Source organism: Gossypium arboreum, chromosome 5, assembly GCF_025698485.1.
Source record: "Gossypium arboreum isolate Shixiya-1 chromosome 5, ASM2569848v2, whole genome shotgun sequence".
Classification (NCBI taxonomy): Eukaryota; Viridiplantae; Streptophyta; class Magnoliopsida; order Malvales; family Malvaceae; genus Gossypium; species Gossypium arboreum.
Window position 1 is genome coordinate 68328644 of NC_069074.1, and position 72089 is coordinate 68400732.

Genomic DNA, 72089 nt, shown 5'->3' on the forward strand with positions numbered 1-72089 from the left:
CATGCTCATTTTTTTTTTTTTTCATTTCTTAATTCTTTCTACATAATGCACTAACTAAACATGTTGGAAACATGTCCCCTTGCCCATAATCTAGACATGGCCGGCCACTCATTCAAAATAAATGGAGTATTTGACATGCAACTCCATTTATTTTGCTTCATTCCTTTATTAACCTCTTGAAATTAGCTACATATTTTTAAATCCTTTCACATGAGTCCTTTTTCTTTCAATTCACAATCAAATTAACTAAATCAAAGAATTCAAAATTCACACACGAGCACACACATATTATAGGCATCAAAATAAATTTTAAATTATTTTTATGCCTCGGTTTTGTGGTACCGAAACCACATTCCGACTAGGGTCAATCTTGGGCTGTCACATAAGGTGCCTAAGGCCATTGGGGATGATGGCCGAATGTGTAAGTGATGATAATAGGTAGTTTTCGATTTGGTTTAATATTAACATGGTCTAATCTATAAGTGGTTGATTATAGGAGAAATCGCATAGGAGATCTCGTCAAGGAATATCGCAAATCAGGTGTGTAACGAACCCTTTTTCATAGCTTAAAGCGATAAAATGCCGAAAGGCTGAAATGCCGAAATTCTGGCATTTCGAGGACTTGTGAGCAAGCGAACGCTCACTAGTTAGTTAGAATCGATGAGACGGTGATCGAGAACGATGGAAACGATAAGAATGTGATTTTTGGCGTTCTTGGTAAGTTGGGCCTCGAGGGGCCGAAGTGGGGCCCATTGGGCTTTCGGGCCCATTTGGGTAAATTTGGTAGAAAATGGGAAATCTATTAAATTGCATGATAAGACTGTTAAAACCATTATGGAATATAGGCTAGATGGGCCAGATGACAGAATCGGCTAAGTAGGGCCTATTAGGGGTTTTTTTGGCCCAATAACTCGTTTTCGCTAAAAATGGGCCAGAATCACTGTTTGCACCCATGAATTGTTTGTAATCGTTAATGAACATGGAAACCCTAATTTTGGTAAAATTACAAGATTACCCTTATAATATGAAAATGACCGTTTTGCCCTAGGTAAAAATAACCATTATACCCTAGGGTTTATATATGAACTTAATGCATGGGATTTTGATGCACATGACATGTATGATATGCACATGATATGTATGATATGCACATGATGTAATCATAACTGCATTGGGTTGGGTTTTATATGGATGGAGGAAGTGCAAAAGGGCTTATGCCCGATTATTAAAGGGCTTATGCCCCGCTTATTAAAGGGCTTATGCCCCGATTGTCAAAAGGGCTTATGCCCGATTATCAAAAGGGCTTATGCCCTGATTATTAAAGGGCTTATGCCCTGCTTATTAAAAGGGCTTTTGCCCGATTATTAAAAGAGGCTAGGCCTCCGGTTATATGATAAAGCAACTATCTTGCCAAGGGAAATATGGCGGGTGGGTTGAGTTAATCCCACATGGTGTGTTGGTTGGTACTGGTGGAGAGTAGCGGATGGTGGGTTGAGTAGTCTCCCAAATGGGTTGCATTCTTTCATTGAAATTATATGTGACATTGAAATGGGCCTAAGGGCCATACTGATTTCTGAGAAAGGCTTGCCCAAGAATATGAAATATGAAAAGGCTTGCCCAAGAATATGAAATATGAAAAGGCTCTACCCAAGATTATGAAATATGAAATATGAAAAGGGCTACTGCCCAGTGCATGATTGAGATTGGATTTGGGCTTAGACCCAACAGCCGTTATTGTTTTGGGCTCGAAAGGGGCTTGTTGCACACTGAGTTTCCAAACTCACCCCTTTCCTTAACCTTGCAGTGAGCCTTGATGTGGGGACTTGGGCGGAGAGGATTGAGTGGCCACGGTGATCATCTTTGGGCTTTTAAATAAGTGTTGGTTTTCATTTAATTTCCTTTAATTATTATTTATTTTTGGGTTGTAATAAGGCCAATTTTAACTTTCCTTTTATTTCTTTTCTAATTATACTAATTTTAATAACTTTAAAATTGGTTAATAATTATTGAAATGGGCTAGACTTAGGACGTGTTTTCAAAATGATACTTGTTTTCAAAATATCTCAACACCACAATTAATCGATTTATCAAAGACGTCCACTTAAACAAATTTAAACTCGATATAACAAAGTGTGGCTATGGTTGTGGGCATGTTTAGGATTGGATCCAATCAAAGAGCTTGGTACTTAAGCAGCCTTCATGGCTCACCTCCTCTGTCTCGGATACCTACCTGGTGCCCAGCTTCCATACACTTTGTTAACTCAATAAAATGTATGGTTTTAAAACACTAAAACGGAACGTGGGTTTTCAACTCCAATGTGGCACGTCAGATTTGGCCATAACGTCTGGGCCGGGTTTGGGGTGTTACAATTAATTAGTTTTAAAATAACATGAAATAAAATTAAAAGAATTAGCAGTGTTAACACTTGGGTTGCCTCTCGATAAGCACTTATTTAGAGTATAAGCTTGACTTACCTTGTGCGCACGGTTACGGTGGTTCGCGGAGCCGATACTCCTCTTTCTCATTATCAATCCCATTACAAAAATAAGGTTTAAGTTGAGATTTGTTTACCTTAAATGTGTCGAATTCAGAATGCGTTACCTCGACTGTACCATAGAAGAAAACATTTAGTACCGTAAATTAGTTTGATCTATTTGACTCGAGCTCCAAAGGGGAAATTCGTGGATTCGTTTTTGGCCAGCAGTACTTTGTCCCCAACTTTAAGTTGGTTTGTTTCATCCACATGCTCATCATGGCATTTCTTTGGCTCTTTATCGTGCTTTTTCAGTTTCTCCTTGACATGTGTTCACCATTCATCTAGTTCATCGATTTGAAACATTCATTCTCCATGAGTTGTTCTATTTTTGTCACATTGACTGAAACATAGTTCCATTATGTTTTTTCGAGGGGTTTCCCACAAAGAATGTTAAGCCACATGGTCACTAATATTAGTAGAAGATCTAAATTCATCTTGATCACTAAGTGTTCTAATAGAATCACGAGCTTGGACAGTAATCATTTCGTCACCTACACGAAGTACAAGTTCACCCATACCCACATCAATTATAGTTCTATCAGTTACTAAAAAGGGTTTTCCAAAATTAAATGTACATCACTGTCCTCATCAATGTCTAAAACAACAAAGTTAACAGGTAATATGAATTTATCTATTTTAACAAGCACATCCTCAATAACACCCCTAGGATATCTAATGGTTCTATCTACTAATTGAATACTCATCCTAGTTTGTTTGGGTTTCCCAAGACCTAATTGCTTAAACATTTTATAGGGCACGGCATTAATACTAGCCACTAAATCAACCAAAGCATTATCAATATTAAAACTACCAATTAAACAATAAATAGTAAAACTCTCTAGATCTTTCAGTTTGCTGTGTAGTTTATTTTGCAATATGGTCGAGTAAACTACATTTAGCTCCACAGTCGATGAATCATCTAACTTGCTTTTGTTTTCCAAAATCTCCTTTAAAAATTTGACATAATTAGGCATCTGCGAAAGAGCTTCAACAAATGGTAAGTTAATATGTAATTTCTTTAAGAGTCTGGGAAATTTACCAAATTGTTCATTCGTGTGATCTCTCTTCGTCGCATTAGGATATGGAACTCTAGGTTTATATTCTTTGAAAACTGACTTTTGCTCTTTCTGGCTTACCTCAACCTTATCGTTTTTTACCATAATTTCTTGCCTCAATTCTTATTTAGATTCAACTAACCATTTTTCATCTCACACAGTTATTGCATGAAGCTGTTCTCTTAGGTTAGTTTTGGTATTGCTAGGCAAAATACCTTGTGGTCTTTCTGAGATTAACTTAGCAAGCTGACTTATTTGGTTCTCGAGCCCTTGAATTGATGCTTGTTGATTCTTCAATGCTGCCTCAGTGTTTTGAAAGCAGGAATCTGACACTGAGATAAACTTCGTTAACATCTCCTCGAGGTTTGACTTTTTCTGTTGCTGGTAAGATTGTTGTTGGAAGCCCAGAGGGGGTTGTACTTTTTTATTTCCTTGACCATCCCAAGAGAAATTGGGATGGTTCCTCCAACTTGCATTATAATGCTTATTATAAGGGTTATTTTGAGGCCTAGAATTATTACCCATATAATTGATTTTCTCGTTCTCTGTGTTAGGAGCAAAAGGTAAACATTCTAGATTATTCATTCCTCCTCCATTCATATAGCATTGCATCACCGGAGGTACTAGCGTAGAAACATATAAACCATCAATTTTCTTATTTAACTATTCTATCTGATTTGATAACATGGTGATTATCTAAGTTGAAAATATCGACTACTTTCATTGGCTTTGTCCTCATGACTTTCTACTGATAATTATTTAGTGACATCTCATCAATAAATTCATAAGCCGGTTCAGGTGTTTTATTGTTAAGTGTTCCACCGGTTGCTACATCGATCAACTGTCTAGTTAAGGATTTAAACTATTGTAGAAGGTTTGAACCTGTAACCATAAGGGTAATCCATGGTGAGGGCACCTTCTCAATAAGTCTTTATACCTCTCTCATGCAACATATAAAGTCTCTAAATCAAACTACACAAAGGAAGAGATCTCATTCCTCAACTTGGCTATCTTAGCCGGTGGGAAGTACTTTAGAAGAAACTTCTAATTCATTTGAACCCACGTGGTAATAGAACCTCGTGGTAAAGAGTTCAACCACTACTTAGCTTTGTTCCTCAATGAGAAAGAGAATAATTGTAAGCGAATGGCATCATCAGTGATGCCATTAATCTTGAAAGTATCGCAGATTTCCAGGAAATTGGCCAAATGAGTATTTGGATCTTCGTCTTGCAAACCATCTAACTGAACAAACTGTTGTATCATTTGAATAGTGTTCTGCTTCAGATCAAAATTATTTGTAGCAATGTTGGGTCTCACAATACTCAATTTAGCCCCAATTAGAGTGGGCTTGGCATAATCGTACATAGTACGAGGAACAAGATCTAAATCTGCAACAACTATAGGAGGTAGCTGGTTATTTTGGTTATCACCCAACTCTTCAGTAATAACAATGTTTTCTTATTCGTTTATTATATTCTCTCGACTCTGCCCTACTTCTCTACGGTTTCTGCAAGCTGTACTTTCAATTTCACTATCAAATAACAATGGTCTCGACGGGTTTCTTCTAGTCATAAACTAAAGGAACCTACCAAAAACAAATAAAAGAAAAATTAGAATGTAAAATTAAACTAAAAACAAAAATAAAAATAAAAATGGCTAAATTAATAAAAATTGAGTGTTGCTAATATTTTAGTCCCCGACAATAGTGCCAAAAACTTGATGGTCACTAAACTAACTATAAATAAGAAAAAGGCAAGCGCAGCTATTAAACAATAATATAGCTATGGTGAGTAGAGAATATTGTATCCACGAGGACTAAAAGTACTAGTAATTATCGTATTCTTATTATTTAGCCGACAAATTGGAGTGGTTGTGTTTTAATCTAAAATTGTTAAACTAATTTATCTAAGAACGCAATAGAAATGAATGAAGGAAATAATCGAATATTAACCAATAAGATAAACAATACCTAGGAAAGAATCCACCTAGACTTCACCTTTTATTATGAATCTAAATTAAACGATTTATTCACTTGTGTCTTGATCCGTAGAAATCCCTAAATTATGTTAATATCTCTTTCGAGAGTAAGAACAACTGACTCAAGGTTGATTAATTGAAATCTCTCTCTAATTAAAACCCCTATCATCGCATTAACTCGATCTATGGATTCCCTTATTAGATTTGACTCTAATCTAGTAGATTTATGTTACCCTATTTCTAGGATTGCATGCAACTCCCCTCAATTATACTAGATCTACTCTTAAATAGGGGTTTTTCCCCCATTGAAATAGGCACATTAAACATGAATTAATACCTCAAAAATATTAAAACAAGAAATAAGCATGCATAATTGAGAACAAGAATCAAGTATTTATCATATAAAAATAAAAATTAAATAAAAAGGTTCATCATAGATTTCATCTTCCCTAGGTATCTAGGGAATTTAGTTCCAAATCCTAAATGGAAATATCTCAAAGTCAGAATAACCACAAGACATAAAGACACTCAATAAAACTTTGAAAGAAATTAAAAGGAGATCTTCAATCATGATGGAGATTCGCTTCTGCGTTGATTTCGATGATGTTGTTCGAGTGTTTTCTTCGTTCTGCTATGATTTTCCCTTATGTCTTCTTCTAATGGGTACTTATAGACTTTAGAATTTTCAGAAAGCCTAAAAATTGGTTTTGTTTTTTGCTTATTCGGGAAACAGGGTGTGAAATCAACGCAGGCTAGCACATGTGCATGGGTCCAGCCCGTGTGGCTCACACGAACGTGTGTCCAGCCCGTGTGGAAATGCCCAGACCGTGTGACTCCTAAAAATAGCTCTATTTTTCTGATTTTCACTCATTTTTCACTCCTTTCACTCCCAAATGCTCTCTTAAGTATAGAAACATAAATTTGAAGGATTAAGAGCATCAAATTCACTAATTTGAATAATTAATCATCCAAAAATACATTAAGAATGGGATTAAAATATGTTATTTTTATAGCTTATCAGAACTCTTGTTTGCACATCAGTGCCCCTGTTTGTACTTCAATACCCCTATTTGCAAATCAATGCCTCTGTTTGCGCTTTAGTGCCCCTGTTTACACTTCGGTGCCCCTGATCGCACATTCATGCTCCTGATTGCACTTTGTTGCCCCTATTATGCATCTATGATGTTCTTGAAGTGGTGTAGTTACATGAGTATCCGAGTCAAGTTACTAGTTCAACGAGCATGAAAAGAAAGAAACATTAAGTATTCAAATGACTTATGTCATGCATCTATGAAAAGGATTGAAAAGGAAATGTTCAATGAAAGTATACTTATGTTTATGAAATTGATGGTTCAAAATGAAGTTGTTCATGTTCAATGACTTACCTTATGATATTTCCAGTGAATTATGTGAAATGTAAACTGATAATAGAGAATTTTATATTTTTAAATCAAGATCCCGTAGATACTCGTGAAAAAGGAAAAATAGCGGAATAGTCCCTGAACTTCTGTAACTACTACCATTTAGTCCAGGTAAGTTCGTACAATTATAATTTAACATATGTATGAATTTTTTAATAGCATAACATAAGATAATATACATATTTTCAATTGTTGATAATGAGTTATTATTTGAATTATGATATTGAAATTGATTACTCGGATAGGATGCAGGATAGAGTACAGTCGTGATATGACATGCTGTAGGGGATTGGAGTGGAGATGGATTAGAGGTAGTTGTATATTTATATCCCGAGTAAACTGAGGTTCAGCATTATTGTGAACTCTCATTTTATATTATCTGTCTGGCATTTTTCGGTTGGATTAGCTCTTATAAGCATTAGCGTGTTACGGTTGGATTAGCTCTTATGAGCACCGGCGTGTTTCAGTTGGATTAGCTCTTATGAGCATTCGTGTGTTAGGGTTGGATTAGCTCTTATGAGCACTGGTGTGTTTCAGTTGGATTAACTCTTATGAGCATTAGCGTGTTATGGTTGGATTAGCTCTTATGAGCACTGGCATGTTTTGGTTGGATTAGCTCTTATGAGCATCGACGTGTTATGGTTGGACTAACGATGTACTTTTATCCGTAAGTTGTTCTTCGAATGGAAAATCTCAGTAAGGTAATTTGTTTAATGAATTTGAAAGATTTGTTATAAATTGAATATTGATCTAAAAATAGATGAATTTATCGGTTGAAATTGTGGATGATAAGGAATTCCATGGTTGATTATTATTTTTTGAATTGCTGTATTTACTTCGGTAAGATTTATCATTTAATATGTCTAACTTACTAAGCTTTATTAAGCTTACTTGTATTATTTAATGTCTTTGTAGATACTCGGAAGGTTGGACGTTCGGATCGGCACTCAAGTCACACTATCCAGCTCAATTCAGTACATTTTAGAATGTTTAATTTAGATTATATGGCATGTATAGGCTTTTGTGTTACATTTATTAATGTTTTGGATTATGTAAATATTATGGATGATCTTTTGTGTAAATGGCCGACTTATATAATACATGAGAATGAGGTATGGTTTCTATGCTAATATGAATTATATATGTTAAGGAAATGTTGTGATTGAAGTACCTTCGATAGGTATATTAGATAGGTATTAGCTTGAATGAATTGTTAAGTTGTATTGATTTTTATTTTGATGTATAATTATATATACTTGTGGTACCAATGAGGTACATTCGTTAGGCACATAATAGGTTGATTTCGGCTCGATTAATGTCATTTTGAATATGTATTTTGGTTGGTCTTTAAATTACTGAGGGTCCAAGCAAGTTTGAAATGGTAAACTTGTGGTTTAAGGTTCATTTTGGGGACACACTAGGCACATAATAGGTTGATTTGGGATCGATTAATGTCATTTTGAAGATGTATTTTGGTTGGTCTTTGAATTACTGAGGGTCCAAGCAAGCTTGAAATGGTAAACTTGTGGTTTAAGGTTCATTTTGGGTCCACATGGCAGTGTGTCCCCTGTAGGTTTTAAAGGTTTCATTTCGAAAGTTACACGGCCTAGCACACAGCCTGGCACACTAGCTTGTGAGGCCATTTCGAAGGTTACATGGCCTAGCACACAGACATTTGGCTTGGCCATGTGACCCAAGTCAAAGAGTTACACAGGTATGGACACGGGCTGGAACACGGTCGTGTGTCCCTATTTCGATTGTTACGTGGCCTGAGACACGGGCGTATGTTTCAGCCGTGTGAGTCCCATGGCTGTGTGACCCTTGCAGTCAATTTTTATTAACTTTCTCTTGAAATTTCCAAATGTTTCTGATTTAATCTCGGATTGTTTCTATTGTATTTTTAGGGCCTCAAGGACTCGATTATGGGATGTTATGATTATGTTTGAATCTAATTAGATTATGTTTGCATTGATGTATAAATTGAATGGTTTAATGTTCCATTTGTATGGTAATGTTTCATAACCCTATTCCAGCGACGGATACGGGTTAGGGGTATTACAACAAGAATTAAATCCAAGTAACTTACCTCAGGTTATAATTATACAGTATATGCTACTTAGCTTGGTAAAGCTTGCCTATCATGGCAAATCACATACTAAAAAAGTGAGTTCAACAATTATCAACCATATAATAACTCTTATAACATTTCAATTCACTTATTCAACATTTCATTATCATTCACAAAACAAATAATCACCTAAATCAATTCACTATCTTAACTTATTATACAATCTATTTATATGCAATACATATCGTTTCAAATTAATGTCAAACATAAATTTTCATATCATACTTTGAATTCTCAATCGAAATCATATTAAACCATATGAACTTCAATTCTCATATCATAGCAATTCATTTTTATACCAAATAAATATTAAATGTCAATTAAATATCAATCACTACTTTATTCTATAGTACTAATTATGAATCATATTCATCGATCATCATGTTTTCATATAGGCCCCTAGGCTTATATAATCGATTCTCAATATGAATATACATATCATCTGATCATCATATCAACTCATTTCACAAATAGATATTTCGTTTCACATTTTTCTTCTAGTTTTTATCCATTTACCATCACAATATCAAATACCACATCTCATATTCAATTTTCAATTTCATGAATTTCAATACTCATTCATTATCACCATTTCAATTATGAACAATTTTTATTTTATTTTATCTCCCTATAAACACGACTCAGATTTGAGCAGATACACGGATCCAACCAACATACCAATTTGGCACCCAATGCCTCATCTGATAAATCTGAAGCAATAGTTACGCCCACCGCTTATTAGATAGTTTGACATCCAATGTCTCATCAGTATAACCAAAGCAATTTGGCACCCAGTACCTCATCAACTCATAGTTGAATTAACCCTGAACTCTTCCTATCCTATGGCATGCCAACTATATCTGACTCTCCCTGAACAATTAATAGGGTATTCATTACTCAATGTATTATTAATTGACATTTCAATTCACATATATTTTCATCATTAAATCATTCATTCATTTTCATGATAGCATCAATCATCTCTATATGCATTCAATTACACATTTATATATACATACACATTTTCACATATATATTCAATTTAATCCGCTAACTCATCTTATTGTACCGAATCATAAACAATTTAAATTTCAATTACACGTTACAATTAAATTTCTAAATAGATAATAATTTAACACAAACATATTGTATGAACTTATCTAGTATATTTGACTAACAAATAGATTTGTGGGGACTAGTATACGATTTTTCCTTTTCCCCGATTATCCTTCGTACAGTTCAATTCTTTATCTATATAATAATTAAATTAAATTTATCAATTTCAAATACATTATCAAACTCATTTTTATGCATATGACCAATAATTTTCATTTTACAAATTTTCCCTAAACTTTTACATTTTGTTTAATTTAGTCCTTAAAACCAAAATTAATTCAATTTTCACATTTAACCCCAAATATCCAAAACCAATTCTAATAGCACCTCAAATCAGCCTTTACACATTCTAAAATTTTACAAATTACATGAAAAATTTTATATATTTTCATATTAGTCCCTAAGTTCAAAACTATCAAAAATTCTTTTACACAATGGTCCTATTTAACAATCAAGTTTACAAATTCATCATTTAACACCAAAAACATAAAAGAATCATCAATGGCAAGTTTCAAAATCTTTAACAGTTTTACGAATTATTCCCCAAGTTAGCTAGATTGTACAACAACGATCTCAAAAACATAAAAATTACGAAAAATCAACTTTGGAAAGCTTACCATGCATGGTTGAATGTCTAAATATGTTTGAAGCTTTTGGTTTCTTCAAAAATGATAATGTTTCAATATTGGAAGAATATGTTGAATGAAGAACGCTTTTTCTTTCATGTTTTAATGTTTTTATTTTAATTAAATTTTAACTTAATTAATAACATATACTATACACATATGCACTAACCGTAGAAGCCATTTTATTATGGTCTATTTGCCTTTTAACCCCTCGAACATTATGAATTAAACATTTTGACAAATAGAAATCAATATCAATCAACTTTTACTATTTTTACGATTTAGCCCTTTTTCATTAATTAACCATTCAAACACTAAAATTTTTGGATCAAACCTCAAATCATCTATATAAAAGCTTCGTAAATATTTAATAAAAACATTCATGGGCTTGATTTACTAAAATGAGGTCTCGATACCTCATTTTTTAAAATCACTTGACTTTTGGTATGCACAACTTGTACCTCGACTAGTTAACCAATTAATAAAATCTATTACATCACAATTCACTATTAAACTATATTTAACTCAAAAATATTAATTAAATATATTTGTGGACTCTCTCGTCTAAATTGTGGTCCCGAAACCACAGTTTTACACCACTGAAAAGCGGATTGTTACAAGATGACTTTCAGAAGATAGAGACATAGATTTGACTGACTGGACTAATGGTACATCGAACCAGACCCAAGAAGAATAGGTCTTGAATTCATTATAGATTTATTCACTTCTAACGTTCAAAGTGTGGCATACCTTAATCTTGAGTGGATGACAAGCTATGTATACATGACTCATATACTTTGATGTAAATAAAAGCCTGAGTTCAAATAAATAAGGAATCAAAAGCTAGTGCTTTGAGTATACGACTTCTGCAGTATGCAGTGTCATTCACAATAGTGAAATTCATAGCTCGAGATATGGGCAAATGATATCCTCTCATTAGCACTACAAGGTAGACAAAAAGTAAACATGGCCATGGGTTGTTTGTCTTTGTGATGAATGAATTGATTACTATTTGATGGTAATTGACTTTTCATGAAGGAATATGTAATGGTTACCATGAGATAAAATAGGGTCATATTGGGAGAGCGAATTTATCTCAAAGAGATTAAGGATATCCTATGAGGGTAACACACTTATGAAAAAGTTATTAGATGAGCACTAATCGAGTTGCTTTTCTAATGGTTTATCATTATGGAGAGCGCAATCATGATACTATAGTGGAATGACTTCGTAAATAAATGAGTTTATAATTAATAGGAAAAAAAGTTAGAACTTAATTATAAATCATTTGAGCCCTAATTGCATGTGTCCAGTCTATCCCTCCTCCAACTTGTTAAAACCAGAAATTAATTACGTGTTGAATCAAATGAACATAATTGGATAGAAATTGTAAAGTTGGAGAAATAAGAAATGTTTAGAAAATAATGTGATTCTCTCTAAATGAAAATGGCCTAAAAAGTAATTTATGGTTTTTTAAATTATTAATTAATTAATTCATTGAAGTTCAAAAATGAACATAAATTAATTGGTCATAGTGAATTCGCTGAATGTCGAAATATTAAACATATTTTCTGTAACACTCCTAACCCGGCCTAGAAGACTAGACCGAATTTAAAATGCTATATTGATCACCGAAGTGATCGTAGGAAAATTTACAAAACATTATATCTCAGATAAACAAAGTTATTTGAAAACTTTTAATAACCAACCAGTAAAGATTTACAATAAAACAAAAATTGTACCATAGTATAAACCTTTACAGTTCAACTTAAACCGAATAGCAAATAAAAACTAAAATAAAACTTATAGTTCAGTTCCTCCAAGCCTGTCCGAGACCTTCGGGTACTGAATCCAGCACCCAGAAACCAAGACTGTACCTGAAAGGGGAAAGAGAAGAGGGGCTGAGCTACTCGAGCTCAGTGTGAGATCAAACCAATTAAACTACAGAAGGGAAACCAGGAAACTAGAAGCAGTTCAAAAATAGAACATACTTATAGACCGACTAAACAAATAAGACCATATGTAACTTTACAGTCATATGGCTCTGTCAGACAACGTAACGGTACTTCCAAGTAGTCACAAACTAGGCCTAAGCCCTTTTCTAGAATCAGTATCAGTTTTCAGTTGGGGCCTTAGCCCCTCTCAGTAACTATCCAGTCAGACAGTATGTAACACCCCGAAACCGTGGCCGTCACCGGGATCGAACACGAGGTGTAATCTGGCTTAATTCATCACTTATACAGCTCAAACAATTTATTTTAAAACTCCCAGACAAACTGTCAATCTGCGTTATAGTCACTTAAAAATTCGTATCTTGAGTTCTGAAACTCGAAATTTAATTCTGAAAATTTTTCATGAAACTAGACTCATATATCTATCTACTAAAATTTTTCCACAATTTTTGGTCCGTCCAATTAGTACAGTTTATTAGTTAAAGTCTCCCCTATTTCAGGATTCAACTACTCTGACCTCTGTGTATTACGAACCAAATATAACTCTGTACAGAGATTCAATGATGATTCCGTTTGTCCCTAATAAAACTAGACTCAATAAGGAATCTGTACATATAAGGTATGACTTCTAATTATTTTTGTAGAAATTATGGTGAATTTCAAAATTCGGAAAAGGGGATCCAGAAATCGTTCTGACCTTGTTTCATAGGATTTTAAATATCTCATACAATATAGCTCATATTCTTGTTTTACTTCTTCCATGTGAAAATAGACTCATCAAGCTTCGATTTCATAATTTATTCATTATTTAATTCCATTTCTACTATTTTTAGTGATTTTTCAATTTCACATCACTACTGCTGTTTGCATCTATTATTAGAGTAAAATTTTACCTATTAGAGTAATTTAACAAACATATCACCAAGTATGATCATGACTAGCCATACCAAAGGCTAATCATTACCAAGCATTTCCTTACTACTCAATAACCATATCATGAGTGTAACACCGGAAATGATTAGCCATGACAAACGGCATAATAATCAAATAGACTTTAACTATTGCTTATAACTAAGTATCATAAGACCAAATCCAACTTAACATTTATGCCATTTTCGCATGGCTAAAAGTATACATACCAAAGTTCAAACAAAACATAATAGCCTACACATGCCGAAATGTTCTCTTAGACCAACTAAGAAGAAGATACCAAAAAGTTGCAAGCTGGTGTGATGACTTCGACGATGGTCCCGAGCACACAAAAATGGATCAAAGAAACCTAAATAAGTGACAAATAAACACACCGAATGAGTATATAACTCAAGAAGTCATAAGCATTACATCGCTGTCCATTTATAAAATATCATAAAAGAAAACAAATAATGCAAGATTAGGTACTCCATCCATACCGACTATGCTATAATTTCACGCACATTTATCATTACATGCTCTCAACTAGCCAAGCCTCCATTGACATCTCGTATGATATTCGATATGATATTTGATGCATTTCCACACATCATTTTATTTTCGTTTAGATTATACTAATAATAGCATTTCATCTATTCCACAATAATCTTATGTTCCTAACTTCAAATATAATCACCACATAGGTTCAAGACTTACCAAGCTCAGTTCCAAATATAAACATAACGTCTATTCCTTATGAACTCAAAATATCTACTCATTCCGCTGTCCATGATTTACTCAATAAAGTCACACACTTAGCGTTAATAATTATTCGAAAATATATAGTAAGTCCGCACACTTAGTGCTTAATAGTCAAACTCGCACACTTAGTGCTATACAATTAAACTCGCACACTTAGTGCCAATCTCATTATCGTAAATGTTTAGACCCGGACACTTAGTGCCGAAATCAACAACTCAATACATCTCACTTCTTTTTACAATCGATAATTTTGTCACTACATGCATTTATATATCATCCCATTCGGCATAAGTACATAAGTATTATAATTATTTAAATCAATACAAAATATATGCTTAATAACTTACCTTGTGTTGGGTAAAACGATTCCAACTCGGCTACTCGATGTTCTTTCCTTTGCCTTTGCTTGATTCTCCTTCTTTAACTTCTTGAGCTTAATCAATAAATTAACTAGTTTAACCGTCTTGCTAAATATTTATATCAAAATATTAATGATTTCATATCATAGGAGATACATGACTAATTCTTATCTTCCTACCATATGTTTTTGAGCTATTCGGCTAATAACCATATGCTATCACCCTACTATCAATAATCCAATCACACATGCATATATATATATATGGCCGAATGTGCAAAACTTAGACTCAACATCACCTATGCTCTTAATTTGATGGCCGAATATGCATACATATATATATGATATCAACTATACTATCATTTTTAATTCACCTAAACACAAAATTTCATCTCATGAACACTTGACCGAATTTTTTCCTAATCTAGCATGGCTTCACATCTATTTGTAACATCCTATAAATCCACATATACCACATTTCTACATAAATTTTCTTTTACTATTCCACTACTTCCATTCACAACATCAAAAGCACCATACTCTTAGCATTTACCTCTTCCTAACCATATGCCATCTAAGTACCCTTTTAGGTAGAAAATTAACATATGGGTTGTAATAAGACATTGGCTACTAACTAGATTTTCACAAGAATTTAGTAAAAGTAACATAAGTCCTACATTAATCAACCCCTTTTGAGTTGGCGAATGTCTAGAGCATTTCTTCTTTCCTTCTCCTAACTCACGGCAATTGCAAGAAAAGAAAGAAGATGAATACTCCTCTTCCTTCCTTATTTTATTCATCTTTTCTTTTTAATTCCTTTCTTTAATTTATTTTAATTGCTAACTAATAAAAGAATTGCATTGAAATTCAACCTAGTGGATGGGCATCATGGCTTGGCCGGCCACTACTTGGGTTTTTGGGCAATTTGACATGCAAACCCAAGTTTCCTCACTTTGTTATTATTTGGTCCTTACATATCCCCCTATCATATTTTCTTAAGTTCTCAACTAAGTCAATCACATGAAATTCACATCATAAGTCTAAATTAAAACATCAAATTTTCACACATGCACTAATACACATAGAGGATATGCAACCAAATTTTTAAATAAATTTTGGGACTCGGTCTTGTGGCCTCGAAACCACATTCCGACTAGGGTCGAATTAGGACTGTCACACAGTAGCAGTCATATCTACAGAATCCTCTTAGGCACTATTGTCTTTCAATCAATCAGTCATTCGCAAATAGACAATCAGACATATCAGACCACAATACAATCAATTCGGTCACAGTAACACATCCAATCAATCAGATTCAATCAACTGCATATGAGTGCAGATGAGTTACAAAATGCACCCACCTATTTAGCCAACACACCTCTTCATCCAAACCTGCACTTACTGGGGGATTTAATCAACCCACCCATCACTACACTTGCAATTAGCACCGTTGCAACACTAAACAGAAATTTGCAACTGAGCTGCTAGAATTTTAGGCTTAAGAGCCTTTTAGTACAGATCCTTAGATATATCACCCCAGGTTACCCGACAACGATGATTATCAGTATTGTCCATGACCCTCAGGGTATTGGGACTATCAGTGTGCAGATAAACTGCCACTCTCGTATATTACGCAGCAATGCTAACGTATAAGCTGTACGGTGCAATCCAGAATACCGCAGTACAGACTTGCAGTTGGAACTACCAGATCAGATAATAGTACGTAGTGTAGCTAACACACGTGTGGTATGGTGCAATGTGGTAAACCGCTATACCGTTATAAGATGTCACCCCGGGTTGCCCGGCAACGATGATCATTAATGCAGTTGAGCTGCCAGATCAAATCAGTCTTCCTTCTCTTCAACATCCCAACCCAAAATGGTTTGTGCAAATAGATATATGCAAATGTATCAATACAAATGCACCAACTCAAAATACAATTTTAGACAGTCATTTAGAAGTAGTCATTCAGAAACGGTCAATCACATTCAGTTAGTCAGAAAGATGTACACTCATGTATTCCATATCAATAACAGATTATTCGTGCAATCAATCACGAGTATCGCACAAATCCAACCCAATTCAGAGTTAAGATTACCCTCATTCAAGCTTAGTTGAAAGTAGGAACACATTGATTTGCGACTGCAATCAAATTGACTTAAATTCAAAATTTGGCGAGCTAGGGCCATACGCTCGTGTGATCTGGCCGTGTGGAGCAATCCAGGCTGTGTGGGGATCCAAACACTCGTATAAGAGGGTAGCACACGGCCGTCTGATAGAGCATACACCCGTGTGGGGCAGGGGCACGGCCGTGTAAACTGGTCATGTAACACACTGTTCAATTTCACTTATATTAGGTGCAGGGCAGACACAGCCGTGTGAAGGTGTCACACACCTGTGTGGCCATCAGTCACGGTTGTGTGTCCCATAACATACGCTCATGTGGAATCCCTAGACCCCCAAATCAGTCACACGGCCATGTGTCCCGAAGCACACGCCCATATGGGAACCCTAATTTCCCAAATCAGTTACACAACTGTGTGTCCATAACACACGCCCGTGTGGAAGCCCTAATTGCCAAAATCAGTCACATGGTCGTGTGTCCAATGGACACGGCCGTGTGGTTTTTGACAAAAATCCTTAAATCGTCGTCTTCTAGTTTTCGACAAAAATTCCCAAATCTCCCACACGCTCGTGTGGCCAGGCAGTGTGGCACCCAAAATTGGCCAAAAACCCTAATTCACAAATGCCTGTGTGGCCATCAAGAAGGCAATGAAACTACCTCAATTCAGTCCCAAAAACACCGTTTTGGCCACCATAACAGTCCCAATCCTTCACCCTATCAAAGTACATCAAAAAAGGGAGTTTTCCCTTCATTATCAATAATTAAAACCCCGAAACCAACGGGTTAGCATCCAATCAAGATAAGCCAAACAAGAATTTGCAGAATCAATAAAAAATACAGTAACGTAGTTACAGTTTGAATCCCACACCTATTATTTACGAACGGAGATAGCAGTAGAGGAGCGAAAATCTCAAATTTTCCAGTCAGAACCGAAAAGTAAAAAGAACCAAAAGAGGGAGAAGAAGGAACGTCTCCCAGAAAGAGAAAATAGTAGTCTGAAATAAAAAACATAATAAAGTAATAACAAAACACTCACCATCAAATAAAAATAAATAATGATTAAATAAATAACATAAATAAAGAATACTAAAAGTAACTCCCTAAAATGTTCACCCAAGGAATTGAACTCAAGACCTTCAGCAGTCTAACACTCCACTAATCCACCAAACCAGCAGGCCTATTCTTGTCACTTAAACGTGCAACTTAACTTATATGTGCAACCTTCTCGCTGTCGCTATGCTCAAGACCCAATACTTCTAGGCCCAAAATTTGGGGCGTTACATTTTCTCATAGGGTAAAGCCATCATGATTTAAATAGAATTAGAATTAGGTTGAGAAAATTATTTAATTTAGAAATTAATTTATTTAAATTAATTTATGATGTTTATTTTTGGGAAATAGAAAAACAAGTATTGAGTTGGATTGAATTATAAAGTACTGGGTTAAAAGTCTAGGAAGTACTTGTAATTGGACTGGATACAAGAGTGGCCCAAAAGCATCTCATGTTGATGCATAAGATGACAAACCCTAGTTTATTTAACTAGGGTTGCCACCCCTCTCTCTCTTAGTTAGACTAGGATTATGGTTTTCTATTGAAATAGACTTCTACTAATTCAATAAGGGTTTCACTTGTTCTCCCTATAAATAGATGGCACCGATAGGGCTAAAAAGATAGAACTTTGAGGTATTGTTATTCTAGTTGAAAATAGTGAGATTTATCTTCTAAGTATAAATTCTATTTTCTAGAATAACAATTCTATCAGTTTCTATTAAAAAGAGATTTATTTTCCCACTAAAAGTGAAGTAAAGAATTTATGGTTTTATGTTTGATTCGAATTCATTTGAGACCACACTTGAAGAATTTCGTGGTATGATAATAGTGAAGAAGCTCGTTCGGTTGAAAGTCGGCAATGACAAGGATCCATCTAGCCAAAAATACAGGTGTGATTTCGGTAAAGGGTTTATTGCTATAAATATAAAAAATTGGCTCGTTTTCAAAATTTTATTTTTTTCTATGCAAGAAAACCGCTTTCGAAACCATTTTTTTCCAACATATTAGAATCAGGTTGGCTAGGAGCAAGATCTTCCATTGAAGAGAATGGAAACAGACATACATTTGGAGGATCTTTTTTCCATGAATAAACATGAATAATGGATGGTTGAGTTGTTGAATGACCAGCCATATTTTTTTCCGAGGAATTAATCAAATGGCTCACAATGTAATCTAAGTAACCATCTTTTTTAGGACTACTAAATATAGATGACACAAGAAAAAATAGTGTATTTTCAATAAGGGTCATATCAGCAAACAAAAGATACCATTTAAGTTTAGGAGAATAAAACTTATACCCTTGTGAATTCGACAATAACCAAGAAATGTACACTTAAGAGACTTTATGTAGCACCCCAAAAATTTTAGTGTCACCAATAGAAATATTGTAACACCTCTTACCCAGAATGAATCGATATGTCCCGATCAAGAGATGTCACATTTGGACACTAAAGATAACTTAATTCGAGCATCAATTTCAAGACTTTACTTTAAAATAAATAGACTCTTTTAAATTTGTTCAAGTCATTTCTAGGCTTACTTTAAAGTTTGGCTACAAACAAGGGTCGTTCAGGACTTATTCGAGTCAAAACAGGGTAAACAGGGTCAATGTCGCGACACTGATCTCCTGATGTCATGACACTAAGAGCATATTGCTCTTATGACTCCAATGTTACAACACTGAAGGTCAAATGTCACAACACGAAAGACAGATTACTCTATTGACTCCAATCTCACAACACTGAAGGTCGGATGTCACGACACCAGATACAGATTGCCTAGAACGTATCTGAAACATCTAAAACCAAGTTTAAACTATCATCAACCATTCCATAACACATCTAAACAATTTTAAGACTAAAATTATGTCATAATATTATTTAAAAACTTTATATAACTCATAAGTATATCCATCTAAGGAATTTTAAACATCACAATTTCTCACTTAAGTTAACCACTTCTAACTTAACCAACTGTTTATGCCATAAAAACACTAGCCCCCTACGAAAACTTTAAGTTAGAACCTCGAAGCTCTCTAAGAAAGATAGTTTTCATTCTAACATATTCCCTGCTCTAGTGTTTGTTTTGGTCTTTAGCAAGCATAAGACATTATGTCTCTCACGTAAGAGTAAATCCTTATAGTTATTCATGAAACATCATTCCCTAATCCTCTACAATTCCAAATTTCATTGAGTCATGTTAAAAGAAACCAGCACCTATTCAACAGGTTTAACAGCACTCGAGTCGCCTGGAGTAATACCACAACTCGATTTTCCCACTTGACCATAATTCATATAAACCAGCGGGTTACCAAAATGTTTCTACCAATTATCTTCCACCATGGCTTCATCACGATCACATGTAACTATTAAATCATCAATTTCCATTTCCATAACCTGAGCTCTTCTCTAAGAGTCCCTTCGTCATAAACTAGACAACCAATATAAAAACTACTACTTTCCTTATTCTTGCAGTTGTAGACATCTTAACATTTCCATTGGCATCATCATGTTCTTTAATTTTGAGATGGATCCTTCTCATAGCACACATTATTAACATTGGGCCATGGCTCCCTACCACCAAAAGGCCTTAATTCGGCCCAGACATCTCCTTATTCCTCCCATTAACATCTCTAGAGAACAGAGGGTCTGAAGTAGTGGGAATATTGCCAAAATTTATAATATCTCGTAGCATATTCTCATCCTCAACCCTACTTTCATTTAAAATTTCAAATTTATTCACATCCCTTAAGTTGAGACTTCCTTGGCAAACTTTTGTGTTTCCTCATATTTCTCTAGACCAAAATCCACGAGCCATACAACTTTAGGGTGTTTCTCAAGAAGATAATAGTTGTACCCATTTTCAACTTAATCTTATGATTTGGTACACTGGAAAACTATAAGGAATTCAAGAATTCAGAAGGATATAAGATATATTGTTCTTCAACATTGCCAGTTGCCCGTGAAATCTATCTACACTATTCATTTTTTAGATCCTCTAGGAAGCCATGATAGTATGTTATTCTTAATTTTATCAACTACTTCATTAGTTGGTGTCAATGTAGCTCAATCCTTTAAAAAGGATGGATCATTAAAATTGGCTTCCAAGTATAGATAAGTTTAATTAACAATTTAGCATACAAAATTACTCCCATTAAGGATTAGAAATTAATTCAAAATCCTAATCAATGATGAATGATCACTTTGATTTGGCACATTTTAAGCCAACCTTCCCTCTCCAAAATCCAACAAACATTTGCTAAAATTTTCTATTGAATCATTTGTCATGTTTCTGAGTTACATATTGATGGCAATTGTAAATATACGAAAATGATTCCAAATATTATAAAAGTAAATCTTTATAATTAATGGTCTGTGTACCAAAAGATAAAAGATTAAGAGGGAGAAATTTATTTATCGTGATGTGTTTTTCTTCAAAAATTCCAATGATTAATTCCAATTCCACATCAAACAATTTTATTAATGTGAAAATCATATTATTCTAAAAAGCCGCTAAACTATTATTTATACAGTGTTAGATTTTGACTTGTATAATGGTAAGATTTTGAATTTTTTTTTAACTTTTGAGTCAAACAAAGAAAAAAAACTTCCTTTTTTTTTCAATTTGCAATCTTAGGCTTCGTTTGGTTTTGAGAAGGTGAGGTCATTTTCGTGAAAAATAAAAAATAGTAAAGAAAACATGTTTTGTTGAAATTTTTAAAAATGATTTTGAAAAATGAAAATATGTGAAAATTAGAAAACAAATAAAAGTTATTTTCATTGTTTTCACTAAACATATTTTGCAAAATTGATAAAATTGAAAACAATTATTTTTAACTTTGATAAATTGTCATTGATTCAAATTAACACAAATGCAAAAAAAAAAAAAAAACAACAACAAAATTTAAATATCAAATTTTTATGCTAATTGAATCCATATAAATTTACAATTTTTTTTTTGTTTTATTTCTCATTTTCTTATTATGAGTACTGATATAGGTGTTCAACAAGGAAGAGGAAAAAAGGAAAAAGTTGTGGTTATTAAGGAGGTCGGTTCACCTGTGACAAGCGAAGAGCCGAAGATAGAGGCTAAGTAGGGAAAACTGAAAAGAAGAGGGCTTAGGAAGGTTTGGAGAGTGGGTATAGGTTGTTTGGTAATGTGCTTAAAGGAGAATAATATCCCTTTTTCTTCATAGGTTAGGGTATATATAGGGGAAGGTCCTCCTATCTAGTAGTATCATGTCATCCACAATACGGATGGTGTTCAGCTCATGTGGTTGACCAAGTGGCATGGTCATTATATGTCAGTTCTCGTTAAGTATAGTACAGTGTGGTCCTGCTCTGACATTCCCTTTACGGATGTAGTATGAAGTTGTTATGCCTCAGTGACCTTTTAGTGGTCCTTATGGATAGTCCATAGTAGGTGGTCGAAAGTGGGTGCCCCACCTATGGACGGCATGAGGTATGTGTGTGACTACTCATTCATGGCCAACCAGACGACCATTACTAATGGAAGAGGACGAAAGGCCATTCATGGACGTCTTTTAAGCTACCTCTTGTGTTACAATGTGCTCAAACTAGGATAGAGCTATAACAATGAGAAAATGTTTACCTAACTTATTTCTATATTTTCATTATTGAGAAAAAATTTGATTTATTTGTACTAAACATGTTTTATTTTTAATTTTAAAAAGTAAAAAATATTTTTTAAATTCCCTACCCCAAAGGAAACCTAACTCTCAAGAAATGTGAAAACTATTATGAATATCTTATTAAATGGATGTCCATAAAAATCTAGATAAGTTTTGATATACTTTAAATTCTAATAGTAATTAGAAGTAGAGTTCTATTTCATTTATACTTCTTATGTCTATAAATATAGACTTTGGAGAAGCATTGTAAAAGATTCTCATTAATCAATAAAATACGCTCTCTCTTTTTCTCTCTTTTTTTTTTTGTTTTTTACTTTATGTCTTTTTATTTTATAACATGTTATCAGCAAAATTTTCTTTTAAATATTATTCTACTTAAACTATTTCCCATAACCTAAACAAAGTTCTTTAAAAAAAATCCCTTCAAAACCAAAATCAAGGCTTGAACCAGCGTCCTATCCCAATCATTGCTTCCAAGTTCTTTAGCTTTTTGTGTTTGTGCGCGAAGAAACCTATAAAGGCAATCAGGTTTGGATGCAATAAGAAAAAAAAATCCATACGATTCTACAAGGATTCAAACTTGTGTTTGCTTGTTTCCATTAAAGTCCTAAATCGCTACCCACTTTGCCAAAAGTAAGATTCGTAATGCGCCCTCTAGAAGGCATTGAAATCTTCAATCCTCAGGTACTCCAAAATCTTTAGACTTTTTATGTCTAGAAATTTATATAATTGTATTTGATATGTTTTCTCTATTTATTTTTTTGGTTAATCATTCTTTTTGAAGTTTTTTAATTAATTTATATTATGCATAATATTTAGATGTTTAAAGATTTGATTATTAAATTCTTGTTATTAAATATTCTTGTAATTTGATTAAAATTATGGTGGAAAGTGCTATTAATCTACCAATGGTGATTAAAGGAAATTTGATAGGATATATTTAGTCTTATTAACTTGCTAATGTTGAATGATTGTATTACATCTTTTAAATTAAATTTATACATAATTTATTAAATCATTATAAGATTTTATAACTTATATGTAGTATGTTCTTATGAAAGCGTAGTTATTTTTAGTACTTGTAATAGTGCTCCTAATAATAACCAAGGTGACGACGACAATGTTAATAATCTATATGTATATTTTACTAATTTATTTTATTATAGCATATTTATTATAATTAGAGACTAATCATAACAACATGAATAGATAGATTCTAATTTGAAATCCACGTATGTTTGTAATGGTGATTAAGAAATAAAGAATCAATGGATGCGTTTAGAAGTCTATCCTACTAGATTTGTTACATTCTCCGAAGTGAATGCAAACATAAAGAATAAAAGATATATTCATGGACTGTAACAACCTGTTTTAGGGTTAAATTGGAACAGTGGTTTCAAGACCACAAATCTGAAGTATAATATTCACTTTATTACTATTTTAAGGTCTACATCATGATAGAATAATTGTGTGAAAATTTTGTTAAGAAAATTTGTCGATTGAGTGCTCAATTTGACTAGAAGGACCAAATTGCAATAGGTGCAAAATTTGAGTTCTAAAAGTTAAAGGTAGTAAATTGTTATGAATTTTTAATTAGAGGTCCTTAAATGGAAATTAGACTATTATACTTTAGGGTGGACAAAAATGGGCATGGAGTAGGTGAATTTATAAAGTTTAAGTGAAGGGTAATTTGGTAATTTGGTAAATAAAGACAAATTAACCTAATAAAAGATGTCCATCTTCTTCAATTTAGTTCCCCTAGCTGAATTTTTGAAGAGAAGCCATAGCCAGGGTTTGGCCAACTTTCAAGCTCGATTGTAAGTTCGTCCTTGTCTCGTTTTTAATGATTTCTATGTTTTTGTGAATGTTGTAACTTGATCCAGCTATTCCAAGGACTAATTTGAAAGAAAGTTAAAGTTTAAAATTTTACCCATGTTGGATGTGCTTGTAATTTGATGTTTGATGATAGAAAATGCATGCTTGTTGTTAGATAAACAACATTTGTAAAGTGATTTTCGATAAAAACGTCAAAGAGGGACTTATTTGTAAAAGGTTATAAAATGTGTAGAAAAGTGTGAATAAATGAAAAATGTGGGCTGTTATGAGTACAAGTAATATTTGGCTAGGCTTGGGTTGTGATGAGATTAAATGAAATTCATTTTACGAACCTAGGGACTAAATCATAAAATGTTGAAATATTAAGGGCAAAAATGTAATTTTTTCCATAATATGTTTTTGGGCTCATTGAATAATGTGATGATTGAATAAGTTAAATTTGACATTATAGATCAAGTAAAACAAAGTTTAGATCTAGATTGGAGAAAAATAAAATAATTGACGAATAGATCCCTTTTGCCGTTTTTACATTCGAGGTAAGTTCATATGTAAATAAGCCTTGTTATAATTGTATTTTAAATGCTTTAGTTTTGCATGAATTGTGTATATGACTCTACGGACACATTCGACGACATTTTGGTAAGCGAGAAATCCCAATCGAACCTTAGGAATAGATTAGGATACAAGTGACATGTCACTAGGGTATTATGTTATGTGATCCAGGTGCTGGTCTTGTACGTCCTACCAGTGGCTGAGTATACCGGCATATGTTACAATTACTTGACAGCTTGTGTGAGCAGGTTCGTTGATGGCTCGAGAGCGAACATATATGTGTTATGAGTTAGAGGTAGCAATGGCTACATATGTGACACCTTGTGTGCAAGGTTTCCCAAGTATCTAATATTATTATTTCGAGTGGTTCATTGGGTATGTCAACGATGAGAATAAGTATGAAATTATTACGAGATGGTACAGGTAGGTACATAAAGCTTATGATTATTAAATTCGAGAAATGATGATTTCAAGGTAAGTTTGTGATGGAATGAATTATGGTCATGAGATTATGGAAAATTACATTATCTTATATTATATTACTTGAATGTTAAATGTATGGTAAGATTTGCTTATTTATTTCATACGAGCTTGCTAAGCTATATAGCTTACTCTGTTTTATTTTTTCATGTTTTATAGTGTTACCAAGCTAGCTCGGATTGGAGATCGTTGGAGATCGCATCACACTATCAAACTGTCATTTTGGGTATCAATGATTTTAAACATTTTGAGTATGTATATTTGTCATTATGAATTTGGTCAAATGTGTTGGCTTATATTTGTTTAAGGTGATTTGGTATTTAGCCATGTAATTGGTTTATTTTGGCTAAAATGGTTGTAAGCCGATTTATATAAGTATATGTGCCAATGCCTTTTGTTTATGTGTTTTGTAATAGTTCGCTATATGCCTATTTATGGCTATATAGCTTTGTTGTTAAATGATTAAGTTTGGTCTATTGATATGCTAGAAGATTTATATGATACAATGCATATTAATGGTAGCCATATTGAAGCTTGTAGAATGTGAGTTTGGTATGATTTGGCTTGGTAAAATATAATGTTGTAAGTATGTTAGGTATTGAAATGACATGTTTTAGCCTTGATTGTGGATGTTTTGGTTGTCTAAGTATGCTATGATTTGTGCCATTTGATGTTGTGTATGTGTGTGCAAATGAGGGTGGCAAATTGGCTTGGTAGATAGCCTTTATTTTTGTCTAGATGGGTAGACACATGGGCGTATGTCTAGGCCGTGTGTGGCATACGACCTGCCCCATGGCATGTGTTTCGGTCGTGTGTCCCCTGCACCTAAATTTTGAGAAACAGAATGCTTAGAATTGAGCGCACGAGTTGAGACATGGGCGTGTGTCTCAGCCATGTGAGGGACACGGTCCCAGACATAGGCTTGTGTCCTGGCTGTGTGAAGCCTGCACCTATTTTATGAAAATTAATTAATCACATGGCCTAGCACACGGGCGTGTGGCTTGGCTGTGTGACTTCAATTTGTCTATGCCTTGCAAAATAGAAAGTTACACAGGTCAGGGACACAAGCGTGTGTGACCACACGGACATGTCCCAAACCACACGAGCGCGTAACCCTTGTTCATGCAAAAATTTTCTAAGTTTTGTAAAAATTTTCAGGGTTCTTGGTTTATTCCCGAACCACTTTCACAGCATGATTTGGGCCTCATAAGCTCGTATTAGGGACTTTAGGACGAATGTAAATGGTTTTAATTTGGTTGAAATTTATAACCCGGAATTGTATATTTGTTTGTGATGTAAGTCCGATAATGCCTCGTAACCCTATTCCGACGTCAAATACATGTGAGGGGTGTTACATGGACCACTAAAAGTGGGAACACAGTAATAAGTAAGAGAACAATGAGAGTTCTCAAGATAACTCTTCAAAGGGTAAAGATAACTTATGTTATCAATGTGATATGAAATATTATTGGCCACATATGTGGCGTGTGCTCAAATATTTTGTTTTTGTTAATATCCTTTGAGAAAGGATATGAGAATGTAGCAATGAATTCTATCATTATAGATAAAAAATATTTATCTTATTTGGTACTGAAACAAACAAATATTATTCCAATATTTGATAATACAAAATTAGTTGAAAGCTCCAAAAGAGCTAATATATCAATATCTAAAAAGCACAAAATTTGTTATGTTAATGCATTGGTTTTAAAAGATATTCATTGTAATGGATCTCATATTGAAATTGTGAATGAGGAAAAGATTATATTTCAGATGAATTAAGAGAGTATTGAGTTATTGGTTACTCTTGTTATTAAATTGAATTGATTGTAACTATCTTTGTAGTCTTCTTTTGTCATCATCCCCATTAAAAGATTGAAAGCAAAATATTTGACTGTGAAATATCTACTTATGAGCAATAGAATATGGTAATTCTATGTAAAACTCATTAAGGTTGGGTGCACCTGAAGTTGCAAGTTTTTTTTTAACTGTGAGTATAACTCTATAGTATTTAGAATAAGTTCTCAATTAAAATTACGTAGAAAAATATTACCGACGAGAACTTGCAATAGAGAAAAATTATGTATGAAAAGTCATCGGTTATGAACATGTTGTACACTTGAAAAATAAGATTCACTCTCAAAGTTTGCTATTAATAGATTTTGATTGGATTTAAAGTATACTACTAGAGTTTAATTTGCTTACTTCTTGATAAAATCATCAAGACTCAACGCAGAAAAAAAAAAGGTATATCTTTAAATATTAAATTGACTTGATATATAATTTAAATGTTTGAGATGGTCTTCTATTTAAGTTTTGATTACATAGGTTATATATAGTTTTAAGCATCTCATTTGTTCATGAAACTGGGCGCCCCACCTACGGATGACATGAGGTATGTGTGTGACTAGTTATTCATGGCCAACCAGACGACCATTACTAATTGAATAGGACTGAAGGTCATTCATTGACGTCTTTTAAGCTACTTCTCGTGCTGGCACATGTTCAAACTAGAATAGAGGTATAACAATGAAAAATATTTACCTAACTTATTTCTATATATTTTATTGAGGACAAATTTTGATTTATTTTACTAAACAATATTTTATTTTTAATTTTAAAAGTAAAAAATAATTTTTAGAAAATAAAAAGAATTCGTACACCAAAAAACCTAACTCTCAAAAAATGTCAACATATTTGTTACAGGTATATACTATAATTATCCTGACACTGCATTGCATTAAGTAGAACATATTCAAAATAATTGCTACTATTATTCAGTCTCCTCTTAAAAACAGCACTACTAATATTGGATCTAAAGTAAAGTTAGGTGTCAATTTTTTTATTTTTTTGATAATTTCTTATTTGTATGATCAAACCTGGAAATACATAAACAATGGTTTAATTTCATTGTCACAATTTTATGCTTTTACCCTATTCTGATAAATTAATACTGCTTTTAAATGGAATATTGTGTATTCATATTTGTATGACTTTTCTGTCTAGAAATCTATTTTACTATTCAAAATAACATTTAAAATTATTTTTATTAATATTTAAATAAAAATATTGTATTATTAAATATGAATTTTCGTTAGGATTGATCTAAATCTATCCATGGCCTGACCCATTCGAAAAATGGGAAGGTTTGAGATAGGTTCGAAAAATAGATTTGGGTAAAAAAATAAAGCCTGTTTAGAAAATGGACCAAGTCTTGAGCAATTTTTTTGGTCCGAGCCCAGCCCAAACCCAGCCCGACTATAAAAAAAAACTATTGTTTTTTATTTTTTTTTACTGTTTTGTTGCTATTTTCTTCTTGTTGTTTTTTTCACTATTTTGCTACCATTTCACTATTACGATGCTATTATTTTATTGTTATTATTTAGATATTGTTTAATTCTTGTTTTATTGTTAACTTTGTAACTATTTTAGAGGCATTTATTTGTTAAGTTACATATATATTAGTGTTATTTAAATATCGTATTATTTTTCGATTTATTTTCAATTTATTGAAAAATATTTATTTTAATATTTTTAGTATTTTTATGTATTATATATTTTTAAAAATAACATAAGAGAAACTAATATGGCAGGGTCAAGCTTGAATTTTAATATTTTTATACAAATCAACAAAATTTTAAACCCATTTTTCGAACTCAACCCGAGCTAACAAATGGATCTAAAACTTCGGTTGGGCGGCCGTGGAGAGCTCTAGGTTGATCCAAATTCATAGAACATTAGCTGAAACTCCGCCCGTAAAATCCTTGAAAACATCCACTCAATTGGCTTACCATATTTAGGAGGGTAATTTACATTCTAGGCCCCTGAATTTAATATCAAGTTTCATTTAAGTCACAATCTTTTAATTTCGTTAAATTACATGAGCGATTATTTAGACAAAATGTGTTGCATAATTTTAATGTAAAAATTGGCATACCGTATATACTCGACTTTTTTTAAAAAAACAATTAACTTTAGAATTGATGACGAGTTACTATTCATTTTTAGCATAAATGACTTAATAAGTTAATAATAAAAATTCACCATATGAAAATTAAAATTAAGTGAACAAAAATATAAATTACCCTTTTGGGAAGGAACACTCAATAGTTTTTTAGTTTTTTAATTAAAAATAAGACTTATTAGTAAAATAAGTCCTCAAACTTTTCGAAAAATCAATTGAGCCCCTCCCAACCTTTTGTACCCAATTGAGCCCTTAAACTAGTAAAATTGGCTAAATAGTCCCTTTTAACCGACATTGATTGTAGTGTTTAACGACAATGTTGATGTGGCCATTTGACAGATGCCATGTCAACACCGTTTTGCTGATATAGAGTGCCACATTATCTTCGAGTGTTGATATGGCAAGCCACATCAAGTACTAACGTTGTAGTGCCACATCATCACCTATTTTTGACATGGAACTACCACGTCAATAAAAATAAAAATTCAAAAAAATTATTTAAAATTATTTATAAGATAAGTTTGGACAAATGGTTGTCCGATTCATTTAAATTTGGACACTTATTTATCTAGATTCATTCTAGAATTTTAAATACATAAAACTATAAAACAAATATTAAAATTTATAATCATTATTAGAAATTAATTAACACCATAAAATTTTATAAAATTATAAATAAATTAATTTATTAAAAAAGATAAAAATTATAAAATTATTAGAAATTAATTAAAACCAAAAATTTATAAAAAATTATATAAAAATTATAAAAATTATTAGAAATTAATTAAAACCAAAAATTTTATAAAAAATTATCTTATTAAATTTTAGAATAAAATTTACTTTATTTTTATTTTATTAAATTATTTCACTAATATAATTGAAAAAATGAGAGGCAAAAATATAATAAAATTTTCTAATCTTAATTTTATTATATAAGCAGTTTATTTGGTTTTAAATTAAATATAAAAATAATAAAATGTTTTTTTTTGTAAATTATTTATGCATTTTATAATTCTATAATAAATCTAGACAAATAGGTGTCCAGATTGAAATGAACCTAGATAATCATTTGTCCATATTCATTGTGTACTTTTCTTAGAAATAATTATAAAAAAAAATTATTGTTTGATTTTTTTAATTTTTTTGATTTTTTTTTTAATTTTTTGCTGACATGGTACTGCCGCATCAGCACTCAATGATGATGTGGCATCTATGAAACAACCACATTAGCATTGTCATTAAACACTAATAGTCAATATTGGTCAAAAGGCCTATCTTGCTAAAGTTCATGATTCAATTAGGTGCAAAAAGTTGAAAGCAGCTTAATTGATTTTTTTCAAAAATGTTTGAGGGCTTATTTTACCAACAAACCTAAAAAAAAAGAAGAAATATATGTACATGATTGAAAGAAATTGAAGTGTTAATGTTTTCCTTTCCTTTGATTAAAACTAGTGTGATTCCCTCGCTTCACGTTGGGTTGATTTTTTGTTTGTGTCAAATTATGAAGTATAAATTTGAATGTTAAAACATACTTTAGTTCTACTTTTAGTTTTAGAAATTTAACCCTTTACTTTTTTAGCTTAAAATTTAGGTTCAATTGTTATCATAGAAATTCATTAATGTGACATTTTAAACTTAAAAAATAACTTGGTAATCATGTAAAAATAAAATAATATTGAAAATATTTATATGGATTTTTCTTAAAACATTTGTTCTAACTCGTCATGATAAAATGAAATTTTTTGTTGGAATATTGTTCCTAAGAAAATTGACGTAAATATTTTGATTAAAATAATTAACAATATTAAATATTTAAAATAATTAATGACATTATAAAAGAAGAAAGATAAAATGATGTCAAAAATAAAATATATAATTAAATCCCAAGTTTCAACATAAAATAAGACTAAAACTGAAGTTGGCTTATTGTCTTATAATGTCAAAAAAAAAAAGCAAGACAAACTTAAAATAAATAGAAAGCTACGTATTTGTATCTAAGTCCTTAGAGCATTCAAATTATATATAATCATGTAATATGTAATTGAAAAATTAATGATATTAAACTATTTGGACTAATTAATAATATTATAAAATCTAGGGATCAAATTACATTAGAAATTAAAATTCAAATTTAGGCATAATAGAGGGCCAAAATTGAAATATAATCATTTTCTAAAACTACAAGAAAAAGAGTAAGACTAATACAACCTTAAAAGAAATAGGAAATCACATGTGGGTCTCTAAGACTCTTAGGGTATTCAAATTATATATAACCACATAATACTTTAACTGAAAAGTTAACGATGTTAATTATTTGGACTAATTAATAGTATTATAAAAATATAAGGACCAATTGATGCTAAAAATTAAAGTATAGAGATTAATTCTCAAATCTAAACAAATTAGAGGATCAAAACTGAAATTTAACCATTTTAATAAAATGCAAAATAAATAAATAAATAAATAAAGGTGCATACAGTCCAATTGTTAACATCGTTGAAACTCTTCTATTAAATTTATTGGTGTGACATTTTAAAATTTTAAAAAATGCTCACTCTATAATCATGTGAAAAAAAAAAGACACTGTAATGGATCTCAATTTAACAAAAAAAGTAATGATGCTAACAATTCTACAAGTTTACGCAAGCATTTTAATTAGAATAAAATATTTAAACTAACTAATGGCATTATAAATATTGAGGTACGAGATTATGTTAAAATTAAAGTATAAATATTAAATATCAAATTTGAGCATAGGGATCGAAATTGAAATATGGTCATTTTATATAATCTAAAAATAGAGAGACAAAATTGCAATTTAACCATTATTGTTAATAATGTAAAAAAGAATAAAGAAAGGACATGTGATTAAAGAAGGAAGGTCTTAGGGCCTTCTTTTTATATATATTATAATCTAAAAAATAGAGGTACCATAATTGCAATTTAATCATTATTATTAATAATATAAAAAGAAAGAAAGAAAGGACATATATCAAAGAAGGAAGGCCTTAAGAAGTAGTATAAATATGGAAAAGAAAATACAAAAATTGGGAAAGAATATTTCTTATCCTTGAGAAATAAGAATATTTCACATGTTTGATTTATGAATGGAAAATTAAAGCATAAATTGGACCAAATTGGCATGTAAGGAGCCAAACTTTGTGCAGCTAAGCCAGCTATGATCCACCAACATATGCCATTTTCATTCATTATTCACTTCTTAAATATAACACCTTATCTTTAACCTACCTAATAATAAAATATAATTAAGTACATGTCTACTGATAGCTTTTTGGCTCTATGGCAACGCATTAACTTATAAATATAACAACTTGAGTTCAATTCCAAGAATTTTCATTCCCTTTCCATTATATATATTCAATTTTTCTTTTACTTATGTATTTTTAATCACATTAAGAATAAATACCCATTTTTATCTCAAATCATTCTTAAATTTTATTGTTTTCCTTTTTCTTTAATAGAAAATGAAATTATTTTAATCAATAATATCATTGAGTATTGCAATTTAATTTATCCATGGCGGAGTCTAAAATAAAATTTATAATTTAATTTTCAATTAGCTTGATTCATAAAAATACTTTAAATATTTTAATGTTCTGAATAATAAAATAAATTTCATTCAACTGATCATTAAATGTGTTCACGAACTAAGTTAAATAGCAACATAATTTTTAAAATGAATTTTAAACTTCAGTAGAGGCTGAATCTAACCTACCCATATAATCATTGACTTAATAAAAAACAAAAATAAATAATTTTATTTTAACATTTTATATTTGATAATTAAATTACAAATAAAATTTTTAATTTAAACTTGGACAAGACTAGGGTGAAGCGAAACAAATTTTTATGGGGTTGAATGAAATTTTAATTTTTATAGTCTATATCTTTATAATTTTAAAATATTAAATCAATTTTTATAATTTTAGTAGAGGTCAAAGCACATTTGTACCTTTATTAATTTAAAATTTTAAAAATATTTCAAGAGCCTAAATAAAAATTTTTCATTTTAAAAAGGACTAGAGCCCCTACCAGCTCGCTGTATTCGCCTTTGGGTCAGACCATACTAACCCGAAATAATAATAATAAAAGGACTAAAATCACCATCTAAGCACATCAACATTACGGTGTTATTCTCTCGTTATCAACAAGAATAAAGAACAGTGGAAAAGCTAATGTCAAAAAATCTAACTTTTTTTTTTCAAACAATAAACAAATATTAAAAGGGAAAGAAAACCTAGTTGATACCAAGACTTTGTTGGACTCTTTCTTTATCACATGATGATAAAGTCATTTTTTTTTATATATATAAAAAAGAATACATTGATCTTATGTCATTACTTCCCAAACATTATTAAGAAAAACATAAAAAAAAGGGTTAATCTAATATTTATATATTAATGAATTAACAAGATCTGGTTAGACCACCATATGGCAGGATATTGTATTGAGAAATAAGTCAAGTTAGAAAGTAAAAGACAAATGAACGTTTTTATTTTTTTGAAGGTGAGGTCTGGGAAAGGGGAAATTTTCTACCCTTACTATATTCAGTTGGACCCTCTCTCTCTTCATGTTCATTTGAGTGATAAAATAAGGTTGAAAAATAGATTTATTTTCATAATGATTAATTAATAGTTTTTTTAAATTAATAACATAAATTATGTAAATTAAATTTTAAACCGATTCTATTAAGTTTTGTATAATGAAAAACTTTAATACTGAATAAAAGAATTACTTAATCCCTTATTTCCCAAGTTTGTTGCCTTTAAGCCCCAAAAGTGTTGAGTAAAATGGAAGGAAACTTTTTTTTTTTTTTTGAACGATAAATGAAAGGAAACTTCATAACAAACATAAAACGACAAATTAATAAATATATTTTATACTGAAAGAAGAAAGAAGAAAGAAAGAAAGAAAAGAATGAAACGTGTAAAGAATGCGTGTAAGGGTGAATGGTATGCATATGCTTTTACCGACTTTAATGTTTAAATACCAAATGCTAGGAAACACGCTTAAACGTTATCATCAGAATCGGTGGATAAAAGCATATATATCCTGTGGTAAATATAAATATGATTATTATGCTTAAAAGTGTTGTCATTTCATATCTTTTTTTATTAAAATTTATATTTAAACTGCATAATTCTATAACTTATTTAAAATTATACTATAAAATTATAATATAATCATTATTTAATTTGTTATTAGTGTATACAGTTAATACATTAAATATTAATCTTTTTATTAGATTTGTATCGTATTTAAAACTATAACTCCATAATAAATTATATATTTCAATTTATACTAATAAATTAAAACATGAAATGTGGCATATTATCAAACATTATATATATATATTAATTTTTTATGAAATAAAATAAAATTGACAGCTTAAGTAATTCAAGGTTACTAAGCCTTTTATCTCGTATGCCTTCTAAGTGTCCCATAAATATTATAATAACTTTATTTAAAAAGTAAATTTTATCTAAAATTATTGTCTTTTAACCGTATCATAAAAGATAAATAAGAATAGAAAATACCTTATTAGGAAAGTATTTTAAAATTAAAGCTTAATCATTTAATTAATTTGACTTTTATCTTTTTTAATTAAATTTCACCTTTAACATTTTAAAAATAGTCAAATCACTTTTTAAACAAAATGTTACTAAAATATTAATTTTTTAACAATGTTAACGTAAATTAACAACTTACATAACAATTCAAATATTCTTTCAAGCTAATATAATACTATTTATTTTATATACCATGTCAAAAATAATTAAAAATATTTAAAATTCAAAATATTCATAAAAATGGAAAATTTTGATGTTGATTACCATTCAAATTGTCACGTTTAAGAATTTAATATTTTAATAAATATTTTCAATTAAAAAATAATTTAACACTTTCTAAAAGCTTGATAATTAAATTAAATTTTTTTTAAAAATTAAGGAACAAATTTAACTTCAAAAAATAAAATATTAAAGACAAAATTTGACATTATGCCTAGAATTAATAATTAAAAATAATATAAACTAAAATTAATTTATAAACACGAATTAAATAAATTTAAAAGATTCTATAAAAGAATATAAAAACAAAAATAAAAATAAAAAGAGGAGAAAGGAAAGAAAAGGAAGACCAACACAGCACATCACCTTTGAACATCTATGATTGAGCATAACCACCTGTCCATTGTCTTAGACCAAATAAATAAATAAATAAACCGTCTATTAAAAAGAAATTCATAGCAAACCAAATAGAAAAAGAAAAAGAAAAAGAAAAAGCTTACCTCTCTGTCTGTCTCCCCCACTCAGTGCTTTGACGGCTGCCATTAACGCGTGTCGCTACTGCTTCAGGCGAGGCCCCTTCCAGATCTGAGCCCTCCCAAGAACTCCACTCATCATTTCCTCACATCTCTCTTTTTTATTATTATTCTTTCTTGGCTTCGGATTTGTATTTTGGATTTCCGAAAAAATATGGAGTCGGAGCAGCGTTTGAAGCGGAAGAGGATCTACAGGCCCTACACCCGAGCTCAGTTTTTGTCACGGAGGTCCTTAATCTTGTGCCTTTCTTTCTTCGTTTTCCTCATGTTCTTGTCTTCGGAGAGGTTCCCGATCCGAACGGTGTCGTTTCACCCAGTTGTGAGCGTCCCCAGTCTTTCTATCCTCTCCAAAAATTCCCTTCAAGATTCTTTTCATGCTAAGTTACGGTTTCCTTTGAGCGTCGAAGACCGAGTTTTGTTCCCCGATCACTTGCTCCTGCTTGTATCCGACAAGATCGATGAAGCTGAAAAGTTGGACTGTGTTTACCACAAGGTTTTGAATCATAAGGATGTTGTTCGTCAACGGGTTTTGTCTGTGGATGAATTCGATGGATTTCGATCGGTTGTTAGGTGCCCTCTTCCAGCATGGAATTACTCGGTTGCTGCGGGTTTGATGTGGCGAGGACATGGGGTTGATTATAGTTTGTCTTTGAGGAGTAATCGGACGGTTCATTCGTGGGATAGATTGGTTTATGAAGCGGCATTCGATGGGAAAACTGCCGTTGTTTTCGCTAAAGGGTTGAATCTTCGACCACATAAAGAATCTGATCCGAATAGGTTCATGTGCCAATTTGGTTTGAAGAATTCGGATGAAGAAGATGAAGGGTTTGTGGTATTGACTGAAGCAATAGTGGCTGCACAGGAGGTGGTTAGGTGTTCATTGCCCAGCAGTATAAGAAATAATCCGGACTCGGCTCAGGGGATTCGAGTTACAGTTGTTCTTGCCAGCAGGAATGATGTCAAACTTGTACGGATGCCATCTGCAGTTAGATTTCGCAATTCCAGATCCTATGATTACAGGAGGAATCGGATGAGGCATAAGGAGAACATTGCTATGCCTTCTGTAGCTAAACTATACAATTCGAAGTCTTACCAGACAAAAAGGAATGACGGGAAATTCGAGCTTTGTGCCTGCACCATGCTCTGGAACCAGGCACCGGCACTGCGGGAGTGGATTATGTACCATACCTGGCTCGGAGTTGAACGTTGGTTCATTTATGACAATAATAGTGATGATGGAATTCAAGATGTTATCGAAGAACTTGATTTTCAAGACTATAATGTTAGCAGACATACCTGGCCATGGATTAAAACTCAAGAGGCAGGATTTTCACATTGTGCTTTGAGAGCAAGAAATGAGTGTAAATGGGTAGGATTCTTCGATGTCGATGAGTTCTACTACTTCCCTCGTCATCACCGGAGAGGGTTACCAGGTCAGAATTTACTAAGATCCCTAGTAGCAAATTACTCGTCATCACGGATGATTGCAGAGATAAGAACAGCTTGTCACAGCTTTGGACCATCCGGATTGAGCTCACCACCATTGCAAGGAGTAACTGTAGGTTACACTTGCCGGCTCCAAAGCCCTGAGCGACACAAATCCATTGTACGCCCTGATTTGCTCAACGAAACTCTTCTCAATGTGGTGCACCACTTCCAGCTGAAAAAGGGATTTAGGTACCTGAATGTACCCGAAAGTTCTATCATAATAAACCACTACAAGTACCAGGTATGGGAGACCTTTAGAGCAAAGTTCTTCAGAAGGGTTGCAACATATGTTGTTGACTGGCAAGAAAACCAGAACCAGGGGTCAAAAGACCGAGCCCCAGGGCTAGGAACCGAGGCCATTGAACCACCAAACTGGCGAAAGCAGTTCTGCGAAGTCTGGGACACTGGTCTGAGAGACTTTGTCCTAGCAAATTTAGCCGATCCTGCCACAGGATGCTTACCCTGGGAGAAGTCTCTTCTGTAACAATACCAAATATGATTGCTTCCAAGCTTGGTGCCCATGGGAAACAGTGTAATGACAACAACAAAACACATTCTTTTCATTTTTTTTCTTTTGCATTTTTATCTGATTTTTTTAGACATGAGATCTATTGATTATAGGTTCTTACACGGCTGTAAATTTTGTGATGATGGAATAACATTTTTTCCCCTCTTTCATTTCTATCCGAGCTAATGAGTGTTTATCGATGATTGACTGATACTACATCTTCATGTTTTTCCTACAAATAAGATGACGATTAGGGTAGGAAATAAGATGAAGACTAGGGCAATACCAAACAATTCAATGAATTTAAAGGGAGCAATTCAAATAAAAGTAGGAAAAGCTCACAATTCTATTATATTAACAATAGTAGTAATAATAGGAGGCTGAACTTGAATGCATGAAGTAAAACGTTTTCAATTATCTTAAAGTAGAGAATAACTGCATTCTCTATATATTAAATGGACAATGCATGGTTCTTTTGAGTGTATTTCTTAAAGTAGAAGATAACTGGCAGTTTTGGAAGTTTAGGCTATAACAAGCATCCGTATTACTTAGATCAGCGTGTCAGTGTCAAATACCGATATATGCCTCTGGTGATCAATTCTTTCTTAAGTTTTTTAATACATGGAAGGGTCATATTCTAGTATCATGTTCAGACACGGCAGTCAAAATGAGGGGACTTCCAAAAACTGAAGAGTTAGATCAACATAAATATGTAGAGGATATACTAAACATTCATACACAGCACATTATTCTTTAGGGCTAGAAACATGCCATTGTAGATTTTACGGGAATACTGGGCTTGCATATGTTTTTGTTTAAATAAGAAATTTTCAACTGCATATTCAAGAATGTTCTACGTAAAGCATCAGAAATTATCAATAGCAATAGTTTCAGGACCAGAGCAATATTGAATTATCAATTACATGGCAGCATTGTGGCTCTGGTCCGGACATCTTCTGCCCTCAGTTTCAAGAAACATCACTGCCTGGGAAACCTAAAAATCTGAAAACAAGAACAAACACCTTAAAACTCAAACAGACGGAGAGAGGGATACTAAATTTCACAAAGTAGGGGAAACAAACAACCAAAATAGCATATTAGACACTTTCAAAAGGACCAAAAGGGCATGCAGTTTATATTCTCATGTCTACAGTTGTTGGGCAGGATCTATATTTGTGAACCAAGATGTTGCAGATATTGCAGTCAATACAAATTTATCTCATGTCCATCTCCTGAGAAACTTTCAATAGAAATGTTGCAAAGTTGTGAACATTTAATACAAGCAAAAAGTATTACACTGTTGTCGAAAAGCATGATTGAAACTATGACCAAAATATCCAGGTACCATCAAATCTGGATGGTTTTCAGGAAGGCTAAATATCCAGATACCATCAATTGTCCTTAATATCATGCTGGTATTCTCTGCATGTCATATGATATGTGCCTATTACCAGGTCTTATCAGCAACTAAACAGAGTATGGTGCAAGTTAATGAGGAAATTTGAGTGAAGTAAAAAGTCAAGGTAAAAGAAGTGACGGCAATATATTGCATTTTTATCATTGGTGTTTACCAGCAGAATATCCTAAATTTCTTCAACAAAATTATGTCTACAGTTGTCAAAGATGCCTTCAGATGAAATTAAACACTCCAGAAAGGAAGTGGGAAAGGGAGAAGCTCCATTTTATGTCATTAAGTTTTTTTTTTTTTTTGTCTGATCAGTCGATGTCTCACCAAAATAAGTCTTTTAAGAAAAAGGACAAAAATGACCCCTTTTTCTATTCTACAAGAAATACACATTTTCTAAGAAGTGTTTCATAATGTTGAATTGTGCAAGAATAATGGAAGAAAGAATTACCTTAAACAAAGTCCGCAGCTGATGTTAAGAGCAAGATATGAATGCTCATAGCTTGATTTGATCAAACTCACTCTTGAACCACTGATGGCATGCTACTCATGTACTTTGCAAGCGTGGCATCCAATTTCTCTCCAATGTAAGTAATCCATGTCTGAAAATAAATAAATCAGGTCCATAAGATTATTCTTTCTAGAAACAAAAAGCGAGGAAGAAAAATTAACAGAGAACACCCAAGCATTTGACTCAGTGTTGAATGTTATTCCCGGGCCTTTCAGCATAGTTTGAATCCCCCTTTCCCCAAATCAAAGAAAAATTAAGAGAAGACAGTGGGTAACCAGCAAGACGATGTCTTAGAAATTAAGAAAATATTTTATCCACAAGAGACAAAGTTCGATGGAAAATAACCATAGCATGTGTAAGAAAAAAGTAGGGTCATATGTCACGCTTAAAACTTTGCATCTTTCAGGGATAAGAATGAATGAAAAAATTAATCATTATTAATATCTCGAGTATATAAATGAACTAAACTAAAACACTAAAGAATAATAATGGACCTATAATCAAGTAAAGATCTCTATTTCACACATCAAAAAGGGAAGAGGAAAAGGGAAGGCAAAATAAAGCTAGGCATGAAATAAGACACTTATAGCATAAAATTCAAATTGGCCAGCTTAATACTAACAAAATATTGGATAATTTGTCAACACTGATATCAAAACTACCTGGTCAGAAGTTGTAAAACCCCTAATTGTGTCCCCACCAAGAACTGCAATGCCTCTATCTCCCAGTGGTTGCAAGATCACTGCCTAGTAAAGTGAAAATCACATAAGTCCTTTGATCTTTATATGCACACATAACATTATATGAAATGGCAGAGGAAAGTTAATACTGTACTCTTCCTTAAGTAGTGTAGTAACCATTTTCATTTGTACTTTTTCTTTTTTGGTAAGAAGAAAGTTGGCATCGAAATTTCTTTAAGAATTAATATTACTCCAAATCATATGATATTACTATTTCGTTTTTTTAATGATTTTTTTAATATATTTTTTAGAAACTCAGGGTTATATTTACATTTATATTACTGTAGAATAATGCTAGTGTTTAGAACCTATGTTCTTAGTTTTTTATTGTTCATATTACATCTTTAAAAAGAATATAGATACGGGATAATATGGTGAGGAAACTATGAGTTCCCTCCTAGAATAGGGGCAAAGATTCTGGAGAAAGCTTTTCTACTCCATCTGCTATGACACAAGCTATTATAACTCCAATGAAAATGTGCTCTTAGAACCTCATCCAGTTTTCCCAATTGGAGTTGCAGCAATGGCAGATGAAATGTTAAACATCATGCAGATTTTATGCTTTCATTCAATTTAAAAACTCCTATTTTCTTTCCTTCTTTAGTTTTTTTTTTCTTTGGGGGGGGGGGGTTAGAAAGATGAATACCTAGAGCTTCTATCAATGGTAACATTCATTCATTTATATGAAGATTAAAGATTACTGAATTATGCCTTCTTTGAATATTAACAATTTTTGTGTTCAGAAATTTTATAACTATTGTTAATATTTCAAAATTCAAAAGAAAAATGTTACATGAAAAACAAAAGAAGAAGAAGAAAACGCAATCCTAGGTCTCTAGTGCATAAAAAGGTGCATTTGAGAAATAGTAAAGCTACTTAGAGACCTGAGTATTTGAAGGGAGAAATGGCAGCTCGGACCTCCCAGGGTAAAGAGACAGATTCGCCAAGTAGCTCTCTGCAAAATATTGAATTGAGTAATGGGAAGCTTGTCAAAACCCCTTTCCAAACAAATCATTTGAATTTAATTACAAGATGAAAGAATGATCGTAAACCCAGACAGAAGTAACTTACGTGCTCCAGACTTCAAAACACCTTGATAAACTGATCCCTGCATCAGTTTAGCAGCATCCACAGCAAAAGGTTCACCAATGTTCAGTGATTTAGCTGCCACACCAATTTGAACAATACATTGGCAGTCATAAACAATAACTAGAGACTTGCAGCATGTTACAGCAGAAAGAGATTCCCACACCCTGTAAACAACAAACAACATAAATATTTCATTTTCAAAACAGAAGACAAGAAATAAATATGTTTATTCTTTGAATATCCTTTATTGTGAAGAAAGCAAAGCATCTTATGTTAGCCAATTTAAGATTGTCTCACCCAACTGAAAAACAAATAAAGCCAATTTAAGATTGTCTCACCCAACTGAAAAACAAATAAATAAACAATGATGTGTTAAGTGTTTGTTAACCTTCTTTCAACAATTTCAAGCAAGCAACGCCACCATCTCAAATAATTTATTACTCCCTCCTCTGGAAATCGAATGTCCATCTTACTATTTATAATGATTTAAAACAAAATCAACTTTCCCAAAATGGAAAAAACTGTCTAATGTTACCCCTCATTGAAGTACAAACTTTAGGAGGGCACTCTAGTTTTTACAACTTTTAAGCACAATAGTTATACAGCAAAGACAAAATACCTCATCCTAAAATCTTGTGCATTTGAAAACTGGTAATTTAATTTGATATGAAGTATTTTTTCAACTCTGAAGCATAACCATTTGTCCATTTAGAGCTCTACCAAATACAGAAGTCAAAGTATTTATAAATTAGAGAAAATGCTTATTCAGATTCTGGAATCATAAAGAATTTGGGTACAAACTTGATTTAAGAACCATTGCATAGAGTATCTTATGCAACTCCTGAAAGTAATGTACATTTTATTTTCTCCTGTTCAGAGACGTAAAATTGATTTACTGGAAATCCACAAAGTTAAAGAACAAAGTTAGCAAAAGGATACCCAAGTGATCAATGGATTTAAGCCAAAATTATCTCTAGCAAGGTAAGGAGCCCAGTCTCAGCGATTGATATTATTCTGGGTTAAAATAGAAATATTATACATCATAGTTGGTATAAACTCCCAGAATTAACGAACCCACCCATTGGAAAGCCATACACTTAAGACAAACCAAGTAAAAGGAGTAAAGAGAAGCGAGGAATACCAAAGTATCTCAGAAACAACTGATTCAGGAAGGTGAGAATAAATTACTTGGCATTCCACTCCTTGAGGCTCTACCTGATATTAGCAATCAAGAACACATTATCTAAGAGAGGAAGGGGGAATAAAGAACTACCTACTGAACTAATCAACTTAATTAAAGTGCATGTGCCTGAATTTCTTTTGGGGATGATGGGGTTACTCTCAAAACTCTTACCATTCAATTTCAGATGCAAATGACCATTCCCCATATATGCATATTTGTGGAAGAAATAAGAACAGGAAAAAAGTATAGACAGGCCTTTACCGGAGTGATGGATTTTGGTCGGATTGATATCCAAACTAAGCCAGTTAATACGTTGGTCACAGCCAAACCAAGTGTCAATAGATCCGCCCTTGACTGTGAACTGATCGAAAAAACCACAATCATTTAAGTATCTTACATTGAAGATCACAGTGACCTCAGACAGAAAAGATGGATATATTAGCAGCAAAACCTTGAAATCAAAGAAAAATAGTATCATTAAAAAGTACACTGGCAGTAAGAACATTATTCTATTAGGCACACATTTCTAAAAATCACTGAATTCAGAATAAAGAAACAAAATTTAGCTAAACTATTTCAAACCCATCATCTGTCTTAAGTCTAAGATCAGTTGAGCAATTAAATTATCTGAAAATGACAATTTCCGCTAAACCAACCAAAATATTAAATCAACATTATAGGTTCCTATCAAACAACCTATTAGTCTAAAATTAGTTAAACAATTAATTCATTGAAACTGATGCACAATCCTCTAATCTAATTTTACCGAAAATGCTCAAAATGATTCATGAACAATCTTCCGATTAATCAAACATAAAAAGCGAATAATATAACCTCGAAGTATCAATTTTTAGCTCAATCTAAATAATAATAAGGGTCCGAGTGATGAGCACTTACAGATACCTGTTCAAGATCATTTAAAAATTATTTTAAGAAATTTTTTTCTTTGATACGTTATATTTTATGAATTCAAGAAAAAGTAATGCAACAATTTCTTTTATTTTCTCTAGAATACCTGCTGGCATCCGCAACCGGAGCAATCCCCGAGATGGCACGGTTAAAGAGAACGGCTAACAAAGAGGCCCCTCCGACGTAGATTGGCAAACTCCGAACGGCGTCATCGTTCTTGGATACCCAATCGGCAATCCAATCTCGGCCAGGCTTTGGTCCTTTGTAGCTCCCCTTTTTTTTAATTAGAGAAAAATGGCGTTTAGTTCGTTGATAACATTTTGAAATGCAGCTCAAAGACATAAAGGGGGGATTTAAGATTACCCGCTGAATAGAAGAAGCACAAATAAAGCGCGGGAAGTTAGGGAGACGAGGAGACGAGCGCCTGGTGATCCATGGAATGCCGATGTGGAGGATCCTTCCCGCTTCCATTGAAATTAAATTCACAAAAAGATTTAAATAACTGTACAGATAAATCTTATCATCAATCCTTCACACAATTATTGTATCTAATGGGTGTTTGTCATCCGTAGGAGGAGGATAGTTTTATTTTTTTCAATCTTTATCTACTTATTTTGAGAGGAAGGGAGCATTGGCTGTCCAAAATTTGAATCTTGGATTTGCCGTCAATTAGAACTCTACACGGGTCGGTTGATTAGTTGGATTAGATTGATTTAGTCCCTTTTAGGTCGAATTTGAATAAATTGTTGTTTATTTTAGGCATATTTTGTTAGAATGTTATATAAAATATAATTAAAGTATAAATATAGATATATTTACAATACAAATAAACTAAAATTGATATAATTTAAATTAAAGTTGATAAATTGTATTAACGAGATTAAAACATGTAAATTGTAATCGCACATTATTAGACTTGAAGATTTACATATATGTACATGATAAATCTCAACAAATTAAATAATTTTAAAATATTTATATTTTATATTTAATTATAAAATAAATAAATATTAATATAATTTCTTTTATTCCTTTTAATAGTTCAATAAATCAAGTTAGATCTGAAGAAATTTTTAGAATTAAATCACGATTCACGAATGCATTTATTCTCAACTTAAATTTGAACTTTGTTTTCAATATCTTAATTAATAGTTTGTAACATTTTTTCAAAAAATTAATGGGATTCTATTTAATAGAAATAATGTTTGTTTTTATTTAATATATTTATTATTTTATTAATTAAGTTATAGTTATAAAAGTTTGTGCTCATTTTAATTTTTAGTTGACATCTCAAATATTGATCAAGATATATTTTTAAATTCTCCTTAATGCAAATACTACAAACAATCCACAATGTAATTCTCAGGAATTAATATTCACCTCATCCGTCCTTTTCTTTTTTTTTTCATTGATTATTTTTGGATGATTAGTTTTTAAAAAGATAATATGCATAAATTTTTTTTAGACACCTAAACGCTTAAAAAAGATAATAAGCTTTCATTTATAGTATACTCTTATAGCGCGGTTTCTTTATGTGTTCTTCTTGCATGATTCTTTTGCTTTTCCTTCGTTTTGTTCTTTCTTTCAATAAATTTTAATGTGAGTATTTGGGGTTGCTTTCACGTTCTTCAAGATGAAATTAAGATGGGTTGACAAATTTGGGCATTCATGATGGGGAAGAAGAGTCGTGACAAATTCAATGAGAGGAGGAATCCAAGGAGCCCAACTATGATCTATGCCTTGTTGGATATTTTCTCATGGCGAATAATAGCTTGTTGATTACTTGGTTACATAGATTACATGGTTAAACATGTTTATAATTGTCATTTGAGGTGCCTAAGGGCATATTGGTTGTATATGAATATACTACATATTTAAAGCTTGATTTTGCTTATTTTGGAAACTATAATATGGCTTTTTTATATGCACAATGTTAAGTGTAGGTGGATGCCATATGGCTCGTAAAATAGTCTATTTTCATCCACACGGGCAGAGGCACGAGCGTGTGTCACACACGGCTAGGTGACACGGCCGTGTGTCCCATATAGTTTTTAAAGGGTTAAAAGTCGAGTTGTTACACGGCCTAGCACACGGCTTGGCACACGGGTGTGTGATGTTACTTCGAAGAGTACTCGGCCCAGCACACGGGCGTGTGACTTGTTCATGTGACCAAGTCAGAAAGTTACACGGGTACAAACATGGGCTGAGACACGGCCGTGTGTCCCTAATTCGAATATCTACACAGCCTGAGACACGGGTGTGTCTCTTGACCATGTGAGTCACAAGACCTGGCCACATGATCGTGTGACCCTTATAGTGTTGAAAATTTTGAATGTTTCCAAAAAAATTTCTGAGTTTTTGATTTAGTACTGATTTGTTTCTAATGCGTAATTTGGGCCTCGAAAACTCGTATAAGGGACAATATATATAATTTTGATTGATTTTTGAATGAATGCTATATGATATGAAATGTTTGCATTTTCTGTCTGTTTAATTTGTAAACTCTCGTAATGCTTTGTAACCTTATTCCAGTGACGAATTTGGGTTAAGAGTGTTACATTTATTGGTATCAGAGCTATAATTTAGTCGGTTCTCAAACTGAACGTAGCATGAGTAAAGTCTAGAAATACATGCCATTATATAACCTATGATAGTGTGATATCTCCCGACTATGATGAGATTGTTTTATTTTTAAACAGATATGCTTTCCAACTAAACTAATTCTGATAATGCTAGAAGCAATATTCTTATGCATGAGTAAAAAGTTACTTATGATGAGTCGGAATTCATAAATGTATGAATAAAAGTTCATAATATTATGTTAAAGATAAATTTTATGTTATGTGTATATATGTGAGAGTCAAATTTTGAGGCTTTACGACCTTCACCCCCTCACCTGTACAGTCTTATACAACGGAATTTACAAGATTTATATTCATTAAGCTTACAAGTGTGAAACTGAAGAGTTCAATAGCTAAATAAATAATAACGCGGCCAGAGCCGAGGAGGGTTAGCAAGTAAAGAGAGTTCTAGAAGAGATATTAGATTTTTCTGAAGATTATTCGGATTACAAAATGTCACTGTTAAAGAAGAAGTTAATCTCGACTAATCAATTTATTCAGGTATGGTATCAAAGAACGGGTTAACTGGAACTTATTTTGAATTGATTTCTTTAGTGAATGGGATAATGCGGGATTATTGATGACTGTAGTAGTTAGTGGAATAATGTTTGAATTGTAAAGATATTTTAATGCAACTATTATAGTTGAGTATTTTACAGTGATCTCCTCTGGGTATTTTATATGTTCTTTTATTCTCAGAAATATATGTAACTATTCATTTTCAGATGTGATTCTTATCATATAGAAAGGTTAGCTAATCATAATATTAAACGGAATTATTGTTAGTTTGGTTGATTCATGATTGGCATTGCTGTAGCTATCTTTGGTTTTCTAATCCTTTATGTTTGTTAGAAGATTCAATGATAAGACTCATATGATATTATTTTATTTCTTCTACTAGTTGATGCTCTGAAATATATATATATATATATGCAATTTACATTATCTCTATCACAACTGTTTCCAGTGCGTATAGGCAATATTCTTCTTCTGGACTTTCTCCAGGATATCATCGAGCTCTTTATCATTCAATACGGGTTGTATTCTAGGAAATTTAGTATAGCTTCACATCTTGGATTTCATTATCTAAGTTTTCTTCTCATTCTTATTGTTTAATTTATCAAACATGGTTTACTTGTAAAAGATATTTATTGGCCAAAGGTAATTACAATTATTACTGTTGTAAATCCTGGTTTGACCATGGGAACTTGGTGGTATGGATATTAGATTATAGAAGTTGTATTACTGCACTATTTATTATTGGGACTACTTTCGGTTTTCCTATTCTATTTTGGAGTACACTATTGATGTTGATGTATTGTTCTCTCTATACGGTTGAAATGTCGGTCCTATTATAACACTATGATTTGTAATCTATCTGATGGTTGTGGCTTCGGTATAGTTTAAAGCTTTGGTGTTAATAATTGAAATAGCTGTATTATATATAATCCTTTTCTAGTTTTCGTGAAAAGGTTGACATCGGCAAAAGTGTATATGGTGGAAAATTGAGCTCAAACTAGTATATCCGTTTTCATTCCTTTGGTAATCTTGATTAATGTCAACAAGTTAAAACAGGGTGTTATGTTTCGTTTAAGTTAATGCAGTTTTTAAGGATTTTTTATTAGTATTCTGAGGGAATTGTGATAGATTTTATGTCTAGGTTGTCTTGACAACAAGAAAAAGAGATTATTCTAAAATGTTATTATTTGATAGATAAAATCGACTCAGTTGTTTTAATTAGAGTGGGTTATTCATTTAAAAAGTTAATTAAGTTATACGCATTTGAGTCTATCTTCAGGTCCGGGAATAAATTTTGTGCATTCACAGGTAAATAGACAGACAACCAAAATGAGAAATTCAGATTCTAGAAGACTTGATACAGAAATATATCTATTAGGTCAGTTCTAATTGGGAAATGTTATTATGGGTTAAAGTCATCCCGATTGTTGAAGTTATAGCACTTGTGCAAAATGATATTGCTTGATGCTTTCCTGGAAAAAGGGGAACAAATATCAATTGAAAGTTACAGATGTAACAACCCGATTTAGACCCTAATCGGAATGGTGGTTTCGGAATCACGAATCCGAGTTAGAAAAATATTTTTAAAATTATTTTTGGTGTTTATAATGTGTGAATTTGTGTGTACTAAATTTTCGTTTTAAAATTTTATCGCTTGGATGCCCGATTAAATAAAAGGGCTTAATCGCGTAAATTAAAAATTGGATAGTTTAATGTATATAGGGCCAAAATGCCATTTGCTTTTAAAATAGAAGTCTTTATGTTGCAATTAGCCATTAATTTATTAAGTAGACGACAATAGGTTTATATTATAATGTTTTGATATAAATTTATTAAGGTTACTTTAATAAACTAATATTATAAACCATTATAATATAACATATATCATAAAAAAATAAACCATGATTCATTTTATATTTTCTTTTGGCCAAAACTTAAACAAGAAAGAAAAAGAAAAGAAAACCTAGGTTCGGCACTTTCAAGCTTGATTCAAGGTAAGTTCTAGCTCAATTTTTGATAATTTTTACGTTTTTGAGTCGTTGCTTCGAATACTATCCGACTCATGCTTAAATTTTTTATTTTGATGAATATTTTGAGTTATGCCATTGATGAAAGCTTGTGATTTTTGTTGTTTGATGATGAAGTATTAAAGATATGTTTTAGATTAACATGTTTTGTATTGGAGTTTTTGATGATTTTGAGTAATTAGGATTAAATTGTAAAAATAATAAATTGAGGGACTAAAATGTGAAATAAATGAAATATATGGACTAGTATGAGTACAATGAAAATTCGGCCTAACTATGTTGTTGTGAGATTTTGCATATTTTGTGTTTTATGCAATAGGGACTAAATTGTGAACAATGTGAAATATCAGGGGTAAAAGTGTAATTTACCCATTTATGTGTTTTGGATGAATTTGGTTGAATATTTGATTTAATAAGTTTAATTTATATTAATTTAGATCAAGAAAAGAGAAAATCAGATTTAGATTGGGGGAAAACTAAAGTTGTCGACTAGCCAATCCGTATCGGTTTTTCATTGTCCGAGGTAAGTTTATAAGCAAATAGATATTGTTAATTCTAATTATGTATAAGTTAATATGCTGATTTGGAATTTATGGATTTATATTAGAATTATCCGAATATGATTAAGCATGGAAATAATGTATTTGGGTTTAATTCGTCTGAGTTATAACATCTGAAAGTCCGTATGAACTATATGGAGTATCTGGAATTTTCAATATATGAATTGTTTATGAGAAAACTTTATAATAGTGATATTCGGGCTTTGAGCCTAGCAAGCCTTGTGCTGGTGTATTAAGTCGGGCTTTATTGCCTAGCAGGCTTTATGCCAGTGTATTATATCGGGCTTTATTGCCTAGTAGGCTTTATGCCAGTGTATTATGTCAGGCCTATTGCCTAGTAGGTTCTGTGCCGATGTATTGTACTAGGCTTTATGCCTAGCAAAATTTATGTGAGCAATGGTAAAAGTAATCAAAGGTGTTAAATAAGTTAAAGTGATCAGGTATGTGAATGTGGTTTACTTATTTGAAATAAGGATATATTTACTGAAATTTATGTGATAATAATGTTATGTGATGCTATTGAAAATGTATATAATTATGGGTAGTGTATTCGGTCTTGTGACGGGTTTAAGTATGTAATTTAAAAGCTCGATTTATGAGTATGTATATATGAATGCATATGTATAATTGATTATATATGAAATTATGAGTTTGAAATTGGAGAATATAATGATAATTGATATATGTGTATATTAGACCATAGTATATTTTGACTATAAATAAATATTTGATTTTGGTTTTATTTTATTAATCTATCAAGATCATTAATTTGTTTAAATTGCTTATAATTTTCTAAGCTAAGTTAGCTTATTCTGTGTATATGTGTGTTTCTATTTTATAGATTTTGGATCAAGTTACAAGCTTGGGGATCGTCAGCAAAGTTCATCACACTATCTACTGGTTTGGTATTTATATAGTTGAACTCGAATTATGGCATGTATAGGCTAGATTTTATTTTGAAATATTGGATTTTGGTTGTGTGTAATCTAGCCATGCGAAAATGGCTTGCGTATTATGCTTAAGTTTGGTTTTTATATATTTTTAATTAAAATGTTTGTTGTGTTTGGTTTTGGTAATTAGGCATTGAAAATTTTGGATGTATATGTGGTTGCTTTGGCTATGGTTTATGCATGGATAAAAGTATATATATAAATTTGTTTGATATGTTTTGGTTAAGGTGTAATTGTTTGTTTTGGTATTAAAGAACATTCGGTTATATCCAAACATCATTGGAGATTATTTTGGTATGCATATTATATTATATGTTTTATCTTTATAAATGGTTTAATGAATTAATTAAATAATTGAGTAAAATGATAATGATTTATATATATGTATATATTCGAAAGTGTAGTAGTTATTTTGCTTGGGTCTATAATGGTAATGTATGTTCGCATATTGTGTTTGACTGGTTGGTTAATTATGTATAATCGATGAAAACAAATAATGAGTACATTATATAACTATTTTTGGTTAATATGATTTGTTTGAGGTACAATATTAAAAGACCAAAGTGTTAGTTTTTGTATTAACTTGAAAATGTGTTATATATATATGGTTTAGCAAATGTGTTTAAATTAGGTCATTATATGTTTACCTGAATGTTCATGTTATAATTGTGGTATTAAATATTTGTGGACTAAGTGAAGCTACGAAAATTTTGATTAATGGATTTGGTTTTGTGATGGTTTTAAATGGCATTTTACTTGAATATAATGATTAGTTTATTTGAGTTGTTTAATTGGCTAATTTTAAATATTATATATATATATATATATATATCAATGTTACGTGAATGTTGTAGTTAGATAATCAAATGTTATAAAGGTATGATAATAAATAGACATAATAATGGTATGTGTTATTTATATGAAAAGAAATGAGGTATGTTTACATGATCTAAAGTATGTGCATATAATTTGATAGTTGATAAGTTATTTTATATATATATTGTTTGAATGCCTTAAATGTTACAGTATACATATATGATTGGTATGTGAAGTGACATATACTTCGTTATGAATTTAACATTCGATTTTCATGATTTATTTGTTGTATTGACTAAATATAAATTTGGAAATTATAAGAATTATAGAATCGAAGTATGTTAATTGTTTTAAAAATTTTATTAGATGATTATTACTGAAATGAAAGTTTGTTCTGAATTGTATTTTGATCGGTAATGCCTCGTAACCCCTTTTCGACGACGGATATGGCTTAAGGGTGTTACATTTTATTGCTATCAGAGCTACAGTTTAGTCGGTTCTAGGACTAACGTAGCCGTGTGAGTCTAGCTATATATGCCATATTATTTACTACAATAGTGTGATGACTTCTGACATTTGAAAATGTACTTTTATATAGTGTAGTGCCTGCTCTCGCGCATAGGACAGCACCAATTGATTCTTGACCGACCTCGAGTAACCAAGAGAGAGAGGCTAAACAAGCCTTTACCAAATGATGAACGACTGGTTTACTCAGTATATCCGGACTAATCCGGCTGTACAACCACCTCCGCCCCCGACTAATCCATCTTCGATACCAGTTATACCTCAAGTGAGTGATCCGTTGAGATTACCTAAGTCACCTGTTGATAAAATCAGAAAACACGAGGCTGAAAAATTCAGAGCTACTGATGATGATGATACTGAGCGAGCTGAATTTTGGCTTGATAATACTATCCGTGTGTTTGATGAGTTATCTTGTACCCCAGATGAGTGCTTAAACTGTGCCGTATCCTTGTTACGAGACACCGCATATCACTGGTGAAATACACTAGTATCAGTGGTTCCGAAAGAACGAGTGACCTGGGAGTTCTTTCAGACTGAGTTTCGTAAGAAATATATCAGTTAGAGATTCATTGTTCAGAAGTGTAAGGAACTTCTCAAATTAAAACAGGGTCATATAACTGTGACAGAATATGAGCGGAAATTTGTGAGACTCAGTCGATATGCCCGTGAGTGCGTTTCAACTGAAGCTATCATGTGTAAAAGATTCAAAGATGGTTTGAATGAAGACATTAAATTGCTGGTTGGCATACTTGAAATCAAAGAGTTCGTGGTACTTATTGAGCTAGCTTGCAAAGCTGAAGAGCTCGGGAAAGAGAAAAAGAAAAGCTAATTTTGAAGCCAGAGATTCCCGTAAAAGATCATCGGGTAAGACTTTTCAGTCTGCATCGAAGAAGTTTAGAGATGATTCTGGTCAATCTAAGGCTACTGCGAGCTTTTCTAGATGAGATCGTGATCAAGCCCCTGTGAGTTCACGAGCCACTTCGATAGCTAGTGTTGGCAATGTTCGACAGAATAGAGTCGAGTGCAAGCATTGTGGTAAATGGCATTCTGGAGATTGCAGATTGCATGATTGGTCTTGTTTTAAATGTGGACTGATGGATCATTTTATCTGAGATTGCCCGATGTTGGCCGAGGAAAACATTGTTCAGAATGCGAGATCGAGTAATATGTCAGTGCGAGGCAGACCACCAAAGTATTTGGGTAATGTGAGTGGAAGTCAGAGAGGGACAAAAGATACAGTATTTCAATCTGAGGCTTGTGCACCTGCCAGAGCCTATGCTATTCGCGCACGCGAGGAGGCTTCATCCCCAGATGTTATTACTGGTACAATCACTTTCTATGATACTAGTGTAATTGCATTGATTGATCCTGGTTCGACTCATTCTTATGTGTGTGAGACTAGTATTCAGTAAAATTTTGCCTGTTGAGTCTACTGAGTTTTTTATTAGAGTATCGAACCCCTTGGGCCGGTGTGTTATGGTTGATAAAGTATGTAAGAATTTCCCCTGATGATTTGAGATTCATGCTTTATAGCTGATTTGATGTTGTTGCCATTTGATGAGTTTGACATAATTTTGGGTATGGATTGGTTGACTTTGCATGATGCTGTTGCAAACTGCAAGAGAAAGACTATTGATTTACGATGCCAGAATGATGAGATTATTCGGATTGAATCTAATGATTTGAATGGTTTACCGGCAGTGATTTCCTCAATATTAGCTCAAAAATATGTAAGAAAAGGTTGTGAAGCTTACTTTGCATATGTGCTTGACAGTAAAGTATCCGAAAGAAAGATTGAATCAGTACCTGTTGTGTGTGAGTACCCGGATGTGTTTCCTAAAAAATTACTGGGTTTACCACCTATTCGAGAGGTTGAGTTTGGTATTGAATTAGTACCAGGGACTACTCCGATATCGATAGCTTTGTATGGAATGTCACCTACTGAATTAAAAGAATTGAAAGCTCAGTTGCAATATTGACAGATAGAGGTTTCGTGAGACCGAGTTTCTCTCCTTGGGGTGTACCAATTTTATTTTGTGAAATAAAAAAGACAAAACTATGAGAATGTGTATTGATTATCGCCAACTCAATAAGGTGACAATAAAAAATAAATATCCGTTGCCATGGATTGATGATTTGTTTGATCAGCTGAAAGGGGCTACAATGTTTTCGAAGATAGATTTGAGATCCGGCTACTATCAGTTGCGAGTTAAAGACTCCGATATGCCGAAAATTGCATTCCGAACGAGGTATGAACATTATAAGTTTCTGGTTATGCCTTTTGGACTTACTAATGCACCTGTTATTTTTATGGATTTGATGAATAAGATCTTCAAACAGTATTTGGATCGGTTTGTGGTTGTGTTCATTGATAATATATTGATCTACTCCCGTGACGAAACCGAACATGCTGAGCATTTAAGACTTGTGTTACAGACTTTGTGAGAAAAATAGTTGTATACGAAGTTTAGTAAATGTGTGTTATGGTTAAACGAAGTTAGCTTTCTGGGATATGTTGTTTCAACATCAGGTATTCAGGTTGATCCGAGTAAGATTTAAGCAATACTTGACAGGAAACCTCCGAGAAATGTTTCTGAAGTCTGAAGTTTTTTGGGATTTGCTGGTTACTATAGACGGTTTGTGAAAGGTTTCTGTATGATTACAACCCCAATGACGAAGCTATTACAGAGAGATGTTAAGTTCGAATGGTCAGAAAAATGCCAGAAAAGTTTTGATCAGTTGAAAGTCCTTTTGACCGAAGCTCCAGTGCTATTTCAGCCAGAATTGGGTAAAGAATTTGTTATCTATAGTGATGCATCTTTAAATGGGTTGGGCTGTGTTTTGATGTAGGAAGGAAGAGTTATAGCTTATGCCTCAAGACAGTTGAAGCCACATGAAAAGAACTATCTGACACATGGCCTAGAATTGGCAGCTATTGTGTTTGCGTTAAAAATTTGGCGTCACTATCTGTTTGGTGAGAAATGTCATGTTTATTCTTATCACAAAAGTCTGAAATACTTGATGACTCAGAAGGATTTGAATTTGAGACAGTGTTGATGGTTAGAGTTGCTAAAAGATTACGAGCCAGTGATTGACTATCATCCGGGAAAGGCTAATGTTGTTGCTGATGCTCTAAGTCAAAAATCCCTGTTTGCTTTGCATGCAATGAATGCATATATGGTTATGTCAGATGATGGTGTGATAATAGCCGAGTTAAAAGAAAGACCATTATTTATTCAACAGACTTGCGAAGCTCAGAAGGTCGATAATGATTTGATAGTAAAGCAGGCCCAATGTGATTCAAACATTGATTCGGAATTTCAAGTGGATGTTGAAGGATGTCTGCGGTTCAGAAAAATAATGTGCTTTCTGAGAAATACAGAGTTGATTCAGATGATTTTGAACAAAGCTCATAATAGTCAGCTATCTATTCACCCGAGTAGTACGAAGATGTATAATAATCTAAAACAACACTATTGGTGGCAAGGTATGAAGCGAGACATTTCTGACTTTGTATCGAAATGTTTAATCTGTCAGCAAGTAAAAGCCTAGCATCAGGTACCTTCTGGACTGCTACAGCCGATCATGATGCCTGAATGGAAATGGGATAGTGTCACGATGGATTTTGTATCCAATTTACCAATGACAGCAAGAAAGATGCAATCTGGGTTATTGTCGATAGATTGACTAAATCGGCTCACTTTGTTCCGGTTCGTACAGATTATTCGCTCGATAAACTTGCTGAGTTATATGTTTCTCTAATTGTGAGACTACACGGGGTACTTATTTCTATCTTTTCGGATAGAGATCTGAGGTTTACATCTCGGTTTTGAAAGAAACTACAAGATGCGTTAGGTACTAAACTGCATTTTAGCACTGCTTTTCATCCTCAGACAGATGATCAATCCGAGCGAATCATTCAGATACTTGAGGATATGTTGAGATGTTGCATTTTCGAGTTTGAAGATACATGGGAACGATACCTACCTTTGACTGAATTTGCGTACAATAATAGCTTTCAATCGAGTATCAAAATGACACCTTACGAGGCTTTATACGGTCGTAAATGGTGTAACAGCTCGGTTTTGACCCTAGTTAGAATAGTGGTTTCGGGACCACAAATCTGAGTTAGAAAAATATTTTAATATTAATTTTCGTGTATATGGTATATTGAATTGACATGTGTGAAAGTCTCGTGTGGAAATTTAACTGTTTGTGTGCTTAATTTGCAAAAAGGACCAAATCGAGTAAAAGGTAAAAGCTATGTACCAGATGTTAAAAGTGCTTATTTGACTTGGGTTTATAATTGAAAGGTCCTTATGTGGTTATTATGTCATTTACTTAGTTAATGGACATATATGGCCTTATTTCAAATGATTTTTATATGTTTAAATAAAGGGTAAAATGGGTATTTGTTTAGTAAGTATTATTTAAATAAAACAATGCATAAAATAAAGCCATTATTCATGTTTCATGGCCGAAAATAGCAAAGAAAATAAAATAAGAAGAACACCTAGGGTTCAGCCATTGTATTCTTTGATTGAGGTATGTTTTTGCTTCAGTTTTTGATAATTTCTACGTTTTTGTGATCGTTGCTAAGTGAACTATAAAGCCCATACCTCAATTTCTGATTTTGTTGATGATTTGAAAATGTTTCATGGATGAATTCATGAGTTTGGTGTTGCTAAATGGTGAAATATGAAATTTTGATGTTGAGTTTGCATGTTTTGTCTTTGAATTTTAGTTGGATTTGAGTAAATTGAGCTAATTTGTGGAAATTATTTTGAAGGACTAAAATATGAAATAAATGAAATATGTGGACTTGTTTGAGAGCCATAAAATTCGGTTAAGCTTGTGTACAAACAAATTATGTGTATTTTGTGATTTTGTGAAATAGGGATTAAAGTGTCGAAATGTGAAAATATGAGGGCTAGTTTGTAAAATGCCCTAAATATGTGTTTATGGATTGAATTGAATTATTTTGTGAATAAAAGGGTTAATTTTGAATACATTTAGATTAAGAAATGAGGAATTCTGACTTAGATCGAGGAAAGTCAAAGGTTATCGAGTAGATAGTCTGAGTCAACAAATTCCGAGTACAAGGTAAGTTCGTACTTAAAATATGGTGTTAAGTAAGTTTTGATGTCTTTATTATACATAGGTTATATATAATTGAATTGGATAATATGGTGATGAAACGGAAGTTTTGGTACTAAGTGTGCGATTTAAACTAGCCTTGGCACTAAGTGTGCGATTTAACTAGCTTCGGCTACTTGAGGCACTATGTGTGCGATACCAACTTAGTCTTGATTATTTGAGATGGCACTAAGTGTACGGAAATATTTAGCTTCGGCTAACCTTATAGCACTAAGTGTGCTGATGTGTAAAATACGAATAACTTATGGAAAGTCTTATAATATTCAACATGAGGTAAGTACAAAAGTGAATAAGTATGGGAAGCTTCAGGTATGTATAATGCCTAAGTGGTAGATGATGTTATGTATATGAATCTCATTGAGTTGATATAGTTATATGGATTGAAATTGTGCAAATACTCATAGGTTATCATTTTAGGATCATATACTATGAATGTTTTGAGTACGAGCTTACTAAGCTTTGAAAGCTTACTTTGTGTGATTACTGTCTGTTTTATAGTTATCGTAACTACCGAAGGCTCGAGGATAGTCGAGGATCATCACCACACTATCGATCTCATTTTGGTAGTTTTGAAAATGTAAATATTTAAAGTATGGTATGTATAGGCTAGTAGTTGTGAAGTATGTTTTGTTATGTATATAGTTAGCCATGAGATTTGGCTAATTTGTGTTTGAACTCATATTTGAGAAAGGCCTATGATATGTGATGTTAATTTGCAACTATGGCATGAATGATGTATGCTTTAGCATAAAGAATGGTTGATTGGGTTGTACATGTATGCTTATTTCCTTGTTGTAGGTTAACCCATAATGGGTGGCAAGTTGGCTTAAACCAAGCCTGCATTGTGCCACATGGTCAGGGGACACGGGCGTGTCTTGTGGCCGTGTAAGAGAAGCAGTATTCTCTTAAAAATTACACAGCCTTGACACACGGCAAGTCATATGGCCGTGGGCTAAAGTCAGTAGCTAGCTAAGTATCACACGGGCGTGCCTATTGACCGTGGGTGAAAGTCAGTATGGTCACCCTGTTTTGGCACGGCTGGTTCACATGGGTGTGTCTGATGCCCGTGTGAGGTACACAGCCTGGATACACGGGCGTGTGACCTCAATAGAATTGAAAATTTTTCTAAGTTCTGAAATTTACAAGTGTGTTTGGTTTAGTCCCGATCTTTTCTTAATGCAAGTTTATGGTCTCATTGACCTAAGTAAGGGGCTTTATGCTTATGTTTGACTTTTGATTGTTAAGTGATTACGAAATGTTCCAATATGTCCGGTAATGCCCCGTAACCCTAGTCCGGCAATGGATACGGGTTAGGGGTGTTACATGTGGTTAGTATCAGAGCTATGGTTTAGTCGGTTCTAGGACTACCATAGCGTATGTGAGTCTAGCTATACATGCCATATATCTGAATCTGTGATAGTGTGATGACTCTTGACATTGAAAGCAATACGCCTGATCCCGCGTAAGGGACGGTGCAAGCTGATTGACGACTGGCTACGAGTAGTTGTGATGGTGAGGCTAAGCAAGCCTTCTATCAGATGATGAATGATTGGTTCACCCAATATATTAGAACCAATCCGGCTGTACAACAACCTCTACCCCCGATTAATCCCCCTCAAACTTTGGATACGCCATGAGCGAATTCAGTACAGTTGAGTAGACCACCAGTTGACAATATTAGAAAATATGAAGCTGAAGAATTTCGAGCTACAACAAGTGATGATGCGGAAAAGGCTGAGTTCTGGTTAGAGAACACCATAAGAGTGTTTGATGAATTATCCTTGAGTCCCGAAGAATGTATAAAATGCGCTGTTTCACTTCTGAGAGACACGGCGTATCATTGGTGGAAGACTTTGACATCTGTAGTTCCGAGTGAACAAGTTACATGGGATTTCTTCCAAGCTGAATTCCGGAAGAAATATATTAGCCAAAGATTTATTGATCAGAAACGAGAGTTTCTTAAGCTTAAGCAAGGCCGTATGTCTGTTACAGAATACGAGTGAGAATTTGTAAAGGTTGAGTCAGTATGCCCGTGAATGTGTATCTTCGGAAGCAATAATGTGTAAGAGATTTGAAGACGGCTTGAGCGAAGATATTCACTTGTTAGTTGAGATTCTGGAAATCAAAGAATTCATGGTGCTTGTTGAATGAGCATGTAAAGCGAAAGATGTTGGGAAAGAGAAAAGAAAGGCTGAGTTTGAAGCTAGAGATGTACGAAAGAGATCATCGAGCAAATCATTTCAATCTGGATCCAAGAAGTTTAGAGTTGATAGTAGTCGTTCAAAGGCTAGTGTAGGATATTCAAATAGAGACCGTGTTAGATTGCAATCGAATTACAAATCTTCAGCCACTTCTGTTGCTAGTGTTGATAATGTAAAGAATGAAAGGCCTGAAAGTGAGCAATATGGAAGACGACACTTTGGTGAATACTGGGAAAAAGTAATAATCGAGCTTGTTATAATTGTGGTTCGAAAAACCATTTTATTAAAAATTGCCCAGATTTAGCTGAAAAAGATAATGTTCAGAATTCGAGACAGAGTGGTAATGTTTCTCATGGTAGACCTCCCAAAAATACAGGAAATGTAAGTGGTAGTCAAAGAGGAATGAAAGACGCAGCTGTTAGATTTGAGGCTCGTGCACCTGCTAGAGCGTATGCTATTCAAGCTTGTGAGGAAGCTTCATCGCCAGATGTGATTACGGGTACATTTACTCTCTATGATACTTCTGTGATAGCTTTGATAGATCCTGGATCAACACATTCGTATATATGTATGAACTTAGTGAACAATAAGACTTTGTTTGTAGAGTCTACTGAATTTGTAATTAGAGTTTCAAACCCCCTAGGCAGATGTGTCTTGGTTGATAAAGTTTGCAGGAATTGTTCGTTAATGTTTCGGGACAATTGTTTTCCAACTGATTCGATGTTGTTACCTTTTAATGAGGTTGATATTATTCTGGGAATGAATTGGTTAACTTTGCATGATGCTGTGGTGAATTGCAAATGGAAAACTATTGATTTGAGATGTAAGAATGATGAAATAGTCAGAGTTGAATCTAGTGATTTGAATGGGTTACCTGCTGTGATATCTTCTATGAAAGCATTGAGTATTGTTAGAAAGGGTTGTGATGCTTATTTTGCATACGTGATTGATTCAAATGTGTCAGAAAAGAAAGTTGAATCTATACCTGTTATTTGTGAGTTTCTTGATGTGTTTCCTGAAGAACTTCCGGGATTACTTCTAGTAAGAGAGGTAGAATTTGGCATAGAATTGATACCTGGTACTACTCTGATTTCGATAACTCCGTATAGAATGGCTCTAACCAAGTTAAAAGAAATAAAGTCCCAGTTGCAAGAATTGACCGATGGAGGATTTTCTAGACCGAGTTTCTCACATTGGGGTGCTCCAATTTTATTTGTGAAAAAGAAAGATGGTACGATGAGAATGTGTATAGATTATCGTCAGTTGAATAAAGTGACTGTCAAGAATAAGTATCATTTACCCTGAATAGATGATTTGTTTGATCAGTTGAAAGGAGCTACTGTGTTTTCAAAAATAGATTTGAGATCGGACTACTATCAGCTACGAGTGAAAGATTCAAATATGCTGAAGACTGCTTTCAGAATGAGGTACGGCCACTATGAATTTTTAGTTATGCCTTTCGGATTGACTAATGCACCTACTATCTTTAAGGATTTGATGAATAAAATTTTCAGGTCATATTTAGATCAATTTGTTGTAGTATTCATTGATGACATATTGATTTATTCACGTGATGAATCTGAGCATGCCAAGCATTTGAGAATAGTGCTACAAACTCTGCGAAATAAACAGTTGTATGTGAAATTCAGTAAATGTGAATTCTGGTTGCGAGAAGTTGGCTTTCTGGGCCATATTGTATTAGCTTTCGGTATCCGAGTTGATTCGAGCAAGATTTCAGCTATTCTAGATTAGAAGCCTCCGAAGAATGTATCTGAAGTCCGCAGTTTTCTGGGACTTGCCGGTTACTATAGAAGATTTGTAAAAGATTTCTCTGTGATAGCAACTCCGTCGACAAAATTGCTTCAGAAAGATGTGAAATTTGAATGGTCTGAGAAATGTCAGAAAAGTTTTGATCGGTTAAAAGCTATGTTAACTGAAGCTCCGATTTTGGTACAACTTGAATCAAATAAAGAATTTGTTGTTTACAGTAATACTTCATTGAATGGACTCGGTTGTGTCTTAATGCAAGAAGGAAAAGTTATTGCTTATGCTTCGAGACAGTTGAAGCCACATGAGAAGAATTATCTGACTCACGGCCTCGAGTTAGCTGCTATTGTGTTTACTTTGAATATTTGGCATCACTATCTATTTGGTGAGAAATGTCATGTGTTTTCTGATCATAAGAGTTTGAAGTATTTGATGACTCAGAAAGATTTGAATTTGCGACAGAGAAGATGGTTAGAATTGTTGAAAGACTACGAACTAATGATTTATTATCACCTGGGAAAAGCAAATGTTGTTGCAGATGCTTTGAGTCAAAAATCATTATTTACTTTATATGCGAAGAATGCTCATTTAGTTCTGTCTGATGATGGTTCAGTTTTAGCTGAATTAAAAGCAAGACCTTTGTTTTTACCGCAGATTATCGAAGCTCAGAAGATTGATAATGAGATTTTGGCTAAACGAGTCAATGTAATTTAGAGACTGATTCCGAATTCAGAGTTGATAAGGATAATTGTTTAAGATTTCGAGATAGGATTTGCATTCCGAGAAATCCCGAGTTAATTCAAATGATTCTGAGTGAAGCTCACAGTAGTCGGTTATCTGTGCATCCAGGTAGCACAAAAATGTATAATGACTTGAAACAACGCTATTGGTGGTTAGGAATGAAAAGAGATATTTCAGACTCTGTTTCAAGATGTTTAATCTGTTAGCAAGTTAAAGCTGAACATCAAGTGCCGTCTAGGTTACTAAAAAGGATTATGATTCTGGAATGAAAATGGGTTCGAGTGACTAGGGACTTTGTGTCAGGTTTACATCTATCTCCGAGGAAGAAAGATGCCATTTGGGTTGTAGTTGATCGTTTGACAAAATCAGCTCATTTTATTCCGGGTCAGTCTGATTATTCACTTGATAAATTAGCTGACTTATACATTTTTGATATAGTGAGATTGCATGGTGTGCCCATGTCTATAGTGTCAGATAGAGATCTGAGATTCACGTCACGATTTTGGAAGAAGTTACAAGATGCTCTGGGTACTGAACTGCATTTTAGCACTGCTTTTCATCCGTAAATAGATGGTCAATCCGAGCGAATTATTCAGATACTCGAGGATATGTTGAGATGTTACATTCTTGAGTTTGAAGGTACGTGGGAAAAATACTTACCTTTGATTGAATTCGCTTATAATAACAGTTTTTAGTCGAGCATCAAAATGGCACCATACGAAGCTTTATACAGTCGTAAATGCCGTACACCATTCTATTGGACAGAGGTCAGGAAAATAAGATTCACGGGGTTGATTTGATAAAGGAAACTAAACAGAAAGTGAAAGTGATCCGAGATAGTTTGAAAGCAGCTTCTGATCGTCAGAAATCTTATGTAGATTTGAAAAGAAAAGATATTGAGTTCGTTATCGATGAGAAAGTGTTTTTGAAAGTGTCTACATGGAAGAAAGTGCTTCAATTTGGTAGAAAAGGCAAATTGAGTTCGAGATTTATCGGACCGTATGAAATTATTGAGCGTGTTGGGCCGGTTGCATATAAATTGTTGTTGCCACCAAAGCTAGAAAAGATTCACAATAAATTTCACGTATCGATGCTTCGACGATACAGTTCTGATCCTTCACATGTAATTCCTCCGTCTGAGATCGAAATTCAGTCTAATATGACTTATGAAGAAAAGCCGATTCGAATCTTAGCTCTAGAGGTTAAAGAGTTACGTAAGAAGAAGATTCCGTTAGTTAAAGTGATATGGTATCGACACAGTATTGAAGAGGCCACGTGAGAGCCTGAAGATGCTATGAAACAAAAATATCCAAATCTGTTTAACGGTAAGATTTTCGGGGGCGAAAATCCTTAAGGGGGGAGAATTGAAACAACTCGATTTTGACCCTAGTCGGAATAGTAGTTTCAGGGTCACAAATTCGAGTTAGAAAAATATTTTAATATTAATTTTTGTGTATATAGTAAGTTAATTGACATGTGTGAAAGTCTCGTGTGGAAATTTAACTGTTTGTGTGCTTAATTTGCAAAAAGGACCAAATTGCGTAAAAGGTAAAAGCTATGTGCTAGATGTTAAAAGTGCTTATTTGACTTGGCTTTATAATTGAAAGGTCCTTATGTGGTTATTATGCCATTTACTTAGTTAATGGACATATATGGCCTTATTTCAAATGATTTTTATATGTTTAAATAAAGGGTAAAATGGGTATTTATTTAATAAGTATTAGTTAAATAAAACAATGCACAAAATAAAGCCATTATTCATGTTTCATAGCCGAAAATAGCAAAGAAAATAAAAGAAGAAGAACACCTAGGGTTCGGCCATTGTATTCTTTGATTGAGGTATGTTTTTGCTTCGATTTTTGATAATTCTACGTTATTGTGATCGTTGCTAAGTGAACTATAAAGCCCATGCCTCAATTTCTGATTTTGTTGATGATTTGAAAATGTGTCATGGATGAATTCATGAGTTTTGTGTTGCTAAATGGTGAAATATGAAATTTTGATATTGAGTTTGCATGTTTTGTCTTTGAATTTTAGTTGGATTTGAGTAAATTGAGCTAATTTGTGGAAATGTTATTTTGAAGGACTAAAATGTGAAATAAATGAAATATGTGGACTTGTTTGAGAGCCATAAAATTTGGTTAATCTTGTGTACAAACAAATTATGTGTATTTTGTGATTTTGTGAAATAGGGACTAAAGTGTCGAAATGTGAAAATATGAGGGCTAGTTTGTAAAATGCCTAAATGTGTGTTTATGGATTGAATTGAATTATTTGGTGAATAAAAGGGTTAATTTTGAATACATTTAGATCAAGAAAGGAGGAATTCTGACTTAGATCGAGGAAAGTCGAAGGTTATCGAGTAGATAGTCCGAGTCAACAAATTCCAAGTACGAGGTAAGTTCGTACTTAAAATATGGTGTTAAGTAAATTTTGATGTCTTTATTATACATAGGTTATATATAATTGAATTGGATAATATGGTGATGAAACAGAAGTTTTGGCACTAAGTGTGCGATTTAACTAGCTTCGGCTACTTGAGGCACTAAATGTGCGATACCAACTTAGTCTCGGTTATTTGAGATGGCACTAAGTGTGCGGAAATATTTAGCATCGGCTAACCTTATAGCACTAAGTGTGTTGATGTGTAAAATACAAATAACTTATAGAAAGTCTTATAATATTCAACATGAGGTAAGTACAAAAGTGAATAAGTACGGGAAGCTTTAGGTATGTATAATGCCTAAGTGGTAGATGATGTTATGTATATGAATCTCATTGAGATGATATAGTTATATGGATTGAAATTGTGCAAATACTCATAGGTTATCATTTTAGGTTCATATACTATGAATGTTTTGAGTACGAGCTTACTAAGCTTTGAAAGCTTACTCTGTGTGATTACTGTCTGTTTTACAGTTATCGTAGCTATCGAAGGCTCGGGGATAGTCAAGGATCATCACCACACTATCGATTTCATTTTGGTACTGTTGAAAATGTAAATATTTGAAGTATGGCATGTATAGGCTAATAGTTGTAAAGTATGTTTTGTGATGTATATAGTTAGCCATGAGATTTGGCTAATTTGTGTTTGAACTCATATTTGAGAAAGGCTTATGATATGTGATGTTAATTTGCAACTATGACATGAATGATGTATGTTTTAGCATAAAGAATGGTTGATTGAGTTGTACATGCATGTTTGTTTCCTTGTTGTAGGTTGACCCATAATGGGGGGCAAGTTGGCTTAAACCAAGCCTGCATTGTGCCACACGGTTAGGGGACACGGGCGTGTCTTGTGGCCGTGTAAGAAAAGCAATATTCTCTTAAAAATTACACGGCCTTGACACATGGGCGTGTCATATGGCCGTGGGTTAAAGTCAGTAGCTAGCTGAGTATCACATAGCCATAGCACACGGGCATGCCTATTGGCCATGGGTGAAAGTCAGTATGGTCACCCTGTTTTGGTACGACTGGTTCACATGGGTGTGTCTGATGCCCGTGTGTGGCACACGGCTTGGACACACTGGCGTGTGACCTCAATAGAATTGAAAAATTTTCTAAGTTCTGAAATTTACGAGTGTATTTGGTTTAGTCCCGACCTCTTCTTAATGCAGGTTTATGGTCTCATTGACCTAAGTAAGGGACTTTATGCTTATGCTTGACTTTTGATTTTTAAGTGATTACGAAATGTTCCAATATGTCCGGTAATGCCCCGTAACCCTAGTCCAACGATGGATACGGGTTAGGGGTGTTACAAATGTCGTACACCATTGTATTGGACTGAACTCAGTGAAAATAAGATACACGGGTTGACTTGATCAGGGAAATTGAGTAGAAAGTGAAAGTGATCTGTAAAAGTTTAAAAGAAGCATCAGATAGCCAAAAATCATATGCGAACTTGAAACGTAAAGATATAGAGTTTCAGATCAAAGATAAAGTTTTCTTGAAAGTCTCACCTTGGAAGAAAATACTCAAATTTGGTCGCAAAGGTAAATTGAGCCCGAGATTTATTGGGCCGTATGAGATTATAAAGCGTATCAGTCCAGTTGCTTACAGACTATTATTTCCACCTGAGTTAGAAAAGATCCACAATGTATTCCATGTCTCGATGCTTCGTAGATATCGATCTGTCCCTTCACATGTGATTAGTCCGTCTGAGATTGAGATTAAGCCAGACATGACGTACAAGGAAGAACCGATTTGTATTTTGGCATATGAGATTAAAGAGTTACGAAATAAGAAGATTTCGTTAGTTAAAGTATTATGGTGTAAACACGAAGTGAGGAAGCAGCGTGGGAGCCAGAAGATGTATTCAGAGAATGCTATCTGAACCTATTCACCGGTAAGATTTTCGGGGACGAAAATCCCTAAGGGGGAGAGTTGAAATAGCCCGATTTAGACCTTAATTGGAACGGTGGTTTCGGGACCACGAATCCGAGTTAGAAAAATATTTTTAAAATTAGTTTTGGTGTTTATAATGTATGAATTTGTGTGTACTAAATTTTCATTTTAAAATTTTATCGTTTGGATGCTTGATTAAATAAAAAGGCTTAATCGAGTAAATTAAAAATTGGGTAGTTTAATGTATAAAGGGCCAATATGCCATTGGCTTTTAAAATAGAAGTCTTTATGTTACAATTAGCCATTAATTTATTAAGTGGACGACAATAGGTTTACATTATAATGTCTTGATATAAATTTATTAAGGTTACTCTAATAAACTAATATTATAAACCATTATAATATAACATATATCATAAAAAAATAAACCATGATTCATTTTATATTTTCTTTTGGCCGAAACTTAAACAAGAAAGAAAAAGAAAAGAAAACCTAGGTTAAGCACTTTCAAGCTTGATTCAAGGTAAGTTTTAGCTCGGTTTTTTGATAATTTTTACGTTTTTGAGATCGTTGCTTCGAATACTATCTGACTCATGCTTAAATTTTTGATTTTGATGAATATTTTGAGTTATGCCATTGATAAAAGCTTGTAAAATATCAGGGAAAAAATAATAAATTGAGAGACAAAAATGTGAAATAAATGAAATATATGGACTAGTATGAGTACAAGGAAAATTCGACCTAACTATGTTGTTGTGAGATTTTGCATATTTTGTGTTTTATGCAATAGGGATTAAATTGTGAACAATGTGAAATATCAATGGTAAAAGTGTAATTTTCCCATTTGTGTGTTTTGGATTAATTTGGTTGAATATTTGATTTAATAAGTTTAATTTATATTAATTTAGATCAAGAAATTAGAAAATCAGATTTAGATCGGGGGAAAACTAAAGTTGTCGACTAGCCAATCGTACCGGTTTTTCATCGTCCGAGGTAAGTTTATAAGCAAATAGATGTCGTTAATTCTAATTTTGTATAAGTTAATATGCTGATTTGGAATTCATGGATTTATATTACAATTATCCGAATATGATTAAGCATGGAAATAATGTATTTGAGTTTAATTTGTCTGAGTTATAACATTTGAAAGTCCGTATGAACTATATGGAACATCTGGAATTTTCAATATATGAACTGTTTATGAGACAACTTTATAATAGTGATATTCGAGCTTTGAGCGTAGCAAGCCTTGTGCTGGGGTATTAAATTGGGCTTTGTTGCCTAGCAGACTTTATGCCGGTGTATTATATCGGGCTTTATTACCTAGTAAACTTTATGCTAGTGTATTATGTCAGGCCTATTGCCTAGCAGGTTCTGTGCCGGTGTATTATACTAGGCTTTATGCCTAGCAAATTTTATGTGAGCAATGGTAAAAGTAATCAAAGGTGTTAAATAAGGTAAAGTGATCAGGTATGTGAATGTGGTTTACTTATTTAAAATGAGGATATATTGACTGAAAGTTATGTGATAATAATGTTATGTGATGCTATTGAAAATGTATATAATTATGGGTAGTGTATTCGGTCTTGTGACGGGTTTAAGTATGTAATTTAAAAGCTTGATTTATGAGTATGTATATATGAATGCATATGTATAATTGATTATATATGAAATTATGACTTTGAAATTGGAGAATATAATGATAATTGATATATGTGTATATTCGGCCATAGTGTATTTTGAATATAAATATATATTTGATTTTGGTTTTATTTTATTGATCTATCAAGATCATTAATTTGTTTAAATTACTTATAACCTACTAAGTTAAGATAGCTTATTCTGTGTATATGTGTGTTTCTATTTTATAGATTTTGGATCAAGTTACAAGCTCGGGGATCGTCAGCAAAGTTCATCACACTATTTACTGCTTTGGTATTTATATAGTTGAACTCGAATTATTGCATGTATAGGCTGGATTTTATTTTGAAATATTGGATTTTGGTTGTGTGTAATCTAGCCATGCGAAAATGGCTTTCTTATTATGCTTGAGTTTGGTTTTATATATTTTTAATTAAAATGTTTGTTGTGTTTGGTTTTGGTAATTAGGCATTGAAAATTTTGGATGTATATGTGGTTGTTTTGGCTATGGTTTATGCATGGATAAAAGTATATATAAAAATTTGTTTGATATGTTTTGGTTAAGGTGTAATTGTTTGTTTTGGTATTAAAGAACATTCGGTTATATCCAAACATCATTGGAGATTATTTTGGTATGCATATTATATTATGTGTTTTATCTTTATAAATGGTTTAATGAATTAATTAAATAATTGAGTAAAATGATATTGATTTATATATATGTATATATTCGAAAGTGTAGTAGTTATTTTGCTTGGGTCTATAATGGTAATGTATGTTCGCATATTGTGCTTGAAGGTTGGTTAATTATGTATAATCGATGAAAACAAATAATGAGTACATTATACAAATATTTTTGGTTAATATGATTTGTTTGAGGTACGGTATTAAAAGACTAAAATGTTCGTTTTGTATTAAGTTGAAAATGTGTTATATATATATGGTTTAGCAAATGTGTTTAAGTTAGGTCATTATATGTTTACCTGAATGTTCATGTTATAATTGTGGTATTAAATATTTGTGGACTAAGTGAAGTTACGAAAATTTTGATTAATGGATGTGGTTTTTGTGATGGTTTTAAATGGCATTTTACTTGAATATAATGATTAGTTTATTTGAGTTGTTTAAATGGCTAATTTTAAATATTATATATATATATATATATCAATGTTACGTAAATGTTGTAGTTAGATAATCAAATGTTATAAAGGTATGATAATAAATAGACATAATAATGGTATGTGTTATTTATATGAAAAGAAATGAGGTATGTTTACATGATCTAAAGTATGTGCATATAATTTGATAGTTGATAAGTTATTTTATATATATATTGTTTGAATGCCTTAAATGTTATAGAATACATATATGATTGGTATGTGAAGTGACATATACTTGGTTATGAATTTAACATTCGATTTTCATGATTCGTTGGTTGTATTGACTAAATATAAATTTGGAAATTATAAGAATTATAGAATCGAAGTATGTTAGTTGTTTTAAAAATTTTATTAGATGATTATTACTGAAATGAAAGTTTGTTCTGAGTTGTATTTTGATCGGTAATGCCTCGTAACCCCTTTCTGACGACAGATACGGCTTAAGGGTGTTACAACAGATGCAACCACGTCAAAAGCATCAGTTAGAGTTTGATAATCTGGGTTTCTCGATTATGTTTTGATAGACAATTACTAGGAATTTCTCAGTAGTTATACTACTAATGATAAAGTGATGACAGGAGAACATTAGAGCTACTCAGATAAGTTCGGGTATAGTATCAAGTTCTAAAATGAGTTCTGATTCGGAATCGATATGAGTTATAATTGATTTTTGTACACTTCGATTGAAAAATTGGAAGAAAGACTTGACATAATAGCTTGTACCAGGTGAGAAATTTCGAGGACTAAATTTTTGTAAAGGGGAAGAGTTGTAACAGCCCGTTTTTCAGTGGTGTCGGAAACAGTAGTTTCAGGGCCACCAAATTTGACGAGTAAGTTTGTAAATATTATTATTTAATATTTACGAGTCAAATATGGTTTTAAAAAAAATTTTGATATGATAATTTATGCTCTTCGAATGATTAAATAAGTTCAAGTGGTAAGACCCTAAGGTTAAATGGTTTTAAAAAAATTAGGTATCGGGACCTCATTTCTATAAACTGAGTCATAAATATAAAAATATGTACAGAGTGTCATTAAGCTAGTATTAAAGTTTCGTTTAAAAATTTTAACGTTTCAATAGTTAATTAATTAAAAATGACTAAATTGTAAAAGATGTAAAATTTAATCACTATTTTATTTGAGTGATTAAATGGTTAATTGAATAAAGAAAAAGAGACTTAAATGGTAATTAAACCATGGTCAAAGTTTCCAAGCGGTGGTGTTATGATTGAATCCACTAGCTTTTGGATTAATTGTTCTTTTAGTCCTAATTAGCTTTTGGATTAATTGTTCTTTTAGTCCTAACTAGTTTGGGATTAAATTGTAAATAAGTTTATTTAGTTAGAATTTAATTAAATTGAAGGACCAATTGTGAAATTAAACCTTTCTTTGATGGTAATTGTGTCATATATTTATGTGATGGACAAATATGGGTATAGATTTGATGTTTTAAATTAATTATTAACCAAGGGTAATATAGTAATTTGATGAATTAAATAAAATAAAAGGAAATGAAAAGTTATCATTATATTTTATTTTATGTCTTCTTCACCGAATGGTTAAGGGAAGGAAGCCATTTTTTTACTTTCAATTTTTGGTAACTTCACAAGCTAAATTGGTATGTGATTTTAGCCCTGTTTTTAATAATTTTTATATTTTTGAGATCGTTGCAACTAGGTCCAGCTAGCCCATATCTTCGATTTTGAAACTGTTAAAGATTTTGAATGTTGCCATTGATGAATCTTGTGATTTTTTATGTTAAATGATGAATCTGAGATGAGATATTAATTGTTATTTAAAAGTATTTTATAAAGTGATTTTTGATGAATTTTCCGATTAGGGGCTAAATTATTGAAATAGTAAAAATACAAGGATTTAATGTGAAATTGTTGTATAAATGAGATGTTTTGAATACTATGAACATTCGGCTAACTTGGGTTTGTATTAAAAATGGTTAATTTGCATGTTTTGGGTTCAAGAACTAAATTGAATAAAAGTAAAACTTTAGGGGTAATTTTGTAAAAAATTCAAAAATGACCAAATTGCATGAAATGAATTGTTTTATTGTCTAAATTAATAATGAAATTATTAATTTAGATCAAGATAGGGTGAAAAATCAAGGAAAATGAAAAATTACCAAAATGCCTCTAAATGTTGGTATTTCTACAATTTAGCCAGGTAAGTTCGTATGAATTGTATTTTGTACAATTTTAATTAAATTGAATGTTAATATCTGATTATATTGTGATTAAATCAATATATATGTTAGTATGCAATTTATTGTGTTATGAAACGTTACCGAGTCCCATTTGAACCTTAGGAATTCATAGGATTCAAATGACATGTCATTAAGGTTACCGATTCTTAGCTCAAGAGAGCTTACTAATATTCAGCTCGTATGAGCTTACCGTTTATAGTTCTTAAGAGCATACCAATTTAGAGCTCGTATGAGCATACATGTACAGGAGTTGACAGATTACGGTTTAGCATACCTCGTTTGTGCTACCCGAGTATCCAAAGATATTCTAAATGGTTAATAGGCAATGTTCTGTTACGAGACAGTATGAGTTCGATACGAACTAATACAGGTATATACATGAAATACATGGAAATGATGGTACATGATATATTCATATATTGAAATGGATGATATATGTATATGAGGAAACGGTAAGAGAATAATATGTTGCAACAGCCCGATTTTGGGCCTAGTCAGAACAGTAGTTTTGGAACCACTAACCCAAGGTCGAAGAAATTATTTTTAATATTATTTTATGTGTGATGGCATGTTCATAAAGGTGCATGAAAATTTTGTTGAATTAATTTTAGCGTTTGTGAGCTTAATCGCGAAAAATGACTAAATCGCATAAAGTTCTAAAGTTTTAATTTGATAGCTAAAGGAGTTAAATTGTCATGTATCATAAATTGGAGGCCTTTAAAGTGAAATTAAGCCCTAAAATAGTGCTTGGCTGGCCATGAGACAAGGAAATTAACATAGTCAAATATTAGGTGAAGTTTGGTGACTTATTTGACCCAAAAGGAATAAAATAAAAGAAAGATGATATCATCCCTTTTCACCATTTCTTCTCCACCAAAAATTCAGCCATTGTAGGGGTTTGAAAGCTTGAAAATTCCAGCAACTTATAACCCTCTCAAGTAACTGATTTTGATGGTCTTTCTTGATGATTTTTGTGTTTTTAGAACCCTTATAGCATGAGCTTTCAAATGAGGGGACTATTTTGCAAAATGGTTGAAAGTTTAGGGTTTCACCATGAGAGTGTTCATGTTATTTTCTGAAATTTTATGGAATAAAATGAATCATGGTGGTGAAATAAACAATTTTTGTGCTAGGACCTCTCATGAAAACTCTAATAGGACTATTTT

At 32.6% G+C, this 72089-nt stretch overlaps 2 protein-coding genes, 1 long non-coding RNA gene and 1 other non-coding gene across 5 annotated transcripts; 3 read left to right on the plus strand and 1 right to left on the minus strand.

Annotated features, from left to right (window-relative positions):
• Positions 1–4490: 4490 nt before the first annotated feature.
• Positions 4491–4597, plus strand: LOC128293410 (small nucleolar RNA R71). The gene has a single exon (XR_008283592.1). It is a non-coding gene; the product is annotated as a small nucleolar RNA R71 (small nucleolar RNA).
• Positions 4598–35657: 31060 nt separating this feature from the next.
• On the plus strand, positions 35658–38015 carry LOC108453243 (glycosyltransferase family 92 protein RCOM_0530710). The gene has a single exon (XM_017751238.2). The coding sequence runs from the start codon at positions 35998–36000 to the stop codon at positions 37813–37815; it is 1818 nt and encodes a 605-aa protein (XP_017606727.1). The 5' UTR covers positions 35658–35997; the 3' UTR covers positions 37816–38015.
• Positions 38016–38516: 501 nt separating this feature from the next.
• LOC108453244 (protein COFACTOR ASSEMBLY OF COMPLEX C SUBUNIT B CCB4, chloroplastic) lies at positions 38517–44398 on the minus strand. 2 transcript variants are annotated; one of them, XM_017751243.2, is made up of 9 exons: positions 44040–44398; positions 43783–43949; positions 43029–43128; positions 42726–42799; positions 41567–41748; positions 41380–41450; positions 40418–40501; positions 39696–39846; positions 38517–38841 (listed from the first exon to the last, which is right to left on the minus strand). In XM_017751243.2, exons 1-8 carry the CDS (start codon positions 44145–44147, stop codon positions 39763–39765), a joined length of 870 nt encoding a protein of 289 aa, XP_017606732.1. In that variant the 5' UTR covers positions 44148–44398; the 3' UTR covers positions 38517–38841; positions 39696–39762. The 2 variants fall into 2 exon arrangements, with proteins under 2 accessions (XP_017606732.1, XP_052883970.1); XM_053028010.1 differs by lacking the exons at positions 38517–38841; positions 39696–39846 and having other exon boundaries at positions 40436–40497.
• LOC128292983 (uncharacterized) lies at positions 39299–39705 on the plus strand. The gene is made up of 2 exons (XR_008282991.1): positions 39299–39362; positions 39454–39705. It is a non-coding gene; the product is annotated as an uncharacterized LOC128292983 (long non-coding RNA).
• Positions 44399–72089: the final 27691 nt, after the last annotated feature.

Excerpts from the sequence above, each read along its gene's own strand:
- LOC108453244 (XM_017751243.2), bottom strand. The coding sequence starts at position 44,147 with ATGGAAGCGGGAAGGATCCTCCACATCGGCATTCCATGGATCACCAGG. Across the intron at positions 41,749-42,725 it reads GTTGTTTCTGAGATACTTTG|GGTGTGGGAATCTCTTTCTG; the intron begins GTATTCCTCGCT and ends TGTTGTTTACAG. Across the intron at positions 39,847-40,417 it reads GTTTTACAACTTCTGACCAG|ACATGGATTACTTACATTGG; the intron begins GTAGTTTTGATA and ends ATTTATTTTCAG.
- LOC108453243 (XM_017751238.2), top strand. The coding sequence starts at position 35,998 with ATGGAGTCGGAGCAGCGTTTGAAGCGGAAGAGGATCTACAGGCCCTAC.